Source organism: Triticum aestivum, chromosome 2B (genome assembly GCF_018294505.1).
Source record: "Triticum aestivum cultivar Chinese Spring chromosome 2B, IWGSC CS RefSeq v2.1, whole genome shotgun sequence".
NCBI lineage: Eukaryota > Viridiplantae > Streptophyta > Magnoliopsida > Poales > Poaceae > Triticum > Triticum aestivum.
This window is the reverse complement of record NC_057798.1, coordinates 395,195,415-395,267,503: the sequence shown is the minus strand read 5'-3', so window position 1 is coordinate 395,267,503 and position 72,089 is coordinate 395,195,415. Positions and strand designations below refer to the sequence as shown.

General features: G+C 48.4%; 1 protein-coding gene across 1 annotated transcript; it reads right to left on the bottom strand.

Moving 5' to 3' along the window:
- Positions 1-43,742: 43,742 nt before the first annotated feature.
- LOC123045105 (probable WRKY transcription factor 57) lies at positions 43,743-47,084 on the bottom strand. Its single transcript, XM_044468039.1, has 3 exons — positions 46,648-47,084; positions 45,879-46,046; positions 43,743-44,597 (listed from the first exon to the last, which is right to left on the bottom strand). Exons 1-3 carry the CDS (start codon positions 46,917-46,919, stop codon positions 44,180-44,182), a joined length of 858 nt encoding a protein of 285 aa, XP_044323974.1. The 5' UTR covers positions 46,920-47,084; the 3' UTR covers positions 43,743-44,179.
- Positions 47,085-72,089: the final 25,005 nt, after the last annotated feature.

Genomic DNA, 72,089 nt, shown 5'->3' with positions numbered 1-72,089 from the left:
ATGGATCCATCAACCATCCACACCAATTCTGCCCTGAGGGAGACTTTCCTCCTCGGCCAAATCTTCATATTCGGCAGCTCCGCACTGCGTGCCAATTTGATTGGCCATCTGGAGCAGATCGATAGCTATGCCCCTGGTCATCAGATCAGTTTTGGAAACCTAAACTGCATCGCTGATGTCGGAGGAGACTTGATCTTCCAAGGACTCGCGGCCTCAACCACTGCTCCGACATCAGATCCGGAACTCCTCACCGAGTCCAAAGACGGGAGTTTAGAACCCGCCGGGCCCTACACAGCCATAGAGCTCAACACTGGAAATATGGAGGGAATCGCTTCACCGGCCTGCCCGGAATCACTCCTGGCTCCCTTTATCCTCACCGAGCCGGACTCACCTCCACGCACCAGCTCCGAACTATCGAGGTCTGTGTTGCACGAGCTCGGTCAGGGAACTCTTGGCCTGCCCTGCTCCACGGATTTTCGCTTCCTTGTCCATACCTCGCCCTTAAACGAGGCTCTAGACCTAACATTATCTCTCGCCATTATGGAAGAACCGCTGCGAACTATGCCCAGCCCGCACTAGGGGCTGAGAGCAGGGAATTTCTTGTCCCACCCACCACCTACTTCATAGCCACTATCGAGGACTTAACCGACATGCTCGATTACGCTTCCGAGGACATCGATGGCATGGACGACAATGCCAAAGAAGAACAAGGCCAGAACACGCCACTTACTAGACGCTGGACGACTACCTCTATGTATGACGTGTATATGGTGGATACACCCAAAGAGGATGACGGCGAAGGTGGGAAGATCCCAGTCGAGAATACTTCTCCTGAGGCACCACCAAAGCGTCGTCGTCAGCAGCACCGCTCTAAACCGCGCTGAGAAAAAGATAGCAATACCGGCACCAAAGACAACAATACTCTGGATAACACCGAAGGCCAAGAAGCCCGGTAGAACCAACATCCGAACATGATGATTGGGAGGAGGGGCAAGTCAACCCCGACAATCCCATCGGGAATGAGGGTTTGGAGGATGATGATTACATACCAATATCCGAAGAAGACGAGAGCATCGACAATGAAGAATTCATCGTGCCAGAGGAACCCTTCAAACAAGAGCGCTTTAAGCACCGGCTAATAGCCACTGCAAGAAGCTTGAAAAATAAGCAGCATCAGCTTCAAGCTGATCAGGATCTGCTCAATGACAGATAGACTGATGTCCTAGCAGCCGAGGAATACGGCCTCGGATGCCCAACCAAGACTTATCCGAAGCGCAAGCTGCTACCTCAATTCGATGACGAGGCCCTAGAGCCTATACCACCCAAACGTAATGCTACTGAAGGACCTGACCGACAACCATGTGGCCGAGACAGAGCGGCAACTCAAGCCGAACACCCTCCTGCACCACCCCGCCATAAAGGTAAAGAGACATCAGCTGCAGGATACACTTACGACCTACGACAGGACTTGGACCATAGAGCTGGTCAGACCAGATCAATATACGGATCAAGGGGCCAAGCCCCAACGCGAGAAGACGGCCATCAAGCCTGGTGCACCAAGCATAACTTCACCCGGGCTGAAAACCGCATACGGACTCCATCCGAACTGCGCCATGATGTGGCCCGATATAGAGGCGCCGCGTACCCCCTATGCTTCACGGATAAGGTGATGGAACACCAGTTCCTAGAAGGGTTTAATCCCATGAACATCGAATCATACGATGGCACGATGGATCCCGCACTGTGGATCGAAGATTTCCTTCTCCGCATTCACATGGCTCGTGGTGATGATCTACACGCCATCCAATACCTCCCGCTCAAGATTAAGGGACCGGCTCGGCACTGGTTAAACAGCCTCCTAGAAAACTGTATTGGGAGTTGGGAAGACCTGGAGGATGCCTTTAGAGACAACTTCCAGGGCATCAATATCCGGCCCCCGGACGCCGATGACCTTAGTCACATAGTCAAGCAGCCCGGAGAGTCAACCAGAAAATTCTGGACCCGTTTCCTAGTCAAAAAGAACCAAATTGTCGACTGTCCGGACGCTGAGGCTCTAGCAGCCTTGAAACACAGCATCCGTGACGAATGGCTTGCCCGACATCTCGGCCAAGAAAAGCCGAAGTATATGGCAGCCCTCACATCGCTCATGACCCGCTTTTGCATGGGCAAAGATAGCTGGCTTGCATGCAGCAGCAACAGTACCAGCGATCCTGGCACTTCCAAAGCAAAGGACAGAAATGGCAAGCCCCGACGCAATAAAAATAATAAGCATCGGAGCGACACTAATAATACCGAAGACATGACAGTCAACGCCAGATTCAGTGGCTCCAAGCCCGGCCAATGGAACAGGCCATTCAAAAGAAACAAGGACGGCTCATCTAGCCTGGACAGAATACTCAATCAACCTTGCCAGATTCACGGCACCCCGTACAAGCCTGCTAACCATACCAACAAGAATTGTTGGGTCTTCAAACATGCCAGCAAGTTAAACGCCGAGCACACGGGGAAAGAATCGCCCAACGAGGATGATGATGAGGAGCCTCGCCCACCAAACACAGCGGGACAGAAGAAATTTCCCGCCGAAGTCAAGGTGGTGAACATGATATATGCTACCCATATCCCAAAAGGGAGCACAAGCGTGCGTTAAGGGATGTCTATGCGATAGAGCCAGTCGCCCCAAAATTCAACCCATGGTCAGCATGCCCGATCACCTTCAATTGCAGGGACCATCCGACCAGTATCCGTCATGGAGGTTCAACCGCATTAGTCCTCGATCCAATTATCAATGGATTCCACCTCACGAGAGTTCTCATGGACGGCAGCAGCAGTCTTAATCTGCTATATCAGGACACTGTCCGGAAAATGGGTATTGACTCGTCAAGAATCAAACCCACTAAAACTACCTTTAAAGGAGTAATACCTGGTGTAGAGCCCCGCTGAGGGAGTCCTGGATTAGGGGGTCCTCAGACAGCCGGACTATATACTTTGGCCGGACTGTTGGACTATGAACATACAAGATTGAAGACTTCGTCTCGTGTCTGGGTGGGACTCTCCTTTGCGTGGAAGGAAAGCTTGGCAATTCAAATATGTAGATCTCCTTCTCTATAACCGCCTCTGTGTAACACTAGCCCCCTCCGGTGTCTATATAAACTAGAGGGTTTAGTCCGTAGGACAAGAACAATCATAATCGTAGGCTAGCTTCTAGGGTTTAGCCTCTACGATCTCGTGGTAGATCAACTCTTGTAATACTCATATCATCAAGATCAATCAAGCAGGAAGTAGGGTATTACCTCCATCGAGAGAGCCCGAACCTGGGTAAACATCGTGTCCCCCGCCTCCTATTACCATTAGCCTTAGACGCACAGTTCCGGACCCCCTACCCGAGATCCGCCGGTTTTGACACCGACATTGGTGCTTTCATTGAGAGTTCCACTGTGTCGTCACGATAAGGCTTGATGGCTCCTTCAATCATCTCCAACGATGCGGTCCAGGGTCAGGTTCTCCTCCCTAGATAGATCTTCGTATTTGGCGGCAGTATACTGCGGGCCAACTTGCTTGGCCATGTGGAGCAGATCGATAGCTACGCCCCTGGCAATCAGGTCAGGTTTGGAAGCTTAAACTACACTGCCGACATCCGCGGAGACTTGATCTTCGACGGATTTGAGCCCATGTCAGGTGCGCCGAACAATCACGATGATCATGACTTAGATCTGCTGTCGGATAGTGTTCGGGAGATCACACCTGCGGCTGCCCCGACCATCAATCCGGAGCAGATCGTGCCATCCGAGGACGGGTGGATGGACCCCGTCACGGAGGCCGCACACTCATCAGCGCTTGAGCCAAACACATACTTCACATCCAAAGAAATCTGTGTCATCGGATCCTCGGACTCGTCTCCGGCCATAGGATCCGGACTGCGTGCGTCCGTGCCTATCGAATCTGATTGGGCGCCGATCATGGAGTTTACCTCCACGGATATAATTCAGCACTCGCCCTTGGGCGATGTGCTAAATTCATTAAAGTCTCTATCTTTGTCAGGAGACTCTCGGCCGAACTATGTCCGGCTTGACTGGGAAGCGGACGGCAAAGAAATTCGTTCCCCACCCACCACCCACTTGATAGCCACTGTCGACGACTTAACCGACATGCTTGACTTCGACTCCGAAGACATTGACGGTATGGACGACGATGTAGGAGAAGAACAGTAACCACCGCCCACACGGCGCTGGACTGCCACCTCATCATATGATATATACATGGTGGATACACCCAAGGAAAATAACGGCGAGGATGCAATGAAGGATAATCCCCTCGAGAAGCCACCAAAGCGAGACGTAGGCGCTACTCTAAATCCCGCCACCATAAAAACACCGATAACAACGAAAGAAAGAATAATACCCCAGCCGACTCCAAAGGAAACGACGACCCCATGGACCCAGCAATGGAGCAGGATGAGCCAGGGGACGGTGAACACAGTCCAGAGCTGATGTCCGATCACGGAGATGCCGAGGGTAAAACTCATCAACCTATATCCGGAGAGGAGAATAGTCCGGACGACGATGCACTCATCATCCCGGAAAAACACTTGGAACAAGAGAACCTCCATAGAAGGCTTATTGCCACTGTGAGGAGCTTGAAGAAGTAGAATCAAAGGCTTAAGGCCGCGCAGGATACGCTCAACCGCAGATGAAACAAAGTGCTCGACACTGAAGAAAAATATGGTGGCGATCGCCACACAAAGAGCTACCCAAAGCGCAAGCTACTGCCCGAATTCGACGACGAGGCTATAGAGCCCATCCAGCCGAAAAATAAAACGGCCGATCAGCCAGACCGACCACCCCGTGGCCGCGACAAGGCGGCTAATGATGCCGCACACAAGTCATCACACGATTTACGTGAGCTCCTGGACATAAAAGCCGGTATGGCCAGGTCCATCTATGGATCTAGGAAGCATGCTCCGGCGCAGGATCACAGCCACCAAAATGATCATATTGATCGAATACCAACTCGGAATCAACACTGAACACAAGAGTCGTCGACAACATGCCATGACACATCCAAATACAGGGGTGCCGCGCACCCCTGTGCTTCACCGATGAGGTGCTAGAACATGAATTTCCAGAGGGATTTAAACCTGTGAATATAGAGGCATACGACGGAACGACAGACCCTGGGGTCTGGATTGAGGACTTTATCCTTCATATCCACATGGCTCGCGGAGATGACCTCCATGCCATAAAATACCTGCCCCTCAAGTTGAAAGGACCAGCTCGGCATTGGTTGAAAAGCCTCCCCGAAAACTCAATTGGAAGATGGGAGGAACTTGAGGATGCTTTCAGGGCCAATTTTCAAGGGACCTATGTGTTGGGGTTACGCATAACAGGTAGGCCCACGAAGGGTCGAAGTATCATAAAGCATGGGGTCCACACAACATGTGGGTCCAGATAAATTTCATACAAACATACTATCCACTCGGACAAGCAGCATACTATCCACTCGACCAAGCAGTATACCATCCACTCGGATGACAGTTCATCACTCGATCGTACGACTCACAAGGATATACGAAGACCAGCAGGCAACAAAGCAGTCGACATCATTCTCATGATGAGGGCTTGGTAGTGGGCTAGCATTATGGCATTCATGCCCCACTTTGTAAGATAGGAGGTGAGGGGGTGGCGCACTCTATGTAAGCCACCCCCACCACTAGACTTGGGGGGGGGCTTTTTTCTTCCACCTCTCTCTCTTTTCACCATTAGTCTCAGGACTTAGCTCTGGCATGGGGATCCGCTCCTCTCTCTCTCACACACATTGTAATCTCCGGTTATATACTCAGATAAAACAAAGCCTCTCCGGAGCACGAGACGTAGGGTTGTTATCTCCATCGTGAGAGGCCCGAACTCGCTAAAACCACCGTGTCACCCATATGCATCTCGATGGATCATGCTCCATTACCCTATACCATATTATTGTCAGAATCATTCTCACGACAGTTGGCACCCACCGTGGGGCATGGCGTCTATCGAGCCATGATGCAGATGGTTATTTCTTGTACCACCAGCGGCACATCGATTTCTACCGGTGCCCTTTATTCGGTTTGATCTTCATGTTTTAACACGTTTCATGTACTGTTCATCTGCACGACGAGCAAAGCATCACAAATAGAACGAAACCATACATCCATCTAAGCACGTACAAGGAGAACTCTCGGCCTTCAGGTTGGCTGGCCTCTCATCCGCATGAGCAGATCACTTGAGTCGGCGCGAAAGCGAGAAACCGACTGCGCCTCCATGGAGGACCACCGTCGCCATCCGACCTGTCGTCGTCTTCATCCTTGGCACAGCCGACTGCGCCTCCACGCGCGGTCGTCGTCATCTCCGACCTTGGCACAGCTGACTGCGTCTCCACGCGTGGTCGTCGTTGTCTCCGACCTCGGCACATCTGACTGCGCCTGCACGAACGACCACCGGGGCCATCCGCCCCGTCGTCCTCTCCAACCACGGCACCGTCGAATGTGCCTTTGCGCGCAGCTACCGGCGGCGTCCGTGTCATCATCGTCTCCAACCTCGTCATTGAGCCACACGCACGACTGTCGTCGCTGTTCACCTCGCCGTCGGCTCCGGCCTCGTGTTCTCGGCTGCTCGCCGGCGACCTCCGCGATGGCGGCGCAGGCGCGCGGTGCTGTTACCTCCGGTGCCAGTCGCCTGCGACGGTCTCTATGGTGGAGGCGCGCTATGACGGCGACCTTCGAAGCAGCCTCGACCCTCAAGCGACGGCCATGCGGGAATGAGGGAATAAATGTCTGGTAAGTGCATGCATAACGTATGCCATTTAATGAGCGATAACTGCATGCAGGAAAAAAGGAACGGAAGGACAACTCCCACACGTACGCAGGTAACACGGCTCCACCGGCAATCATTAAGCGCATGCCTAATTAACGTCGGTCTCATAATTCCGTCAAGCATGGATCGATCGCTTTGTTAAGGTAATCGCCTTATTAACCGGCCAATTGATGGGAATTACTAACGCCACTTAATTGCTGCGGCCCGAACCAGGCCGTTTCCACGGCTTCTACAGATTCCGCGCGAGTTAATTCGTGCATGCATGCATGTATGACTAGCCAGCCTTCAACTTCATGGCCATATTTTCTAGTGCTAACTTGCAGGGTCACCCGATGGATCTTCAATCGGACTGCTACGAACCAGATTCAGTCGGAGTTCAGACAGATGAATTCACTCGGACACAGACTCAAGTTCACTCGGCAACGGACCCAAATTCACTCGGACACCTCGGGCGTCGCCACTCCACGGGACACGTCTACTTCACTCGGACGTCTCGTGTGTCGCCACTCCGCGGGACGAGTCTACTTCACTCGGACGCCTCGGGCGTCGCCACTCCGCGGGACGCATCTACTTCACTCGGACCAGGGCGGAGCCCAATGGGCCAACCCTGTAGCACAGGCTACAGGGTCCAATTTCATTTTACGTACTAAATATCAAGTATTTAGATCGGGGCAACAGGGTGGGCTGAAAAGTGTGCTACAGGGCCCAGCATACCACGCGCACCAGGCCTGCTATGGTTCGATTCCAGCAGCCCATCGAGCACATGAACAATCCATCTGGTGTCCCCTGTAGCGAACAAAACAATCGATCTGACTAAAACAACCATGTCTCCTCATCGAGCGGTCGACTTGTGCGGCGGCCGGCGGCGATCGATCCATCCGCAGATTGAGAACTTGTGCAACGGCGGCCGGCGAACAAAGAGGCGAAATCTAGCTAATTCTTCTAGTCTTCTAGTGTGTAGTACGGTAGTCTGTACTCTGTAGGCTGTAGCTAATCTTTCTACAGATTCAAAGATTGGATATGTTCCCTAGTCCTGAAGAATTGACGATTTGTGGCAGCCGGCAGCACAGATCCGTTCTTGTTTTCTTGGTTGATCCGATCATCCGAACGTCCGCACAGCTACGGCAGCGGTACCCGCGGCGTCGTAATTTTCTCTTCTTCTCTTACAATATGAGTAGCAATGTGCTTTTCGTTTTTTTTCTAGATTACGGTCCGTATTATATGTATGAAATTGTTGCAAGTAGATTAAATCTTATTTAAATATATTTAAATGTATCATGTATGTGTTTTGGCAAAACGTCGGGCAATAGCTACTGTTTAACTTGTAATTATGTATACTTCATTGGATTCAAACTTTTAGATATCTAATTTGTAATTTATTTGTTAAATGCAGATAACATGGATAAGTTTCTTCTCAAAAGAAAGGCGACATCACAAGTTACTCCAGAAGACATAAATTGGGAGGAGGAGATTCAATATGACCCAGGCAAGAGGAAGCTGATAGAACATTATCATCCAAATTTGAAAGATCTGGTAAGAAGAAAATACTTGCTTAATGGACCTTGTCAGCCAAAGGATGTTGATTTTCCATATTCAAGTTTTGGGGCTAAGAGGAGAAGATTCAATCCTGAATGGTATAAAGATCATGGAAGTTGGCTTGAATACAGCGAAGAGAACAAAAAGGCATATTGCTTTTGTTGTTTTTTATTTAGGGATCGCAGCCACAAGAAAGAAGCTGGGTATGAGGCATTTGTTCTGAATGGTTGGGATACTTGGAGCATTCCAACAAGACTAAAAGATCATGTTGGTGAGCCAGGTAGCGTCCATGACCAAGCAATGAAAAAATGTACTGCTTTACTAAAAAGAGATCAACACATTGATGTTGCTATGCAAGTTAACAGTGAAGCTTCGAAGGTTGCATATTTTACTCGACTAAATGCATCAATTGACACAGCTAGGCTACTGTTGAAGCAAGGGTTGCCTTTCCGCAGCCATGATGAGTCAAAGAACTCGCATAATAAAGGGAATTTCTTGGAAGTTCGTGACTTCTTAGCTGAGCATGATCCAGTTGTTGGCAAGGCTATGGGAAAAGATGCTGCACAAAATGCTCTTATGGTTGCTCCTCAAGTCCAGAAAGATATTTCTGAAGGTTTTGCGCATGTGATAGTCCAATCTATTCTCAAAGAAGTTCACAATAATGTGTTTTGCTTGCTTGTTGATGAGTCTAGAGATGTCTCTTGCAAAGAACAAATGGCTGTGGCCTTGAGGTATGTTAATAGTTTTGGAGATTCTAAAGAAAGCTTTGTTGGTCTTGTTCATGTGAAAGAAATAACTTCTTCCTACCTCAAGAGTTCAATTGATTCTCTTTTTGCAAAATATAAGTTGAGCTACAATCAAGTTAGAGGACAAGGATATGACGGTGCTAGTAACATGCGAGGTGAGTTTAATGGTCTCAAATCATTGATCATGAGAGAAAGTAGCACAACTTATTATGTTCATTGCTTTGCTCACCAACTTTAGTTAGTTGTTGTGGCTATTGTAAGAAAGCATAAAGGAGTTAGTAATTTCTTCAGTATGATTTCTACCTTGTTAAATGTTGTAGGTGGTTCTTCCAAGCGAAGGGACATGATTAGAGATATAAATCTTGAAGAAATGAGTAGGGCTTTAGGGTGTGGGTAGCTTACAACGGGAACAGGTCTAAATTAAGAGCAATGCCTTCAAAGACCCAGAGACACTCGTTGGGGTTCACATGCTAAAACACTTAAGAGTTTGGTTGCCATGTTCAGGTCAGTTATTAAAGTTCTTGAATTTGTTGAAGAAGAAGACACCGACAGAACAAATAGAGACCAAGCAATTGGTCTTCTAATGTACTTCCAATCTTTTGATTTTGTCTTCTACTTGCATCTCATGTTGACAATCCTCACTACTACCAACACATTGTCATTAGCATTGCAGCGGAAGGATCAAGACATAGTGAATGCCATGAAATGTGTCAAGTCAACTAGAACAGTTTTGAATGAACTTAGAGAAAATGGATGGGACTCTTTGGTAGGTGAAGTTCATGTGTTTTGTGAGAAACATGATATTATAGAATTTGACATGGAAGAATCATATGTGAATCCAAAAAAGAGAAGGCAGATAACTGGAATTACCAACAAACATCACTATCAAGTTGATTGCTTCAATGATGTTTTTGATTGGCTAGTTCAAGAGCTTGACAATAGGTTCAGTGAGATATCCTCTAACTTGCTTGTTTGGTCAGCAGATTTGAGTCCAAGAGACTCATTTCGTGATTTCAATTTGGAGAATCTTATGAGTTTGGCTAACTTATACCCTCAGGATGTTGATTCCGGGGATTTGAGGGATCTTGATAAGGATCTACGGCTCTATATTGCTGATGTGCGCACAGATGATAGCTTTTCCAACATAGCAACAATCACCGAGCTTTCAAAAAAAATGGTGCAGAGGAGGAGGCATATTATGTACCCTTTGTTTTATCGGTTGTTGAAACTAGTAATTGTGTTGCCTATTGCTACTGCTATAGTTGAGAGGTGTTTCTCAGCAATGAAATTGGTCAAAACTTGCTTGTGCAATCGCCTCAATGATGACAGCTTGAGTGATGATGTTATTTGTTATGTGGAGAAGGAAGAAATGAAAAAGGTCACCAATGATCAAGTGGTTGAGTATTTCATGGCTTGAAGGAAGAGAATGTACTAAAGGTAATTTATAACATTTTAGCAAATATACGTACTTTGATTTAGGCATTTTATTATATTCTACTCAAAATTTTAATTCTAGTTTTTTATTGTAGGTTAATAACCCTTTGGGTCCGATGATGTGTTTTTGAATTTCAGAATGCAAGACATGTTTTTCAAGTAATTTTTTTGTTTGATTTGGCATTATATTAAACAGTTTGAGTGTTGCATTTTTTTTAACTTTTTACAATTTGACTTCTATTATGTTCGGTAATGCGTGTTACAAGCAATGAAACACACCTTTATTTAATGCATCGGTTGCTGCTAAATTTATGCCATGGTTAAGTAGTGCATCAGGGTAAGATTAGCTCCAGATCTGCCCCTGCTCGGACGCCCCGCGCATCGCCACTCCACGGGACGAGTCTACTTCACTCGAACACCTCGGGTGTCGCCACTCCGCGGGACGCGTCTACTTCACTTGGACGCCCCGCGCATCACCCCTCCGCGGGACGAGTCTACTTCACTCCGACGCCCCATGCGTTGCCACTCCGCGGACGCATCTACTTCACTCGGACGCCTCGCGCGTCGCCACTCCGCGGGACGCGTCTACTTCACTCGGACACCCCGGGCGTCGCCACTCTGCAGGACGCCGCGGGAAACGTCTACTTCGCTCGGACGCCTCATGCGTCGCCACTTCGTGGGACGAGTCTACTTTACTCGAACGCCCCGGGCGTCGCCACTCCGCGGGACGCATCTACTTCACTCGGACGCCCCGCGCATCGCCACTCCGCGGGACGAGTCTACTTCACTCCCATGCCCCATGCGTCGCCACTCCGCGGGATGCATCTACTTCACTTGGACGCCTCGCGCGTCGCCACTCTGCGGGACGAGTCTACTTCACTCCGACGCCCCATATGTCACCACTCCGCGGGATGTGACTACTTCACTCGGACACTCCATGCGTCGCTACTCCATGGGACGCGTCTACTTCACTCGGCCGCCCCGCGCGTCACCATCGGTTGGTCACCACATCACCACTCGGCCGCCCCGCGCGTCGCCACTCGGTTGGTCACCTCATCACCACTCGGCCGCCCCACGCGTCGCCATCGGTTGGTCACCTCATCACCACTCGGCCGCCTTGTGCGTCGCCATCGGTCAGTCACCTCATCACCACTCGGCCGCCCCGCATGTCGCCATCGGTTGGTCACCTCATCACCACTCGGCCGCCCCACGCGTCGCCATCGGTAGGTCACCTCATCACCACTCCGCCGCCCTGCGCGTCGCCATCGGTTGGTCACCTCATCACCACTCGGCCGCCCCGCGCGTCGCCATCAGTTGGTCACCTCATCACCACTCGGCTACCCCGCACGTCGCCACTCGGTTGTTTGCCTCATCACCACTCGGCCACTAGCGCGCCTTCAGACAGCTAAGTCATTTTACATTCTGTTATTTCCGTCTTCCCGAGTATCCCGTAATTCACACACCATGTTCATTCGGAGGCCACGCCACCGAGTGTACCTCTACGCTCGGCTGCTTATTTTCACATACTTGCTTAGTACTGGTTATGTGACTCACGAGTCTAGCTTCCATTTTTTCGCATACATAATTCACGAACACCATGTGTCGTTCTTCATTTCGAGTTTGCATCGGTCCTCCGGGGCTGCAACTCAGTCGAAACACTACACCTCCATTTTATTTGAGCCAGTATTCCAATGAGTTCAGTCGGATCCGTCGCTTCGACAAGTTTGAATAGATCCTTCGCTCTTTCAGACTCTTGCTGGTTAACCAGCAAGCCCCTTGCACTCCCAATGGGTGTCTATGGGTGTTATTCACACAAATCATTTCAGCACACATCAAATTTCCTCAAGAAATTATTTCGTTGGCTTGTGCCATTTTACGCGATCACTCGATGGCCCTATGCGGCAACTTCATTGCTGCTCAGACTCGATCACCGTACCGGTCCTAGCGCACCATAACACCGACCTTGTCGCTCTGTTAACTTCAAACACATCCAGCCAACCCCTCTGTGGAATCCTTTTCATCGTATCAATTATATAGACCTTGTCAGGCATGAGACAGATAAGTCCCTTTTATAATTAAACTTCACACACTTCACTCTTTTGCGAGTTTGCCTCTTTCGAGCATCACTCGGAAGCTTCTCCTCATCTTTACCCGAGTCCAACTCGATGAATTGCAAATCATCCATTCAAAACTATATTTCTCGTATTCCGACATGTCCGTTCTCGAAGCCCGTAGTATGCTTGGGGGCTACGCCGCACTTGGGGGATGCATCTCATTTGGAATGACACTCTCCCGAGTAGTCAAGTACTTCATCACCAGTCAGATCCTTCACTTCAACAAGTGCATTCGATCCGCCACTTTGACAAGTTTTATAATCACCCAGACGCTCTGCACGCCATCTTCATTCTTATTCAGACTCAGTTGTCATGCCGGTCTTGTTGTGTCGCAACCAAACTACACCGACCTCATTGTTACATTAGCTTCGAAAGCATCTGGCTAACTCCTTCGAAGACCATTTCAACCACTTGCCTGGACACGTAATATGTCACTCGGCCACCTCGCACATCCTCACTCGGCCGCCCCGCACCACACCACACGGTTGTACATGTCTTCACCACTCCGGCGGTTCATGCGTCGCCTCTCTGTTGTGCACGTCTTCACCACTCGGCCGCTCCGTGCATCATCACTCGGTTGTGCACGTCTTCCCCATTTGGCCGCCCCGCGTGTCGTCACTCGGTTGTACACATCATCTCCCCTCAGCCGCCTTGTGCGTCACCATCAGTTGGACATGTCTTTACCTCTACACCCCAAACACGGGAACGACTAAGTTACTCGTATGATCAAACCTCATATCACACTCTGTAGCAAGCCTGCCTCTTTCGAGCATCACTCGAGGGCTACGCACAGCCGTTGGCCATGCCGCCCTCAGGGGTTACGCCCATTCAATCAACCCATTGATCACATCAGGAATATTTTTCTGACCATACTTGCTCGGTCTGCCAAAAATCTATAAGGGTAGTACCGTCCACTCGGATGATCGCCCAAATCATTACCTAAAGTCATCTTCAGGACTGCAAAAGTGTGAAAACAATGCTCCTCTATGGATACACTTGGCCCTATCCTTGGCTCCAAGGTGTTAGTTTCACAAACTTGGACTCAGAGATGGCATGTGCTGGTTTTCCCCCAGGATAATGAGTGGCCTCTCTCTGGAGAGTCAGTCCACACACTAGCCTCGTCACTCGGGTTTCATGGCACGTGCATGTCAGACCACTAGTCTATCTCCTCCGGGAGACATACAAGTGCCACCAAGATTTTCCTTGCAGTCAACATACCCCGATCAGTCGGGAAGCACGTCCACTTGGATAGTACCCCTTTCATGCAAAAGGGTAAAAATGAAGCGCCATCGCTGAATCGTTCAGGCGGCCTTACTCATCGAACGTCATTCGTACAACCACCTCGCTACGCATCCATCCGATTGATTCAATTCCACACAAAGATATTTACCGTGACAACTGCATGGAGGTTTACTGGGAGACTTAAACCCTCTGCCAGACTCATCTAGTCTGACAGAGGCTCGGGGACTACACCCAGTGGGTGCACTTAGCGTTCCCCCACTAGAAGAGAACTCAAAAAGAAACATTTTGCTCGATGCAAACCCAGCTCCACAATTACTCGAACTCAGAAAGAAGTACCCTTTAGTTTGATTATCAAAAGACATGATTTTATAGTCTTCCGAATGGTTGTTGTTCATTTTTTGCATGTTCTAAAATCCCACAGCGGGTGCCTTAGTTGCGAATCCGTTTCGCCTAAGTCGAAGAAAAGATCCTACCGAGTGGTGAGCCTGCCTCTCACTCAGGGGCTTAGCTGCAGTCCAGTACTCGCCTAAGTTTGAAAAATCCTACCGAGTGGTGAGCCTACCTCTCACTCGGGGGCTTAGCTACAGTCCAGTACTCGCCTAAGTTTGAAAAATCCTACCGAGTGGTGAGCCTGCCTCTCACTCGGGGGCTTAGCTGCAGTCCAGTACTCGCCTAAGTTTGAAAAATCCTACCGAGTGGTGAGCCTGCCTCTCACTCGGGGGCTTAGCTGCAGTTCAGTACTCGCCTAAGTTTTAAAAGTCCTACCAAATGGTACGGGTCAGCCATGCCCCCACCCCCGGGGGTTGCACCATCAAGAAGAAGGACGAGATTGTGAGGGCAATCTTCCCGCTCGAAGGCTTAGCTGCAGTCCAGTGCTCGCCTAAGTTTGAAAAATCCTACCGAGTGGTGAGCAATCCTCCCACTAGATGGCTTAGCCGCAGTCCAGTACTTGCCTAAGTTTGAAAAATCCTACCGAGTGGTGAGAAATCCTCCCACTCGGGGGCTTAGCTGCAGTCCAGTACTCGCCTAAGTTTGAAAAATCCTACTGAGTGGTGAGCAATCCTCCCACTCGGGGGCTTAGCTACAGTCCAGTACTCGTCTAAGTTAGAAAAATCCTACTGAGTGGTGAGCGATCCTCCTACTCGGGGGCTTAGCTGCAGTCCAGTACTCGCCTAAGTTTGAAAAATCCTACCGAGTGGTGAGCAATCCTCCCACTCGGGTGCTTAGCTGCAGTCCAGTACTCGCCTAAGTTTGAAAAATCCTACCGAGTGGTGAGTGATCCTCCCACTCGGAGGCTTAGCTGGAGTCCAGTACTCGCCTAAGTTTGAAAAATCTTACCGAGTGGTGAGCAATCCTCCCACTCGGGGGCTTAGCAAAGTTCGGGTCGGCCACGACCACCACTTCAGAGTTGTACCATCAAGAAGAAGGACGAGATTGAGCGTGTCGCCAAGGTGAGCTGCACTCAGGAACGTCAAGACCATTATTGAATACCTCATTGATGAGTTGACCGGCCCCGCCGAATGGTGCGGGTCGACTACGACCCAAAGCAGACGGCTGTCAGGAACGTCAAGACCATTGCTGAGTGCCTTACTGGTGAGCTGATATAGGAACGTCAAGACCATTGCTGAGGGCCTTGCTGATGAGCTGATCAATGCTGCTCAAGGATCGTCCAACTGGTCGACTACTGATTCCTCTTCAGAAGCTGTATCAAGCAAACAGAAACCAATCCGAGAGAAGAACAAGTTCGATTACTACCAGCTAAAAAGAGTTTTAGTTCGCTCAGACCCCCCGCCGACTGCCCGCAGTCGATGGCGGTCTCGAGGACTATACCCACTGGGTGCACTAAGCGTGCCCCCACTGGAGTAATCTCCACTCGATATGGCCTGACCAGTCCAAGTGATGAACAACAACAAAAATGATAGGCTCTAAGACTCCCGCCGACTGCCCGTAGTCGACTGCAGTCTCGGGGACTACACCCAGTGGGTGCACTCAGCGTGCCCCCACTAGAATGGTATCCACTCGGAACGGTCCGCCCGGTCTGAGTGATAGCCAAAAAAAAAGATAGGCTCTAAGACTCCCGCCGACTGCCCACAGTCGACGGCAGTCTCGGGGACTACACCCAGTGGGTGCACTCAACGTGCCCCCACTGGAATGGTCCGCCCGGTCCGAGTGACGGCCAAACAACAAAAAAAAGATAGGCTCTAAGACTCCCGTCGACTGCCCGTAGTCGACGACAGTCTCGGGGACTACACCCAGTGGGTGCACTCAGCGTGCCACCACTGGAATGGTATCCACTCGGAACGGTCCGCCCGGTCTGAGTGATGGCCAAACAACAAAAAAAGACACGTTCCAGGCATGAAGAAATTCCGAGTAATCAGTTACTCGATGCAGGACCAGCTCCAAATCACTCCAAAAAAATTGCTATAAGGTGAGTTTAAGGCTCGTCCGTGGACCTGTTTTGAGCCTTCTTCTAGTACTCAAAGCGTGAAACTCATAAGTTTGGATCTAGAGCCGACTCGTATTGGCGTTCCTTCGGGATAAGAATGGCATCTCACCGAGAGAGTAGTCCATGCATCGATCTTGTTGCCTGGATTTAAGGAGACATCCATATTCTGATCACGAGTTAACCTCTTCCGAGAGATGATCGAATGTCACCAAGTTTCTCCTCGCGGGCACTTACCCCAGATCAGTCGGAAGCGCAGTGCCGAAATCCATTGAGATTTTATTCAAACCTTGGTTGTCTGAAAGTACGATGACCGGTACCGAGTATTTCTGTAATCGCTCGGGCCAAGTTGTGTCTTTCACAAACTCGTTCTGCAAAATCGCAATCAATTCGGGGGCTAATGTTGGGGATACACATAACAGGTAGGCCCACGAAGGGTCGAAGTATCATAAAGCATGGGGTCCACACAACATGTGGGTCTAGATAAATTTCATACAGAACTACTATCCACTCGGACAAGCAGCATACTATCCACTCGACCAAGCAGTATACCACCCACCCGGATGACAGTTCACCACCCGACCGTACGACTCACTCGGATATACGAAGACCAGCAGGCAACAAAGCAGTCGACATCATTCTCATGGTGAGGGCTTGGTAGTGGGCTCGCATTATGGCATTCATGCCCCACTTTGTAACATAGGAGGTGAGGGGGTGGCGCACTCTATATAAGCCACCCCCACCACTAGACTTGGGGGGGCTTTTTCTTCCACCTCTCTCTCTTTTCACCATTAGTCTCAGGACTTAGCTTAGGCATGGGGATCCGCTCCTCTCTCTCACACACACATTGTAATCTCCGGTTATATACTCAGATAAAATAAAGCCTCTCTGGAGCACGAGACATAGGGTTGTTATCTCCACCATGAGAGGCTCGAACTCGCTAAAACCACCGTGTCACCCATATGCATCTCGATAGATCATGCTCCGTTACCCTATACCTTATTATTGTCGGAATCGTTCCCACGACACTATGTTCGACCTCCAGACGCAGATGATTTAAGTCACATAATCCAACATCCCGGAGAGTCAGCCCGTAAGCTTTGGAACAGATTTCTCACTAAGAAGAATCAAATCGTTGACTGCCCGGATGTCAAAGCCTTAGCAGATTTCAAGCACAGTATACGAGATGAATGGCTCGCCAGACACCTCGGCCAAGAAAAGTCGAGGACAATGGCAGCCCTAACAAGCCTTATGACCCGCTTCTGCGCGGGCGAGCACAGTTTGTTGGCCGGTAGCGGCACCAGCGACCCAGGCACATCCGAAGTCAGGGATGGCAATGGGAAGCCGCGACGCAATAAAAACAAGCGTCGAAACAATGAAGACAGCCCAGATAACACGGCGGTCAACGCCGGATTCAGGGGCTCTCGAGCCGGACAACGGAAAAAGCCATTTAAAGGCAGTAGGGATGGACCGTCCAACCTAAATAAGATTCTGGACAGATTATGTCAGATTCATGACACCCCCGAAAAACCTGGAAATCACACCCACAGAGAATGCTGGGTTTTCAAGCAGGCTGGCAAGCTAAACACCGAATACAAAGGAAGGGAGACGCCAAGTGAAGACGAGGATGAGCCTCGCCAGCCGAACACTGGGGAGCAGAAAAAATTCCCACCAGAAGTCAAAACAGTGAATATGATTTACGCAACTCACATACCAAAGAGAAGGCGCAAACGCGCACTCCGAGATGTATATGCTATAGAGCCCGTCGCCCCCAACTTCAATCCTTGGTCGGCCTGCCCGATCACTTTTGATCGCAGGGATCATCTGACTAGTATCCGGCATGGAGGATCGGCTGCCTTGGTGCTCGACCCAATAATTGACGGATACCATCTCACCCGAGTCCTTATGGACGGCGGCAGTAGTCTTAATCTGATATATCAGGACACTGTCCGCAAAATGGGGATAGACCCGTCAAGAATCAGCCAAAGTAATACTACCTTTAAAGGAGTAATACCAGGCGTAGAGGCCCACTGCACAGGCTCTCTAGTACTAGAGGTTGTATTTGGTTCTCCCGATAACTTCCGAAGCGAAGAACTAATCTTCGACATCGCTCTTTTCCGAAGAGGCTATCATGCACTACTCGGAAGAACGGCCTTCGCTCGTTTCAATGCAGTATCGCACTACGCTTATCTTAAACTTAAGATGCCCGGTACACGTGGCGTCATCACAGTTAGCGGAAATAAAGAGCGTTCCTTACGAGCGGAAGAATATGTGGCGGCTCTAGCAGCCGAACACTGAGCGTCCTCTCCAACCAAAATAAATGATCGGTCGTCAAGACAATGGACACGGTTAGATGAGTCCGGCGCACCGCCGGTTGTAACAGCCCAGATAAACCTGAGCTTGGGTCTATGGATATACCCCCATAGGTGGTGCTAGGGGCTACCCGCATGTAAAAAAGCCATAGTTTGGCTTGACCATATTAATACAATAGCATATTGCATTTTCATGGTTCGTTCAGAATAACCAAGTTTTCGCACGAAGTCTTTCACCTGGGTTTTTCCTTTTTACAGATGATCATCGTGCTACATCCTTCCAGGATACGGCACAACGGAGACAAAGGCACAGACGTGCAGCAGGGCCCCGCTCAAAGGTTTCTTTTTAGATTAAGACCCCGTGTAAACCTTTTTCAATATCTCTTGTTGCTTCATACCCTCCAGACACTTAATACAACCGGGAGGGATACTGGCGTCATTGGCATTTCGCCACGCCAGACTAATGCATGTACCTGGAAACTCAGGGCTCATTATCGAGGGCGTTACTCAGCCAAGTATATGTTGTAAAAGTGCGAATACCTTAGGGAGTTTTCGGCGTCGCGAGTTTGGCCTTATATGCATCAGCTCCGAATCATGTCTTTGGTCAATAGTTGGGTTTGCCCGACTCCCGTGTTTTGCTACCTTATGTTCCGCTCTATCGGCTAAGGAGGCACCGGGAGAACTACTGCGATTGTGCCCTGTATCATCTGGATGAGCACCTCAATAGAGAAAGCCGAAAACTGACTGTCATGATACATCAAGAGACTGGTCAACCACTCGATGACTCAGCGGAATCTTCGCGATTCCTCCGCATTAACGAAGGACCGGTTTCCCGGTCAAGTACGAACACACATCGTATTCGGATGAACGCAGAAGTACCAGGGGCTATATCGTAGCCCCACCGTCAAACTCCTATGGCTAAGTGAAAGTGTTAAAGCTATATAGTCTGATTGCCTTGTTCGACGTGATATCACCTCCTCAATGGACCATGACGTTGGATCAAGTGTGACTACACGCTTTACCGAACACCCCCGCATTATATGCGTGGGGGCTGAAGCCGACGGCTGCAAACTTTCAGGTTATATATATACATACATAAACGGCCGCGCAGGAGGCACTATAATACTTTCAAGCAAAAGTATAAACACATCCCTTATAATGAAAATAGCATTGTTTTTTACAATAAAGATACATGTCACTCGAACATGGTACTCTTCGAGCACTGAGCCTCTATTAAACGGGTGCCTCCTAGGACTTCTCCAAAATAGTGCTCGGTCGGGTCCTGGCCTCCAGCCGAACCCCGGGTTGCAATAGCAGTGGCCTCCATCCCTTCGCAATATGTTTTAACATGGTCAAGAGCCATCCACGCACCCTCTATGCAAGCCGACCTCTTCACATCGTCGATATGCGACACAGCACCAAGGAATCATTGCACTAAACCAAAATAACTGTCCGGCCTTGGTCCCTTCGGCCAAAGATGATCCATGACAGACCTCATAGCAAGCCCGGACAAGCTATGGAGCTCGGCCTGAGCGGCCATTTGTTCATTCAACGGCAGCGAATGCGTCGGAGCACTGAACTGCGACCAGAACAACCTTTCCACCTCATGATCTTTCGAATCTTTGAAAAACTCAGTCGCATTAGCAGTACTCTTTGCCAAGTCCGCATACGCGTCTGCAGCACTCCATAACTGATCTAGAGGGGCATACTTCGGATCTCCGAACTTCATCCGCAACAAAAAGGGCCTCCCAGCCGTGATATCTCCGGCTTCACGAAGCTCCTCCCTTGCCGCTCTAAATTTAGAGCGAGTTTCCTTGGCTGTTTTCAAGGCCTTCTTCAGGTCAGCCGCTTTCACTTGGTTTTCCTTTTCAAGGAGCTCATAGAGGTTGGCGGCATCTTTCAGCTCAACAGCCATCTTGGCTATCTTATCCTCGCTCTGGCGATGAGCAGCCTGTTCGGCTTTTAACTCTTTGGCCGCCTTTAGGGCGGCTGCATCACTTCTCCTGGCTTGTTCCTTGGCTCGGGCAAGTTCTGCCCGAAGGGTCTCCACGGCGGCAGCTCCATCTGCAGTCACAACATATTATAGATACTAGCATCATGCTCCTCTTAATACTTGCTGACCACCTGAAAATACATACCCTGCGACTCGTCAAGCCGCTTGTTCACGAGCGCTATGTCGGCATCCGCCATGTCAAGTTGTCGCATCAGTTCGGCAAAATAAGCAGTCCGGCTAGCCATCGAACCCTCATCAGCCTGCACATGAAAGCAGCGCGATCATTACCTGGGACTATGATCCTCTGTTCGCCGCCTCTGGACGGCAACCAGAGTCTCAGGGGCTACTATCTATACAGAGCACACCTAGCGTGTGCGGTACCATCAAAAATGCATATATATCACTTTGCGTACCTCAAAGCCTCTTAGCAGGCTCGTAAAAGCTTCATTCAACCCGCTCTTGGCGGATGAAATCCTCTCAATCACCGTACCCATTAAGGTACGATGCGCCTATGAAATAGTTGCCTGCTCCAAAACACTAGTTAGTGTGTCTGGTTGTACACCGGACAATCCCAGACTCTTTCTGTTGCTCTCCTTGGGAGCCGAATACTCTGGGCTTCGGGCAGCCGAAGAGTTGCCCTCTGGCCTTTGCGGATCAAGAGAAATCCTCCGTGACAACACCTCGGGGTCATCCGCCCTATTAGGCGGGGAGACAGGAGGCGTTTCACTCTCCATCATCTCCGGAAGAAGATCCCCTGAAGACGAACTCTGTTGAGAAGGGCTATGAGCCGGACTGCAAGATATGTGTCTTGGTTATTATTCTCAGAGATAAAGCGGGATATATTTACCAAAGTACTTTTGTTCACTTACAGCTCGGTTGAGGGCTGGCCCCCTAGCGGGCGTTGTGCGGTAAGGATGCCCTCCGGGGTAGGGCCCCCTGGCGAAGGTTTCTTCCCTCATTTGGAAACTTCCGTTTCCAAGTTTTCAGAGGCGGCTCTTTTCTTCCCGTGAGGAGAGGGGACCCTAGATTCACCTCCCCGATTATCCTCCTTGGCGGAGGCACTTACTCCCCCGGTTTGGATGTGTAAGGCATGAAGCCCGCCTTTGGCTTCTCTATTACTCCCTTCATCTTCTCCTGATGGCGCCTGATAGGGTGCACACTCAATCATCCTGATGAGTAAAGGATCCGGCGAGCCTTCGGGAAGGGGGGCCGAGCACCTGATCCTCTCCGCCTTTCTTATCCAGTCCTGGCCGAGAGCAATGTTTCAGGATGATGTTGTGACAAATATAAAAATGGCATGTTCGGTCACGGAATTACTTACTTGGGTATCTGGACGGTTGTAGTTGAGACCCGCATCCTTGGTGGTGTCCGGACACTTTATTCGTGATCCGAAGAACAATCCATACATCTCTCCGAGTGTCACGCCGAAGAACTGTTGAATAGTTTGCGGTCCTTCCGGGTTGAACTTCCACATACGGAGAGATTGACGTTGGCATGGCAGGACCCGACGAACTAGCATTACTTGCATTACCTTGACAAGACTGACATCCCTCTTAAGGAGGTCTTGGATGCGGCTTTGCAGTGTCAGCACGTCGTTAACTGACCCCCAGTCCAGCCCCTTATTGACCCATGACGACAGTTGAGGCGGAGGGCCCGAGCGGAACGTAGGAGCGGCCGCCCACTTTGTACCTCGGGGAGCTGTGATGTAAAACCACTCCCGTTTCCATAAGTCGTAAACCTTCGGGAAGAACCCTTTGGCCATAGGGCGTCGGCGCCTTTGCTTATTATAGCGCCTGCGCACTCTGCGTGTCGCCCATCGATCATCTTCGGCTTCACATTGAAGGTCTTGAGCCACAAGCCGAACTGTGGGGTGATGCGGAGGAAGGCCTCACACACGACGATAAACGATGAGATGTGAAGGATGGAATCTGGAGCTAGATCATGGAAATTTAGCCCGTAATAAAACATGAGCCCTCTCACAAAGGGATCAGGACTAAAACCTAGCCCTCGGAGGAAGTGGGAAACAAATATAACACTCTCGTTGGGTTCGGGAGTGGGGATGACCTGCCCTTGAGCAGGCAGCCCGTGCGGGATTTCGGCGGTGAGATACCTAGCCTCCCTAAGCTTCTTGATGTCCTCCTCTGTGACAGAGGAGGCCTTCCACCGGACTTGAAGGTTGGATCCGGACATGGTTGAAGGTCCGAAGCGCTTAGCTCGAGCCTTGGGTGTTGGAACTCGAGGTGGGGGAACGGAAGTATCGAGCGTGGGAAGAAAAGGACAGGCCTTGGCCCCTTTATAAAGAGGGCGAATATCAAGCGTCCTTCACGTGGCCATTTGGAACTTGCCTAAAATCGAGGAGTCATACTAACAAGCACGGTTGGGTTACCCACACTCGTATTGATGAGAATCCTGTGATAAGGGGAACATGATCTCTACTTCGACAAGACATGCCAATAAAACCGCCTCGCAACATGTGCAGTGCTAGGCTGGGAAAAACGGTTCGTAATGACCGGGCCGCGGTGTGATGTCACGCTATGAATTATTAGCAGATTAGATTTGTGGAATATTGTGCTCTCTATGGTGGTATGTGGAAATTATTTTACAGAGGCGGACACGATCCTTGTGTTCAAAATCTTTTATGGAGTATTCAGAGAAGGAACCCGCCTTGCAATGCCGAAGACAATCTGCGCGCCGGACTCATTATCATTGAAGCCTGGTTCAGGGGCTACTGAGGGAGTCCTGGATTAGGGGGTCCTCGGATAGCCGGACTATATACTTTGGCCGGACTGTTGGACTATGAAGATACAAGATTGAAGACTTCGTCCCGTGTCCGGGTGGGATTCTCCTTTGCGTGGAAGGCAAGCTTGGCAATTCGGATATGTAGATCTCCTTCTCTATAACCGCCTCTGTGTAACCGTAGCCCCCTCCAGTGTTTATATAAACCGGAGGGTTTAGCCTATAGGACAAGAACAATCATAATCATAGGCTAGCTTCTAGGGTTTAGCCTCTACGACCTCATGGTAGATCAACTCTTGTAATACTCATATCATCAAGATCAATCAAGCAGGAAGTAGGGTATTACCTCCATCGAGAGGGCCCGAACCTGGGCAAACATCATGTCCCCCGCCTCCTGTTACCATTAGCCTTAGACGCACAGTTCGGGACCCCCTACCTGAGATCCACTGGTTTTGACACCTACACCCGCTTCACGGGCTCAATCACATTGGAGGTCATATTCGGTTCGCCGGACAACTTCTGAAGCGAAGACTTGATATTTGACATCGTCCCTTTCTGCAGTGGCTATCACACACTGCTCGAACGAACTGTGTTTGCCCGCTTCAATGCGGTTCCGCACTACGCTTATCTAAAACTTAAAATGTCGGGCGCATGCGGTGTTATAACAGTTCATAGAAACATGGATCGTTCCCTCCGTACTGAGGAACACACCGTGGCCCCTGCAGCGGAAGTACATGTCGGCCTTATCAAGCCGAACTCCACATCGGCATCCAAACCACCAGACTCTGTCAAGCGAGTCTGAACTACCCCATAGAATGATAGTCCATTTCACCAGGAGCTTGACTAGCAATCCGGCCTCTGTCTTCGCCCCAACCAAACAGCAACGTATGTACCGCATGCTCACATTTACGCACTAAAAATACCATGGGTGACGATGGAGGCACATTGAGGATGAGGTCCACAATATGGCTCAACCGTGTCCAGACCCCCGTCTATCTTTTCCTTAATTTCGTTTTCCTTTTTAGGATCATTACAACCTACATCGCCCTTTTTACGGTGTCGAAGGGCCCCTTTTTTGGCCCCTTATGAAAACTTATTTCATTATTCCTCTAAAGGATCACACACCAAGGCGAAAAGAAGCGCAGATGTACGGCGAAGTACCTAAAGGATCTTTCAAGATCACCTCCCCCAATGTTCTTAAATACTTGTACACAACTTTCCCTTGCGCCCGGCATGTAAAATAGCCTCAATGCTTATAGCATTATCTGTACAAATATATTTTAACGTATTATTTAGACTATAATGGAAACAGTTTTTTGCCCAAATTACTTGGTACTGGCTTATTCCTTCTTCGGTATTCTTTTTTATCATCTAATTGCCATGTACACTTCGGCCTGACCTGAATCGCCAGGGGCTCCATTCAGACGCGTACATCTATCAAATTTGTTACAAGTCCGAACACTTTCACAAGTGCAATTCAGCGTCCCGAATCTAGCATTATATGCATCAACTCCGAATCATGTCTTGGGTCAATAGTTGGGTTGCCCAGCTCCAGTGGTTACTACCTTACGTTTCGATTGTTCGGCTAAGGAAGTAAAGGGAGAACTACTGCGATTGTGTTTCTGGTTGGCCGGACAAACACCTCAGTAGAGAAAGCCAAAAAATGACTGTCATGATGCAGCGAGAGCTGATCAGCTATTCAGTGACTCGGTATAAATCTCTTGTGATTTTTTCCATATCACATGAAGGACTAGTTTTAACCTGAATAGGTGTTTACAGCGCCCGAGTTCGGATCACCGATCAATACCAGGGGTTGTGCCTATAATTCTATCGTCAAACTCCTATGGCTAAGTGAGAGTGATAAAGCCGCATAGTATGATTGCCTGGTTCGCCGCACTAGCACCTCCTTCAAGGACCAAATTGTTGGGTTAAGTGTGTTTCTGTGCTGTTCCGAACACCCCCGTAATATCTACGTGAGAGGCTGAAGCCGACGACTGGCCAACTTTCAGATTTAATAACCGGCCGCAACGGAGGATAAATAAATTCAGAGGAAACAAGACTAACATTATACGAACGCTTTGTTTTCATTACACAGTCCAGGCATTGTGGATACATTCATTCAAACATCACATCCTTCGAGCACAGGCCCTCTATAATACGAGATCCTTCAAGGACATCGTTGAAATACTTCTCCGGTGTACGATGTTCCTTGCCTGCGGGCGGTCCTTCGGTTGCAAGACTAGTGGCATTCATCTTCGCCCATTGTAACTTGACACGGGCGAAGGCCATCCGGTCACCTTCGATGTAGACCGACCGTTAATAGCATCTAGCCTTGGGCAGGCATCGACCAGCCGCTTCACAAGCCCGAAGTATCTATTCGGTATTGGTTCGGCTGGCCAAAGACGGATTATGACATCCTTCATGGCCAACTCGGCCATCCTATGTAGCTCGGTCAGCTGTTTCAGCTGATCTCTAAGGGGCAAGGGCTGCTTTGGCTCACGGTGTTGTGACCAGAACAGTTTCTCCGTTGAGCTCCACTCCTCGGCTCGGAAGAAATCCGCAGCATCTGCAACACTTCGTGGCAAATCCGCAAACGCTCTTGGAGAACTCCAAATGCGTGTCAAGAAGGTATACTTTCTCCTTACATATTTTCTCTGCATATTAAAAGTCTTACCAGCAGCGATCTTCTTGGCCTCGTGGATCTCCTGATAGGCACCTTGAGCTTCAACCCGGGCCTCCTTTGCACTTTGGAGCGTCGTAGTAAGTCCGGATTCCTGATCCGACACCTTGCGCTCCAAAGACTCACATTTCTTTATGGCGTCTGTGAGCTCTTGTTGGACTTCATCCAACCTTGCCTCGTGCTTTTGGCAGGCGGTTCGTTCTTTGTCCACCTCCTTCTTGGCTGCGGCCAGCGCACTCTTCAGGGCTTCGACCTCAGAAGTGTCAGCGATGAGCATAAACATAAAGCTCAGTTAGATAAAAACGGGGAACTCATGTCAGTTCAGACATGCTTCGGTATGACATACCTTGCCTTGCCTCCAGCCTCCGCTTTAGTTCGGAAACTTTGGCTGCATGCGAGGCTGCTGCCAACTTCGTGGCCTGCTCATCAACGTAGACATATATGTTAGCTCCTGTGATATTCGATCCTCTGTTCGGCCCTTCTTCGGGAAATGCCAAACCAAGTCTCAAGGGCTACTATCTATACACAGTTATTCCTTTTGTAAATAACCAAAAATTCATTACTTCACATACCTCAAAGCCTGTTAGAAGGCTGGTGTAGGCTTGGTTCAATCCGCTTTTAGCAGACCGAACCCTTTCAACCACTGTACCCATCAGGGTACAGTGCTCCTCCACAATGGAAGCACCCTGAAGCGCTTCCATCAGAGTGTCCGGCACCTCTGGATTAATAGAGGACATCAGTGGAGACGGCACACCCCCTCCCTTGAAGAGGGTGGTTGTTCTGATTCTGGAGTTGTATTGGTCTCCGGAATAATATTTGGTTGGGGGCCAAATCAAGCGTTGCCCCATCACCGGTCTCCGTGGGGGTGGATTTCCCCCTCTCTTCGGCAACAGAGGTATTACCCTCCACCGCCACTTTCACGGCCTCTGAAGACAACACTTCGGTGTTATCCTGGGCAGTGGGTGGAGAGATCTGCGGAGGCGACTCACTCTCCATCGCATTCGTCCCTAGCAAGTTCCCAGATGACGATGATCGTTGGGGGAGACCACAGGCCGGGCTCTAAATGCGCACTTCAATATGGTAAAATAATAAGGCATGAAATAGGATATGATGTCTTCGAATACTTACGATTCAGCCGAGTGTTCTGACTTGGGGCGCCGCTTTGGGGTGGCATCAGCGTCCGCTTCGGAATCGTCCGAAAATGAGGTTTTCCCTTCTTGGCCGCCTCTGCCTCCAGATCCGTGGGAGCCCCCCTTTTTTCCCTTGGGGGGAGAGTTAGTCTCTTCCTCCTCTACGTCCTCGTCATGGGAAGAGGAGTCTTTGGAGTCTTCGGGCATAGCGTCCGAAGTACCCTTACGACGGAGACCACCTCTGGTCTACTTGGCCTTCTTCTCCGGCGTCTGATACGGCGCCGGAACCAGCATCTTGGCTAGCAAGGAAGTGTCCTGGTCCTCGGGCAGCAGAGCCGGATAGTTGATCTGCTCCGCCTTCTTTGTCCAGCCCTGTGGAAGTAAGAGGGTTCAATATAATCCTTGTAATTGCAAATAAAAGTTATTATAGAACTTACGGGAGTGGCTGGACGTGCGCAGTTATAGCCACGGTCTTTGGTTGACTCTGGCCACGACTTTTGAGTCTTGAAGAGCAGCTTCCATATGTCTTCGTGCGTCGTGTCGAAGAACCGCTGCAGAGTCCGAGGACCGGCCGGGTCGAATTCCCAAATGTATTGAGTCCGGCGCTGACAAGGAAAAATCCGATGAGAAAGCATCACCTGGATCACGGTAGGGAGGCTGGATTTCTTGTTTATCATGCCCTTGATGCGGCTCTCCAGTGTCGTCACCTCGTCAGGCGACTCCCAATCTAGGCCCTTATTAAGCCAAGATGTAAGCCGCAATGGGGGCCGGATTTGAACTCGGGAGCGGCGGCCCATGTGGCGTCGCGGGGTTCCATGATATAGAACCACCCCTGCTGCCATCCTTTGACGCTCTCCACAAAGGTCCCTATTGGCCAGTTGACATTGGGGAGCTTGCTCATCATGGTGCCACCGCACTCCGCGTGTTGGACCTCGACCACCTTCGGCTTCACGTTGAATACCTTGAGCCATAGGCTGAAGTGGGGAGGGATGCGGAGGAATGCCTTGCACATAATAATGAATGCCGAGAGGTTGAGGAAAGAGTTTGGGGCCAGATCATGAAAATCTAGTCCATAGTAGAACATGAGACCGCGGACAAAAGGATGAAGGGGAAACCCTAGTCCGTGAAGGAAATGGGGGATGAACACTACCCTTTCGCTAGGCTCCGGAGTGGGGATGATCTTATTTTTGGAAGGAAGCCGGTGGACTATGTCCGTGGCTAGGTACCTAGCTTCTCGGAGTTCCGTGATGTTCTCCTCTGTAACAGAGGAGGCCATCCACTAGCCATGCACTCCAGATCCGGACATGGCTATGAGTACTTGCAGGTGAGGGAAAGGATTGAGACTTGGGCACTGGAGCTCGAACGACAGATAGGCAGAGGAGGAAGAAGGCATAGGATAAGGAGATGGATTCTTCTCTTCTTATAAAGGCAGTGGATGTCAGGCGCCCTCTCACAAGCCTTAAATCTCGCCTATTCCCAACGGGACGTGTGAGCGGCACGGTTGGATAACCCAAACCCCGTTGGAAATATGCCCTAGAGGCAATAATAAATTAGTTATTATTATTATATTTCCTTGTTCATGATAATCATTTATTACCCATGCTATAATTGTATTGATAGGAAACTCAGATACATGTGTGGGTACATAGACAACACCATGTCCCTAGTAAGCCTCTAGTTGACTAGCTCGTTGATCAACAGATGGTTACGGTTTCCTGACCATGGACATTGGATGTCGTTGATAACGGGATCACATCATTAGGAGAATGATGTGATGGACAAGACCCAATCCTAATCCTAGCACAAAGATCGTGTAGTTCATATGCTAAAGCTTTTCTAATGTCAAGTATCATTTCCTTAGACCATGAGATTGTGCAACTCCCGGATACCGTAGGAATGCTTTGGGTGTACCAAACGTCACAACGTAACTGGGTGGCTATAAAGGTGCACTACAGGTATCTCCGAAAGTGTCTGTTGGGTTGGCACGAATCGAGACTGGGATTTGTCACTCCGGTTGACGGAGAGGTATCTCTGGGCCCACTCGGTAGTACATCATCATAATGTGCACAATGTGACCAAGGGGTTGATCGCGGGATGATGTGTTACGGAACGAGTAAAGAGACTTGCCGGTAACGAGATTGAACAAGGTATCGACATACCGACGATCGAATCTCGGGCAAGTACAATACCGCTAGACAAAGGGAATTGTATACGGGATCGATTGACTCCTTGACATCGTGGTTCATCCGATGAGATCATCGTGGAACATGTGGGAGCCAACATGGGTATCCAGATCCCGCTGTTGGTTATTGACCGGAGAACATCTCGGTCATGTCTGCATGGTTCCCGAACCCGTAGGGTCTACACACTTAAGGTTCGATGACGCTAGGGTTATAAAGGAAGTTTGTATGCGGTTACCGAATGTTATTCGGAGTCCGGGATGAGATCCCGGACGTCACGAGGAGTTCCGGAATGGTCCGGAGGTAAAGATTTATATATGGGAAGTCCTGTTTTGGTCACCGGAAAAGTTTCGGGTTTTATCGGTAACGTACCGGGACCACCGGGAGGGTCCCGGGGTCCACCATATGGGGCCACCGGCCCCAGGGGGCTGCATGGGCCAAGTGTGGGAGGGGACCAGCCCCAGGTGGGCTGGTGCGCCCCCCCCCCCCACCAAGGCCCAAGGCGCCTAGGGCTTGGGGGAAACCCTAAAAGGGGGCGCCCCCTTGCCTTGGGGGGCAAGGCAACCCCCCTGGCCGCCGCCCCCTCCTCAGATTGGATCTGAGGGGGCCGGGCCCCCTGTCCCTTGCCCCTATATATATGCGGGGGTGGGAGGGCAGCCGCACCCAAGTTCTGGCGCAGCCCTCCCCCTCTCCCAAGTACTCCTCCTCTCCCGCGGTGCTTGGCGAAGCCCTGCAGGATTGCCACGCTCCTCCATCACCACCACGCCGTTGTGCTGCTGCTGGTTGGAGTCTTCCTCAACCTCTCCCTCTCTCCTTGCTGGATCAAGGCATGGGAGACGTCACCGGGTTGTACGTGTGTTGAATGCGGAGGTGCCGTCCGTTCGGCACTAGGATCTCCGGTGATTTGGATCACGACGAGTACGACTCCTTCAACCCCGTTCTCTTGAACGCTTCCGCTTAGCGATCTACAAGGGTATGTAGATGCACTCTTCTTCCCCTTGTTGCTAGTCTCTCCATAGATAGATCTTGGTGACTCGTAGGAAAATTTTGAATTTCTGCTACGTTCCCCAATAGTAGCATCATGAGCTAGGTCTATTGCGTAGATTCTTTGCACGAGTAGAACACAAAGTAGTTGTGGGCGTTGATTTTGTTCAATATGCTTACCGTTACTAGTCCAATCTTGATTCGGCGGCATTGTGGGATGAAGCGGCCCGGACCGACCTTACACGTAAACTTACGTGAGACAGGTTCCACCGACTGACATGCACTTGTTGCATAAGGTGGCTAGCGGGTGCCAGTCTCTCCCACTTTAGTCGGATCTGATTCGATGAAAAGAGTCCTTATGAAGGGTAAATAGCAATTGACATATCACGTTGTGGTTTTTGCGTAGGTAAGAAACGTTCTTGCTAGAAACCCATAGCAGCCACGTAAAACATGCAAACAACAATTAGAGGACGTCTAACTTGTTTTTGCAGGGTATGCTATGTGATGTGATATGGCCAAGAAGAATGTGATGAATGATATGTGATGTATGAGATTGATCATGTTCTTGTAATAGGAATCACGACTTGCATGTCGATGAGTATGACAACCGGCAGGAGCCATAGGAGTTATCTTTATTTATTGTATGACCTGCGTGTCATTAAAAAACGCCATGTAATGACTTTAGTTTATTGCTAACCGGTAGCCATAGTAGTAGAAGTAATTGTTGGCGAGACAACTTCATGAAGACACGATGATGGATATCATGATGATGGAGATCATGGTGTCATGCCGGTGACAATGATGATCATGGAGCCCCGAAGATGGAGATCAAAAGGAGCAAAATGATATTGGCCATATCATGTCACTATTTGATTGCATGTGATGTTTATCATGTTTATGCATCTTATTTGCTTAGAACGATGGTAGTAAATAAGATAATCCCTCATTAAAATTTCAAGAAAGTGTTCCCCCTAACTGTGCACCGTTGCAAAAGTTCGTCGTTTCGAAGCACCACGTGATGATCGGGTGTGATAGATTCTTACGTTCACATACAACGGTTGTAAGCCAGATTTACACACGCGAAACACTTAGGTTAACTTGATGAGCCTAGCATGTACAGACATGGCCTCGGAACACAACAGACCAAAAGGTCGAGCATGAGTCGTATGGAGGATACAATCAACATGAAGATGTTCACCGATGATGACTAGTCCGTCTCACGTGATGATCGGACACGACCTAGTTAACTCGGATCATGTAATCACTTGGATGACTAGAGGGATGTCTATCTGAGTGGGAGTTCATTAGATGAACTTAATTATCCTGAACATAGTCAAAAGCCCTTTGCAAATTATGTCATAGCTCGCGCATTAGTTCTACTATTTTAGATATGATCCTAGAGAAAATAGAGTTGAAAGTTAATAGTAGCGATTATGCGATCAGTAGAAAAGCTCATGTCCTTAATGCACCGCTAAGTGTGCAGAACCCCAAAACATCGTCTGTGGATGTTGCAAACATCGGACATACACGTTTTGATTACTACGTGATAGTTCAGTTAAATGGTTTAGAGTTGAGGCACCAAAGACGTTTTCGAAATGTCGCGGAACATATGAGATGTCTCGAGGGCTGAAATTGGGATTTCAGGCTCGTGCCCACGTCAAGAGGTATAAGACCTGTGACGATTTTCTTAGCCTGCAAACTAAGGGAGAAAAGCTCAATCATTGAGCTTGTGCTCAGATTATCTGAGTGCAACAATCACTTGAATCGAGTGGAAGTTGATCTTCCAGATGAGATAGTGATGTTTCTCCAAAGTCATTGCCACCAAGCTGCTAGAGCTCCGTGATGAACTATAACATATCAGGGATAGATATGATGATCCTGGAGGTATTCACGATGTTTGACACTGCGAAAGTAGAAATCAAGAAGGAGCATCAATTGTTGATGGTTGGTGAAACCACTAGTTTCAAGAAGGGCAAGGGCAAGAAGGGATACTTCATGAAACGGCAAATCAGTTGCTGCTCCAGTGAAGAAACCCAAGGTTGAACCTAAACCCGAGACTAAGTGCTTCTGTAATAAGGGAAACAGCCACTAGAACAGGATTACCCTAGATACTTGGTAGATAAGAAGGCTGGCAAGGTCGATAGAAGTATATTGGATATACATTATGTTAATGTGTACTTTACTAGTACTCCTAGTAGCACCAGGGTATTAGATACCGGTTCGGTTGCTAAGTGTTAGTAACTCGAAATAAAAGCTACGGAATAAACGGAGACTAGCTAAAGGTGAGCTGACGATATGTGTTGGAAGTGTTTCCAAGGTTGATGTGATCAAGCATCGCACGCTCCCTCTACCATCGAGATTGGTGTTAATTGTTATTTGGTGTATGCGTTGAGCATAGACATAATTGGATTATGTCTATCACAATACGGTTATTCATTTAAGGAGAATAATGGTTACTCTGTTTATTTGAATAATACCTTCAATGGTATTGCACCTAAAATGAATGGTTTATTGAATCTCGATCGTAGTGATACACATTTTCATGCCAAAAGATATAAGATAGTAATGATAGTACCACTTACTTGTGGCACTGCCATGTAAGTCATATTGGTGTAAAACGCATGAAGAAGCTCCATGTTGATGGATCTTTGGACTCACTCGTTTTTGAAAAGTTTGAGACATGCAAACCATGTCTATTGGTGTATACACATGAAGAAACTCCATGCAGATGGATCGTTTGGACTCACTTGATTATGAATCACTTGAGATATGCAAATCATACCACATAGGCAAGATGACTGAAAAGCCTCGTTTTCAGTAAGATGGAACAAGATAGAAACTTGTTGGAAGTAACACATTTTGATGTGTGCAGTCCAATGAGTGCTGAGGCATGCAGTGAATATCGTTATGTTCTTACTTCACGGATGATTTAAGTAGATACTGAGTATATTTACTTAGTGAAACACAAGTCTAAATTATTGAATCGTTCAAGTAATTTCAGAGTGAAGTTGAAGATCATCGTGACAAGAGGATAAAATGTCTATGATATGATCATAGAGATGCGTATCTGAGTTACGAGCTTTGGCACGCAATTAAGACATTGTGGAAATTGTTTCACAATTAATACCGCCTGGAACACCATAATGTGATGGTGTGTCCGAACATCCTAGTTGCACCCTATTGGATATGGTGCGTACCATGATGTCTCTCATCGAATTACCACTATCATTCATGGTTTAGGCATTAGAGACAACCGCACTCACTTTAATAGGGCACCACGTAATTCCGTTGAGACGACACCGTTTGAACTATGGTTTGGAGAAACCTAAGTTGTCGTTTCTTGAAAGTTTGGGGCTGCGACGCTTATATGAAAAGTTTCATCGTGATAAGCTCGAACCCAAAGAGGATAAAAATACATCTTCATAGGACACCCAAAACAGTTGGGTATACCTCCTATCTCAGATCCGGAAGCCAAAGTAATTGTTTCTAGAAATGGGTCCTTTCTCGAGGAAAAGTTTCTCTCGAAAGAATTGAGTGGGAGGATGGTGAAGACTTGATGAGGTTACTGAACCATCACTTCAACCAGTGTGTAGCAGGGCACAGGAAGTTGTTCGTGTGGCACCTACACCAATTGAAGTGGAAGCTGATGATAGTGATCAGATGCTTTGGATCAAGTCACTACCAGACCTCGTAGGTCGACAAGGACGCGTACTATTTCAGAGTGGTACGCAATCCTATCTTAGAGGTCATGTTGCTAGACAACAATGAACCTACGAGCTATGGAGAAGCGATGGTGGGCCTGGATTCCGACGAATGGCTCGAGGCCCTAAAATCCGAGAGAGGATCCATGACTTTGGAAGAAATACTTGATGGTCGTAAGGCCATTGGGTACAGATGGATTTTAAAAGGAAGACAGACAATGATGGTAAGTATCGCCATTAAGAAAGCTCGACTTGTCGTTAAGATGTTTTCCGACAAGTTCAAGGAGTTGACTATGATGAGACTTTCTCACTCGTAGCGATGCTAAGAGTCTGTTAGAATTATATTAGCAATTACTGCATGATTTATGAGATCTTGCAGATAGGATGTCAAAACATTGTTTCCTCGACGTTATCCTTGGGAAAGGTTGTACTCCCTCCGTCCGATAAAAGTTGTCTCCGATGACAGTTTACGAAAACCCCCCTTGCTTTAATTCGACAAACGACACAACCCGCACCGCGTCCCCCCATCCTCTCCTCCTCGATTTTGCAACGGCGATGGCGACATCCTCTCCCCCGGCCACCTGCTCCGTCGCCTCGCCGCGCGCCGGCTGCCTTCTCCCCTTCATCTCGCCGCCTTTCTTCGTCCTCGTTACCTGATTCCGACGAGGGGGGAGGGGAGGGGAGATCAAGAGGAAAGGGATCCCCTTCTCTGCAAAGCGCTCAATTTGCCGGCTCCGACGTGCTGTGGCGCCGTGGCCGGGCGGACCTGAGCGCGCTGCTGCTAGCGGCCTCCGTCGCTTCCTGGATCCTCTTCAACGCCCCCCTCCGTGCCTCCGGATACACGGCGGTGTCGCTGGCCTTCGACGGGGAAACAACAACGCAAGAGAGGCGCCAGCAAGATGCTAGAGTTGCTGCAGAGCCAGGACACGCAGGAGGAGCCCTACGCATACAAGGACGAGGCCATCGACGGGACCAAGAAGAGGCTGGCCACGGAGGTGTCGCGGCTGGCGCAGTACACCGGGCGCGCCACGCTCACGCACCCGCGACATGCAGAACGCGGTCCACCTCGTGCTCCCTGGCAAGCTCGCCTAGCATGGCATATCCTGTACATGTCCTGAACTGAAGTGAAGAACCATCAGAAAAAAGGCAGCAGGCTGGCATGCGTGGTTCAGCGCAGATGGACTGAATATGTTGTTGTTGTGGTAGCAGGGTGGCATACTTCTGGTAGTAGCAGCAGCACATGTTGTGGAATTTGTTGTTGATTTCTTAAAGTGCCATTTGCTGTCAATTTCTGAATTTGGTGTCATTAATTTGTACAGTTTCAATAAAATACAGTAACATTGTTGTTAACTTATGAATTCGCTATGAAATGAACATTACAATGACCAGACATGACAATTCTTTGCTGCAAAATGCCTGTACTATTGTTGATGACAATCTCAGTAGACCTTACCGCAGGATAAACATTCAGAAAGATTTGATAGTAATCATGTTCAGTTTGAATTGTCAGGTGTAAATCACAGTAGTGGTTACAGGGCTTGATGCCTGGAAACAAAATTACAGTATGGTGTCACTCCTAACCAAAATCTTGAATTCAGATTTGATAGTAATCATGTTGAGTTCAAATCTGATCGAAATAATCAACAACAAAATAGAGCTCACTGAAAGGTAAGACTATGATCAACATCAAACTACTCCTTGACAAGCAGTGATCACTACTGAACATGATCATATTCTTTTATTACTGGAGCCAATTTTCCTAACATCACAATAGTGATTTTTTGTTGACAGCAAGTTCATCATGTCAATTACTCCAAGTAGCAATAGTTTGCCGAGCAGAAAATTTAAACTATGGCTTAGCAGAAAAATTAACAGCAACAGTTTGAGGCCATACATCAAACTATGGCTTGAAGCAACAGTTTTAGAGTTCGATTCATGTATTTTTCAGACATTATACTTCACCATTACATGCATGTATCAGGAAAGAGGTCTTCCTTTTTTTACACCACATACAGATAGCACACTCCCAACTAATTCCACATAGCATTTGTTACAATGTGGATGCAGTAGTACCAGTAGATCACTCTTGTTTAGATCACTCACTGAATTTAGTCACTGGATCACACAAAAGAATGCACATTGACTGAATTAAACTGAATTTAGTCACTGGATCATTCACTTTGGTTGTACATTGACTGAATCAAAATGAATTTAGCCACTGAATTAAACTGTCCATGTAAGTCATATTCAGTTAACACTAATTTTTCAGTTAACAATATTCAGTTAACTCCTTGGAGTTCAGAGCATAATTTGATTGTCAATATTCAGTTAACACTGAATGTACAGCACTGAAAATTACTCTGAATGTACAACACTTCCATCTGTCCCCAAACTCTTTGCTGCTTTTGAGTTCCATGGCAGCCTTTTCTCTAACTGAATTAACAATTGATCTGTCTCTATATGTTTATTAGATATTGCAAAAAAGCAGGAGAATATGCTCATTGAACAAATTCAAATAAAATCAAACAATCCAAATAATTCAAATAAAATCAATAAATTCAAATAAAATCAAATAATTCACTTCACATAATCCAATCTTTTGTCATTGAACACATTACACAAAGACATACACATGACACAATACGTGCACATGACACATCACATACTCCTATCCTTTCTTTTCCTTTTCCCTTGTCCCTTTCTTTTTCCTTTCCCTATCTACTAATTTCCTTGTTCATTTTGGTAACTAGAGGAACATGATGGCCCTCCTATTCAAGTAAAGCAAGACAAATCTAACTTACTTCAAATAATTTCAAGTAAAGTGTTCTAGACATCAGGGCAGTCATATTTTCAGTGAAGTTTCATGTTCAGTAAATCTAACTTAATTCAAAATTGTTGCTGTTGTCAAATTACTCTACAAAAAAGTTATTGGTAGATCAAAACAGTTTTTATTTTTTTATTGGACACATGATTACTGGACACATCATGAGCAATGACCTATTAGATCATCTCCATTTTTATTTTTATTGGTCTTTTTAACAGTTTTCAGTAGCACACCATGACACTATTTGCACAAAAACAACGCTTACTGAAAAGTAATACTATGATCAACATCAAACTACTCCTTGACAAGCAGTGATCACTACTGAACATGATCATATTCTAGTACATCAAACTGACTTTTTTGTAATCTTATTCTGAGAGATTAAAAGTAGATGGTCATTCCTTAAAGAACCATGACACACCAAAATTCAGAGGAACATCCCTATTTACTCACTGAATTTTCATTCTGTAATCGTTTCCTTGTGACCTGCAATTCTAAACCCTGATTAATTTCCTCCATTTATTTTTCTAGTGCAATTTGATGTACTGCAATTCAGTGCTGAATTTTGGAGTAAATTGGACACTGAATTTTCGAGTACACCAACTGCTTCTTGTCTAATTTGCTTCTTGTCCAGCTTGATTTAGTCTAGAATTTCGAGTACACCTACTGCTTCTTGTCCAATTTTTTTCTACTCAGTCTATAACATTCAGTTTGATTTAGTCTTGTCCAGTTAACTGAAGAACATGTTTATCCAGACCAACAACATTCTGTTAACTTCTTTGACATTGGAGGTGAACACATTCAGTTAACCTTTTTTTGCAACATTTCTGCAGAGTAGATGATCAATTGTGTTTCAAATTAATGAACAAGCGCAATGTACAGAAATTCGAGCTCGGGTTCTTCTTCTCACCGGCAGAAGCACGAGCAGGGGAGCTCCGGACGGCAGCACGTGCAGGCCCGCCGGGGAGGAGCAGCAACTAGCAGACGAGCAGCAGAAGAAGCTCGAGGTTGAGGATGAGCTTGAGTTCCAGGCCCGCCTGGAGCTCTAGGTCCAGGCGCTCGAGACCCAGGCGCGCACAGGTCCTGTGCAGCGCCGGCGCAGGCCCTGGGCCACGGGAGGGATAGCAGCGTAGCCCTGGGCGGCGGGAGGGGATGGCGACGCAGCCCTGGGGGCGGGAGGGATCACGGCGGGAGAGGATGGCGGCGGAGCAGTGCCCTTCAGCACTGGAGCCGCCGCCCGTCGAGGTGGTCGCTGCGGAGGAGCAGATGGACGGCGCGGTGCAGCTCGCCTCCGTGCGGGCGGCGCAGGTGGGCAGGGGCGTCGGTGGTTCACAGCGGTGGTGCGGGCCATGGCCGTCATCAGCCGCTCGGCCCTATGGTGGGTGCCGACGGTGGCGCGGGCGACCACGGTGCGCGCCGGCGATGGAGAAAGGAGGAAGAAGCAGCGGGGTCTGATTAGCAACAGATTTGAAGCTAGAAGGGGTTTTCTGCAAAATTGTAAATGAACTAAGTAGAGGACAACTTTTCTCGGACAGAGGGAGTATGTGATACAACCAGAAGGTTTTGTCAATCCTGAAGAACACTAACAAATATGCCAAGCTCCAGCAATCCTTCGAAGGACTGGAGTAAGCATCTCGGAGTTGGAATGTACGCTTTGATGAGATGATCAAAGATTTTGGGTTTATACAAAGTTTATGAGAAACTTGTATTTCCAAAGAAGTGAGTGGGAGCACTATAGCATTTCTGATGAGTATATGTTGTTGACATATTGTTGATCAGAAATGATGTAGAAATTCTGGAAAGCATATAGGGTTATTTGAAAGGTGCTTTTCAATAGAAAACCTGGATTAAGCTACTTGAACATTGAGCATCAAGATCTATGAGGATAGATAAAAAACGCTAAATGGTACTTTCAAATGAGCACATACCTTGACATGATCTTGAAGGTGTTCAAGATGGATCAGTCAAAGAAGGAGTTCTTGCCTGAGTTGTAAGGTATGAAGTTAAGAGTTAAAGCTTGACCATGGCAGAAGAAAGAGGAAGGACGAAGGTCGTCCCCTATGCTTTTGACATAGGCTCTATACGATATGCCATGCTGAGTACCGCACCGGAAGCGTGCCTTGCCATGAGTCAGTCAAGGGGTACAAGAATGATCCAGGAATGGATCATTAGACAGCGGTCAAAAAATTGTCCTTGGAGTAAATAAGGACATGTTTCTCGATTATGGAGGTGATAAAGAGTTCGGCGTAAAGGGTTACGTCGATGAAAACTTTAACACCTATCTGAGTGACTCTGAATAGCAAACCGGATACGTATAGTGGAGCAACCATTTGGAATAGCTCCAAGTGGAGCGTGGAATCAGCATTTACAATATGACATAGAGAATTGCGAAGTACATACGAATCTGAATGTTGCAGACCCGTTGACTAAAACCTCTCTCACAAGCAAAACATGATCAAACCCCAGAACTCATTGAGTCTTAATCACATGGTGATGTGAACTAGTTTAGTAACACTAGTAAACTCTTTAGATGTTGGTCAAATGGCGATGTGACCTATCAGTGTTAATCACATGGCGATGTGAACTAGATTATTGACTCTAGTGCAAGTGGGAGACTGTCGGAAATATGCCCTAGAGGCAATAATAAATTAGTTATTATTATTATATTTCCTTGTTCATGATAATCGTTTATTACCCATGCTATAATTGTATTAATAGGAAACTCAGATACATGTGTGGGTACATAGACAACACCATGTCCCTAGTAAGCCTCTAGTTGACTAGCTCGTTGATCAATAGATGGTTACCATTTCCTGACCATGGACATTGGATGTCGTTGATAACGGGATCACATCATTAGGAGAATGATGTGATGGACAAGACCCAATCCTAATCCTAGCACAAAGATCGTGTAGTTCGTATGCTAAAACTTTTCTAATGTCAAGTATCATTTCCTTAGACCATGAGATTGTGCAACTCCCGGATACCGTAGGAATGCTTTGGGTGTACCAAACGTCACAACGTAACTGGGTGGCTATAAAGGTGCACTACAGGTATCTCCGAAAGTGTCTGTTGGGTTGGCACGAATCGAGACTGAGATTTGTCACTCCGGTTGACGGAGAGGTATCTCTGGGCCCACTCGGCAGGACATCATCATAATGTGCACAATGTGACCAAGGGGTTGATCACGGGATGATGTGTTACGGAACGAGTAAAGAGACTTGCCGGTAACGAGATTGAACAAGGTATCGGCATACCGACGATCGAATCTCGGGCAAGTACAATACCGCTAGACAAAGGGAATTGTATACGGGATCGATTGAGTCCTTGACATCGTGGTTCATCCGATGAGATCATCGTGGAACATGTGGGAGCCAACATGGGTATCCAGATCCCCCTGTTGGTTATTGACTGGAGAACGTCTCGATCATGTCTGCATGGTTCCCGAACCCGTAGGGTCTACACACTTAAGGTTCGATGACGCTAGGGTTATAAAGGAAGTTTGTATGTGGTTACCAAATGTTATTTGGAGTCTCGGATGAGATCCCGGACGTCACGAGGAGTTCCGGAATGGTCCGGAGGTAAAGATTTATATATGGGAAGTCCTGTTTTAGTCACCGGAAAAGTTTCAGGTTTTATCGGTAATGTACCGAGACCACCGGGAGGGTCCCGGGGGTCCACCAAGTGGGGCCACCGGCCCCAGGGGGCTGCATGGGCCAAGTGTGGGAGGGGACCAGCCCCAGGTGGGCTGGTGCGCCCCTCCCCCCCACCCACCAAGGCCCAAGGCGCCTAGGGGTTGGGGGAAACCCTAAAAGGGGGCGCCCCCTTGCCTTGGGGGGCAAGGCAACCCCCCTGGCCGCCCCCCGTCCTCAGATTGGATCTGAGGGGGCCGGCCCCCCTCTCCCTTGCCCCTATATAGATGTGGGGGTGGGAGGGTAGCCGCACCCAAGTTCTGGTGCAGCCCTCCCCCTCTCCCAAGTACTCCTCCTCTCCCGCGGTGCTTGGCGAAGCCCTGCAGGATTGCCACGCTCCTCCATCACCACCACGCCGTTGTGCTGCTGCTGGATGGAGTCTTCCTCAACTTTTCCCTCCCTCCTTGCTGGATCAAGGCATGGGAGACGTCACCGGGCTGTACGTGTGTTGAACGCGGAGGTGCCGTCCGTTCGGCACTAGGATCTCCGGTGATTTGGATCACGACGAGTACGACTCCTTCAACCCCGTTCTCTTGAACGCTTCCGCTTAGCGATCTACAAGGGTATGTAGATGCACTCTTCTTCCCCTCATTGCTAGTCTCTCCATAGATAGATCTTGGTGACTCGTAGGAAAATTTTGAATTTCTGCTACGTTCCCCAACAAACCCTCATTATGAAAATCCCATGATAAGGGGACACGATCTCTGCTTTGACAAGACGTGTCAAGGGTCGTGCCTCGAAATACGAAACGAGGTTGTGAGACGGTTCAGAATTCTAACCTGGCCAGGACATAACGCCTCGCCGAAAAAATCGCCTGTGGACGTGGCTTATTTCATTTCAAATATTATTTGCCCTTATAGCTTAAAGCTGTGATTGTTTGATAAAGCCGGATACGGTTGTTCTACGTGGAGGACTGCGTTGAAGTATTCGGAAAAGGAACCTGCCTTGCAATGTCGAAGACAACTTGCGTGTCGAACACATCGTCATTGAAGCCTGGTTCAGAGGCTATTGCGGGAGTCCTGGACTAAGGGGTCCTCGGGCGTCCGGGCTATGTTATGTGGGCCGGACTATTGGGCCATGAAGATACCAGATAGAAGAACCTTCCCCGTGTCTGGATGGGACTCTCCTTTGCGTGGATGGCAAGCTCGGCGTTTGGATCATGTATTTTCCTTCTTCTGTAACCAACTCTGTACAACCCTAGATCCCTCCGGTGTCTATATAAACCGAAGGGTTTAGTCCATAGGGCAAGAACACAATCATACATGCTAGACATCTAGGGTTTAGCCATTACGATCTCGAGGTAGATCAACTCTTGTAACCCCCATATTCACCATAGTCAATCAAGAAGGAAGTAGGGTATTACCTCCATTAAGAGGGGCCGAACCTGGGTAAACATCGTGTCCCCTGCCTCCTTGTTACCATTGATCTTTACACGCACAGTTCGGGACCCCCTATCCGAGATCTGCCGGTTTTGACACCGACACCCGCGAGTCAAATAGGGCCTTGGTTTGGACAATAGAACCTTGATATGGTGATAGTCAGTCATGGGGTTATTTTGGACGCATCTCCAACCCAACTATGTTGACTACACATATGTAACGGTGTTTACCAGTGCCATGATGATTATCTAGATAAGATCCTTGATTGAAAATATAAGGCCGCATGTGAAACCTTTATCCCTAGCCTATTTCTTTATTGTTTTCTAGTTACTTAACTATGGGAATTTGGTCTAGGAAAGTGGTACTCTTTGAGATAACTAGTTCTTTGCAGAAATCTCCTTGCTAAGCATCAGTCCTCGTGGGTTTGATAAACCTAGGGTCTCTAGGGGAAAAGGCACTATCTGCATCCCAAACCGGATCAAAGGTAATCAGTAGACGCCTCTTCTGATTGATGTTCACGCCAATGACATGGACCCTTTGGACGATACATAACAAGATGGTGATCGAGCGGGCCTTTTCCGACGTGGCACTACGTATTTAAATTTCTAGCCTCTTGTAGCACATGCATCTGCTCTCTAGGCCGTGATACATGGATCGGCTAGGCGGCATGATTGATACTCTGTGTGCAGCAGACCACCGCCTTGCTTTGCCTCTTAGTTAGTGATTCGGCTGCTCCGTGGAGCCCTATATCGCATTATTTTATTCTTCTTTTTGGGTATGTTTGTGTTGTTTCCCTAACAGACTTATTATTTTATTTCCGGCACTTGGACATGATGTTGGATATGGTGGTTAGTAGCTTGAAATGTTGTTTTCAGAAGTTGAGTTAAGCTAGACGCGTAAAATAGAAGACATAGGGGGTCTTTCGACAATAGCGTATTCATTAGGAAATGGAATGGGAATAACGATGTGATGGGAGACATAGCAAGACTTGTAGCATAAGGTTTCACGCAGATGCCCGAAACCTATTCTCCAGATATATGTGAAATCATTTTTCAATGCCTTATCTCAATGGCAGTTCAAAATCATCCATCTATTGAGTTGATTGATATGGTGACCATATATCTTTGTGGGTCACTTGATTTGGATATATAAGTTTCACATGAATTCAATTTCAAAACCAAACGCAAAATCCAATATATATTTTGTAAAGTCTATAAGTCACTCCATGTCCTAAATTTGTTGGAATATATTTGGTACAACTGACTTAGTGAGATCCTTATAACAAAAGGTTACTATAAGAATTATGAGAACCCATGTGTATCCATCAAGAAATCCTCAACATGATTTTATATTATCTCAATGTATGTTGATGGTCTAAACATCATATTGGCAACACACAATATATTGAGGAAGCACGTGATCTTCTAAAAATAGAATTTGGGATGAAGTATTTGGTTAAAATCCTGCCCATTTTTTGTTAGATATACTTAACGAAACTAAATACTACTCCCTCCGTTCCTAAATATTTGTCTTTCTAAAGATTTCAATAAGTGACTACATACGGAGCAAAATGAGTGAATCCACACTTTAAAATATGTCTATATACATCCGTATATGGTAGTCCATTTGAAGTCTCTAGAAAGACAAATATTTAAGAACGGAGGGAGTAGTAGTTACTAGCTCATGTAGATGTATGGGTTGATGACTAGTATAATTAATTAGAATTTGCATCAACCATACATATACAATGTTGGCACAAGCCATATACTCATAATTAATCAATATACAGTGCGTATATTACGTTGTATAACCACAAAGTAATTATACATACATTGTACGGAGTACTACTTACACAGTGCAGATTTAGCCAATTACCAGTAAATGACATGTTCAAGAAATAGGGAATTGCCTCACATACGATGAAAGCTCGTCCGATTTGGTACGATAGCGTAATCCACCGTGAACCCACCTTGAGCCAGCGTTGATCAACGGTGGCCCTGCTACTTCGTACAAAAATCGTACAAATACTGTCATACGTGTAGCAACGCTCCAAGAAATAATTAACCACATCGTAAAATATATACCTATGTGCCACCATAATTACCCTATTCTTCTCTCTGCCCAATTAAATTCAGTGGTCCATCCACGCATCCAAGTAATTAAGTACCTAATAATTAATTAAGCTAGCGACTGGCGGTCGACACCGTCGATCTATCCGTGCCTCATCGCTGGAGGCACCATGTCATCGAGAAGCCCCTTGTCGACGGCGGGAACACTCCCCGGCGACGAGATGGACGATGCCTGGGTTGTGTAGCTCGCAACTTGCAGCTCCTGTCGGTTGCAGTGTAGCGGCTGGAGCAGCGACGACGACATCGCCGGCACGCTGAAGAGGGGGTTTTGAGTGGTCGGCGAGTGCAGTGCCGGCAAGTCGTTGTACATGAGGTGGTGGTGGTGTGCCGAGAAGGCCATCTGGCTGGCGAGGGTGGCGGCGCCGGCGCCGCGGGGGAAGGTGACGGTGTGGTGGCAGTGCTGGCCCTCGTAGGTGGTGATGACGACGGAGGGGTCCTCGGAGGAGCGCTCCACGCGCTTCTTCACCGTGCACTTGTTGTTGGTGCACCGGTAGTAGCTCCTACGTAAGACAATATAACTGCAACACTTCATTCATCCATGGCGAAATGAATCATGTGATTTCCGGGATAAAGTGAAAAATGGGCCTAGCTACATGTATATTGTCAAGTTAGGTACTACTCCTCCGTTTCTAAATATTTGTCTTTTTAAAGACTTCAAATAGACTATCACATACGGATATATATAGACATATTTTAAAGTGTAGATTCACTCTTTTTGTTTCGTATGTAGTCACTTGTTGAAATCTCTAGAAAGATAAATATTTAAAAACGGAGAAAGTACTATACATTATTTTCGCATGTAGAAATAGAAAGAAAAACTAAAAACATGACGAATGCATGCCAAGGGTTGCTCTAAAATGGCACCCGTATAAAACGTACAAGTACTACGTGCAAAGTAGTACCAGTACTGGACGCATTCATTATTTTTGCCTAGTGAATTGATTAGTAGGGTTCGACCCACAACGTCATAGGATTCGATCTCTCTCTCTATCTTGCAGTGCACTAGCTAGATCAGAGCTAAACTTAACTACCTCCTTAACAAACTGATCAGAAATAAGTTTAGCACATCAAGGTATTGTTAGTTTTTTCAGCAGAAGAAAGCTATCCTAAAGCAGAATGTACGTACACAGTTTACGAAACTACGTACTGTCATGTTCGTTATGAAGGGATGAGTATTGGAGAAAAACACACACACACACACTAGTAGTTAACGGCAATTAGTTACCAAATGGTTTACATATTCAATGCACACTAAATTTATATGGTATTGCACCGTATTACTTACTCACATGCACATACGTATGTCTTAGGCTTTCACTCTCAACTACTCCCTCTGTAAACTAGTGACCTAAACGATTTTATATTACTCCATCTATCCCAAAATATAAAAACGTTTTTGACACTATACTAGTGTCAAAACGTTCTTATATTATGAGATGGAGGGTGTAGTTTACAATAGTTTACGGACGGAGTATCTTAATAGTCAATACACTGAATTATCTTACACATGTTTTGCATGATCTAATATGCTACTAGTTAGGATATGGAGATGGATTTTTGGCAGAACCAGGAGCTCTGCCGACCAGCTAGGATATGGAGATCATTCATACATATGAAGCATATAATGTGTAGAATTTTTTCTCGCAAAAGGAAAAAAATGTGTAGAGTTTTCCACGGGACGTACGTACCTACTCCCTCGAATTAAACTAAAACTACGACGAGTAAATCGAAACGGAGGGAGTACAAATTAAGCTATGGGTCGGTCGATAGGAATACGTTACCTTGGGAAAGGGCTGTTCTTGACGGCCTTCTGTCCGTACTTCCTCCAGCGGTATCCGTCCTCGAGGTGGTCAATCTCCGTCTTGGTCATGAACGCAAACCGTGGCTGCCGCGCCCGCTTCTGTTTTTTCATCGTCTTCCCTGGGGCCGGCGCCGGCGCCGTCTTGCTCCTGCATCCATATCCAAGCACGCATACATGGAGGTTGCTGTTAGCTCGCATTTGTACAGAGAGAAGACCAAATTAACGCATGGCGCAAGAGAGAAATCGTCCCCTTTTTGTTTCAACCATCAATAGGCCAAAACCCCTATAAAAATACTCGGTATACTAGTGGTGGCGGTGAATCTAGCTAGCATACGTCCAAATTAACAACCTTATCGTGGACTTTAAAAGGTGATGAGAGGGGAAGGGGAGGTTTAGCACGCGAATCCCGGCGCAACGTTCCATGCAAATTAACCACACAACACCACACCACACTCTCTCAGCCTCATTATCGAATTTACCGGACTGCCCCTGGAAACGATGACGTGCTATTAACGAATAATACAAACGAATATAAAAGTACTCGCAAAAAAAGACGAATATAAAAGCGAAATTATATAACGAAATGAAATGAAAATGAAAGATATCGAGGAGAAGGAAATTAAACTAAGTTTATTTTTTTGGAAAATTAAGTCGATGGTAGTTACGGTTTTACCGCTCATTGCGTGGAAGAGAGGAGATGAACATGGCGAGGATCCGACGGTGAATTAAGCTACGGCAGCTTTACTTACGCTGCCTCTGTCGCGGCGGCCGGCCTGCCGTCGGCGTCCGCAGCCTCCCGCGTGGCACCGTCATCGGTGGAGCTCGACGAGGCGCCGGCCCCTTCCATGGACCCCGCTGGTGTGGCCGGATGCGGATCCAGCGGCGGAAGCAGCTCCCCAGCGCAGCCATCGTCGACAAAACCGGCCGCCCAGCCGATCTCCGCCAACAGCGCTGAGGAATCGGCGTACGCTTCCTCGGCGGAGAAGGGCCAGTCCCCACCGCCGCACTCGACGCCGGCCATTGCCACGAACCCCACCGCGAGACGTATATGTAGAGCTAGCAGCTCGAGACCAGGGGCAAAAAACCTTAGGCCGCCTCAGGCCGCGCGCTGCACAGCTTCAGCTTGGCACTGTGCTAGCTAGCTACCTCTGCTCCGACCACTGACGCTGTCAAGTAGTTGATGCTTCTGATCTTGCCTTTGGGGCCCTTTTATCGTCTACTCGAACGTGTGGTTTGTCTATGTGTGTGTGGGGGGAGGATAGGTGCGCATTCATTCATTGTACTTTCCTCTCATTTAATTAATTATTAATGTAGTACCATAAATTGCTAATTACCTAATTGAATTTGCTCTCAGCGGATTTGTTTTTCGCGAATACGCAAAGCATGTGTATCTTTTCATTGATAGAAGAAAAGAAAATGAGTACATATAAGATATAACACATCCACGAACGCAAGGCGTGAACACGGTGCCCAAAAATAGAAAAGAGAAGCAAGGTGCTTGGCCCGAACAAGCAAACAACACACCTAAACCCACTAACTAAAGATGCAAGTCCAAACCAACGTGTGAAGTCAGACAACCACAAATCAGCACCGGGGACGCCGCGAGCACACAAGACGACGCCTTCAGGAAGGAAAACAACGCCGTGGCGCCATCGTCATCCGATCTGAAGAATCAGACCTAGGGTTTCCCCTAGTGCTCAAAGATGGGCACGGAAGAGGCCATGACAATGCCTCCAGGGAGGGGACGGCATTCGTGAGTGTCGCCGTTGCCAGGATCGGCAAGCCGAGCAGGGATTTCTCCCTGGCTATATTTGCGAAATCCCAAAGCCACCGGACCGGAACCGGGAGTCGGAAGCCACACGTAGGTCGAAGAACCACCATCGCCAGAGGGGAGCCATGCTGGACACGCGAACCTTAGACATGACGAGGGGTGGGGCAGCGAGGTGGCCGGGGTTGGGGTAGTTGGCAGGGCAAAGGGGGTCGATGCAGGGAACACGACGGCACCCGACGACACCGACAAGCCAGGAAATGGAGGAGATGCAAATCCGGGCCGCCGGGGCCGAGGCCGTCAAGACACCGGCAAGCTATAGAGGCTGGAGGAGACGCAGCCTCACTAGCGCCGGGGCCGGTGTTGCCCTGGAAGAGGCACCGGCAACCCAAGGACACTGGAAAACACAGGTCGAGGGCCGCCGGGTCCGAGCAACACCAGCGAGGGTTCCAACGCAAGGGCACAAGTGCCCACAGAACACCAGCAGGCACGCCGCGAGGGCCGGCCGACGCTGGGGAGGCACCACCGAAGCACACCAAAAAGCCGCACCTTGAAGCCATGGCCGCGGCTCGGAAGGAGAAGAGCGTTGTCGTGGGCACCACAAGGACTGCCCGAGACGAGCAAAGGAGCATCCATCCCCAATCCCGGGTCCGATGCCGTCAGTAGAGAGGATGCCGGTGGCAGGACGGACATGTCTGACGTGAAGACGGGGGAAGGCGGAGGCACCTTGCCGGCGGCAGGAGCTTGCAATGGCTGGTAGAAGGGAGGGCGGGCGAGGGCTGGGGCGTACGAGGCCGCCGGGACGCGCTGGCATAGGGCACAGCTGGCAGAGGGTGGCCGGCAGGGGAGCCAAAGCTTGACGAGGAGCCCCGCCGAGCAGTGCGTCAGATCCGCCCGACCGCCGCCATCTTGGGGTCCGGCGCGGCTTCGCCGGCCGACCCTCCGGCGATGGCGAGCGGGAGAGGGTGGCGGGGAGGGGAGCTGCTGGGCAGCGGTTGGTTCCCCCGTGTCGCCCGGGGAGGAGGGCGATGCGGGGGTCGGGGCTTTCAGCCAGTTGTTTGATTTGGGAGGATTTCTCCTTCAGATATGGACACCGATCGATGGCTCGTACTAGCGAGGTTGCAGGATGTAGTTGGAAGGCTTCACTGTGGGTTTTGGCTGCTTTCACTCCGGACAGTTTGTCTTTAACAGTGCCATGCGATCCATGGATGATGGCTAACACAAATGGTATGGTGGTGCGGCAGCATGGTGGGTTTCTAGCCCAACCCTGTAGCTTCTGGGATCGTGGAAAAGTGGTTGCGACAACTACTATGGTTGACTTCAGTTTGGATGTACTTCTCAAGTACCATGTCTCGACCTCTGAGGCGAAAAACTTAGGCCTGACCTGAGTTGGTCATACCTCGTAATGACAATGTTTTTGCGTCGTGAACTTGGTGAAGGCATTGCTCGGACTTGTTCTTCAGGGTGAAAACTTAGATCTGATCATTGGTGGTTGTGTCGGTGCAACAAACCCTGGGTCCGTTGCCCAGACCGTGCACAGGCCCAAGGACAAATATTACAACACCATGATTGAACCAAGTAAGAAGGACCAATTCATCAAAGGGTCCAAGTGTAGATAAAGAAGATCAAGGTGAGCTAGAGAAGCAAGATACCGCGAAGGAAAGAACCTCCCTTGGCGGGCAGGCGAGCCTGGCAAGGTTGGGTTTGCCCCGGAAGCATACTTCCAGATCATCCTGGCAGGCCCTGCCGGGGCTTGCGGAGGCAAGCTACTCCACTGCTCCACCTCACAAGTGACGCAAGTCATAGATCAGTGCGGTGTCAAGCCCCAAGATGACTAAATGGCTACTTTTCGCCACATGGCAGCCACTTCCTACAGCAAGCACCTCCATATGACACCCGTCCTGAGACGTGTCAAGCGAACAGGCGCGAAGCTGGCAAAACAGCCTGGCAAGGGCTGTTGGGCACGTTGTGATGTGACACTTGATGGCGCATTTAATGCGCCCTGTCAGCCTGTAGAGTTAGGTATGATAGCACTGTTGCTATCTAGTCAGTATGTAAAGACTAATTTGCCACTGTGGTGACCCCTTAACCTATAAAAGGAGGCCTATGGAAACTGTAGAAAGGGTTCGCGAGGTTGGCAAGCACGACCCCTCGCATATTCATACGCATGTAGCCACTTCACCTCGAGGCAACCCTGCGGGGCAAGTGTGTTGCGACCACCACCACCTTTTCCACCATCAATCCACCAAAGCAGGAGTAGGGTTTTACGGCTCGCGGCGGCCTGAACCTGGGTAAAAATTGCCCGTGTGATCCCTGTTGCGCTACGCTACGCTTCTATGCTCTTTGCGCAACGTGTCCATCCCCCGCCCAAACCAAAAGGGGCTCCTAGCGCCATAGGTGGTCGTGGTTCCCCATGACATCTTTGGTGCGCTGGGTAGGAGGGTCACTTGCGTGAACCTGAGAGCATCGGTACCGTGTCATCTTCATCACCATTTTCATCATCGACGGAGTCATCGACTATGGCGCCTAAGAAGAAGCCTGGAGCTGCGAATCACCCGTCCACCTCAAGGGCCCCGCCGCCCGCGACCGCCAACATCGCGGGAAATGCGGGGACGAGCGAGGATGTGGACACTATGGGAGATGTGGTCGGCGCAGGCGGCGCTGGCACCACCGCTCTCGTGGCCGAAGCAGAAGCGGGTGGCACCAGGGAAGGACAACATCAGCAACATCCCAGCGGCCACGCTCCTAGAGGTATGGATGGGGGGATTATTTTGTCTGCACCCCTTCTCCTTGCCAAAGGGCACAACCGCAGTGGTGGTGCATGTTCTGGGGCGAATCGCAACCCTCCAGCCACTCCCGCCTCGGGCCCGGCTACAGGGCACACGCCACCCCCGGAACGGGGCAGACCTGGCCACTGTGCCCAACGGGGCCGCTGGCCCTCAAGCCCCTCCACTGCGTCACCATGCCATCCCAATAGCTGGTTCGCAACAGTTTGGGCACAACACGGTCGCCACCGGCACCATCAGGAGGCGAGCGACGCTGCGGTCTACGTCATCATCACCTATGCCGAGCACTACCTCAGAGGCGATGGCACGGGCCCAGCTGCTGTTGAGATTTCCATCGGCGGCCGATCAGATGGATGAGTGGCGTGCCACCATCCAAAGTCTGATTGGTTTCGCCAAGGCGGGAGGACCACAGCGAGCTAGCACGCCACAGCCTCCCCAGGCGACGGCAACGACTCTTGTTGATGGCCGTACGGAAGGCGCCGCCCCCACAGTGCAGTTCCCACCTCGGCAAGTAGTGCGGGAGCCACATAACCAAGAGCTCGATGATGTCTTGATGGCCTCCTCTGACCCTCAAGCACGTCAAGGACAACGGCGAGCCACGGAGGACAGGTGGAGGGAAGGCGCGCACGCCAACGTCGACCGGCGCCACGACAACCACTGCCAGCCCAATTGGTGTGACGGCCCCGATGTCGACGAGCCCGCACTCGGAGATGGCGGATGCCTACCTTTCGAGGTCGGGTGCCCTGCCTTCACCCATGAGCTACGGCAAGTTCGTTGGCCGTCCGCTCGCACGTTCAAGCCAGAGATACCAGAGAAGTATGATGGGAGATTGAACCCGGCAAAGTTCTTGTGCATCCACACTATCATTGTTCAGGCTGCCGGGGAAAGACATGAGAAGGTATTCACCAACTACTTCCCTTCGGCACTCAAGTCAAATGTGAGGTCTTAGCTGATGCACCTGCTAGAGAACTCCATTGCGACCTGGGATGACCTGTGCCATGAGTACATTGGCACCTTCACGAGCAGCCATCAAGAACCAGGACGGCACAGCGATTTGCAGCTTCTCCAGCAGAAAGAAGGAGAGACTCTGTGGAAGTACTTGCAAAGATTCAGCAGAGTCCATAGAAACATTCCAGATATCCACCCAGCAGTTGTGATAGTTGCCTTCCAATCCAATGTGCGCAACTGAAGGATACGTTCCAAGATGAATGTTCGGTTGCCCAAGACTGTGAAGGAGCTGTATACCTTGGTGGACAAGTGTGCTCTGGTGGAAGAGGGGAGGAAGCTTCCTGGAGAGGAAGATTGTGTCGACATCGACTCACAGGATGACGACGAGTCCACCAGTCAGAGGAAGCACAACAAGAAGCGTAAGGATAAGGCAGTGTTGACAGTTGAGAGATCGGGCACACCTAGTACCGGCAAGAGGGCTAAAGCCGAAGCCCCCGATAAGGAAGCTACTGCGTGCGCTCACTGCCGGGAGGCTGCGGCTGTCGAAAGGGCTGGGAAAGGTGGTGGACCTTACTGCAAGATTCATCAGACCAAGGGCCATGATCTCCAGGAGTGTCATCAGGTTGAGCAGCTCGTCAAGAAGCAGAGGGCTGAGTATGAGAAGCGTGATAAGCAAAAAGGTCATAACAGCACTGGAGGAAAGAGCTGGGGCGATGAAGCAAATCGCCCCGGCAAGGCTCCTCGGAACCAAGGGAAGCCCGCCAGGGGCCGAGAGAAGGGAGATTAGAGTGATGAAAGTGACAGAGGGGAAGAAGAGGAAGCAGTGAGCAGGAATTCCAGAAAGCCACTAACGCCCTGTGCATTGACAGGGGTGCATCCTTGCACTCCTATCACCACCAACTTAAACAGTGGGCACGTGAAGTCAATGCCATGGAGCTAGTGGCAGGTTCATGAAAACCGCTCAAATGGTCACGCATGCCCATCATCTTCGATGAAGAGGATCACCTTGACCGCATCACTTTGGTAGGGTGCTTGCCATTGTTGGTTTCACCAACAATCGGCAACCTCAAGGTCACAAAGATGTTGGTTGATGGCGGGGCTGGGTTGAATCTGATTCCCCACAAGTTATCAGCAAGCTCCAGATAGCAGAGGAAGAGCTCAAGGCTATGGGCACGTTTCAAGGAGTCAATCCCGATAGGAGTCGTCCTAAGGGAAAGATCACATTGTTAGTGACATTTGGGGGAGAGTTAAACTATCGAACTGAGAAGATTGTGTTTGATATGGTCGACCTCCCCCTTCTGTACAATGGAATCCTTGGGCGCTCGGCCCTGTCCAAGTTCATGGTGGCATCCCACTATGCCTACAACACCTTGAAGATGCCAGGGCCGATGGGCGTCATTTCCATTCCATCAGATAAGAAAGATGCGATGATGTGCGTGGATAAGATGTACCGGGACACAGTCGCGGCAGAGGCTACCGAAGCCATGGTGCTCGCCAAGGAAAGCAAAGGAAAGAAGAAAGATAGTAGGGACGCCGGCAAGGAAACCGGGAAGCGTACCTCTACGGAGTGGGCGGCACCTATTGATGACATGCCGGAGAGTTCCAATAGCAAGAGGACCAAGGCTACTGCACCCCATGTGAAAAAGGTCCCGACAGGACTGGATGGTACTGATGGTACTGATGGTACTTTTACCATCAATGTCACCCTCGATGACAGATAGGAAAGCATGCTTGTTGCCTTCCTGTGGGCGAATATCGATGTGTTTTCCTGGAAACCATCTGATATCCCCGGTGTTTCCAGGGAGGTAATCGAGCACCACCTTGTTGTCTGCCCACATGCCTGACCCGTCAAGCAGAAGGTGCGGCAGCAGTTCATTGCCGAAGAGATCAGGAAACTTGAGGTAGCTAGTTTGGTCAAAGGAGTACTATATCCAACATGGTTAGCAAACCCAGTTGTTGTGCGCAAGCCTAATGTGAAATGGAGGTTGTGCATAGATTTCACGGATCTGAACAAGGCATTCCTGAAGGACACATTCCCCTTGCCGCGCATTGACCAAATTGTGGATTCCACTTCTGGGTGTGATTTGCTCTCCCTTCTGGATGCATACTCTTGGTACCATCAGATATTCATGTCCAAGGAAGACGAAGAGAAGACCTCCTTCATCACCCCATGTGGCACATAATGCTTCGTGCGCATGCCTTTTGGGTTGAAGAGTGCCGGATCCAATTTTGCAAGAGCAGTTCAAATTGGTTTAGAGCCACAGTTGCACATGAATATTGAAGCTTATATGGATGATATCATGGTCAAGACCAAGGACAAATCGACCCTCATCTAGGATTTGGAAGAGACATTTGCCAATCTGTGCAAGATCAACTTGAAGCTAAACCCAAAGAAGTGTGTGTTTGGCGTCCCCTCCGGCAAGCAACTTGGCTTGTTTGTGTCCCATCGCGGGATCGAGGCCAACCCAGATAAGATCAAGGCCATCGAGCAATTTCAGGCACCCAAGACAGTAAGGATGTGAGGCGTCTAACAGGATGCGTTGCCGTGCTTTGCAGATTCATCTCCAAGTCTGCCGAGCGTGCCTTGCCGTTCTTCAAAATTTTGAAGAAGGCAAGACCTATGAAGTGGACCCGAGAAGCAAATGCAACATTGCAAGATCTGAAAACCTACTTCTCTTCTGTGCCCACATTAGTTGCACCCAATCCACAAGAGTCGTTGTTGTTGTATCTGGCAGCGACTAATCAGGTGGTAAGTACAGCATTGGTGGCACAACGGGAAGTGGAGGAAACAGCAACCTCAGCAGACGTCCCACCAAGGGCAGAAAGAGAGAATAGCCTGGCAAGGTCAGATGTGAATCAGCACAAAGAGAAGCACGACAGTGAAGGTAACCCCAAGGACACGACAAGGAAGAAAGTGGTGCAGCGCCCAGTATACTTGTCAGCTCCCTATTGTAGGAGGCTAGATCCAGGTATTCTGGCGTGCAAAAATTGATTTTCGGCCTCATCATGGCCTCAAGAAAACGGTGCCACTACTTCCAAGCCCATAAGATCATGGTTGTCACACGCTTTTCGTTGCAAAGGATACTCCGAAACTCAGCGGCTACCGACAGAATAGTGGAATGGGCTCTAGAGGTATCCAGCTTTGGCCTGAGGTTTGAAAGCACGTCAACGATTCAGAGCAGGGCATTGGCAGAGTTTATTGTAGAATGGACGCCAACCCCTGATGAGGAAGTGCTAGAAACAGTTATTCCCGGCGAGGAATCGCCCGGGGAATGGATCATGTATTTTGATGGTGTCTTCTCCTACAAGGTGCAGGGGCTGGCGTGCTTCTCGTTGCCCCCACCAGGGAGCCCCTGAAGTATGTCGTCCAGATGCATTTTCCCCGAGAGGAGGCGACCAACAATACAACAAAGTATGAAGGGCTCCTTGCCGGGCTTAGGATTGCCACAGAAATTAGGAATTAAGAAGTTGATCATTCGAGCAGATTCACAGCTTGTGGTGAGACAAGTCAACAAGGATTACCAAAGTACATTGATGGAAGCATACGTCGAGGAAGTGAGAAGATTGGAGGAGCGCTTTGACGGATTGCAGATGGAGCGCGTGCCCCCTGCGGAAAACAACATTGCTGATCATCAGTCAAAGTGCGTTGCGCAAGAGCTGCCTGTGGAACCAGGAACTTTTGTCCTCCATCTTACTCAGCCCTTCGTATCCCCAACAACAATGGCCAGAAAGAGGAGGAAATTGGACTCCGGTAAGCCTCTCTCGGTAGAACCCCTCTGGGTTCCTGGCAGGGACCCTGTCGGAAACAACCCCCCTTCGATTGTCGGGGTACACCCTCCTGTCGGGCCATTGGTCCCCGTAGTCGAGGGATGCGCCCCCACGAATGAGGAGGTGCCGCTAGTCCTCGTTGCCGAGCCTCAGGCTCCAACTTGGGCAAGGCACATAGTCCATTTCCTCCAAACTGGAGAACTTCCCAAAGAGCAAGAAGAAGCGGAAAGAGTAGCCCGGAGGGCCATTATGTATTGGTTTGTCGATGACACTCTGTACAGAAGAAGGCCCAACAGTGTGAAATTGAAGTGCATTTGCCAGGAAGAAGGAAAGGAATTGCTGGCAAAAATACACAAAGGAATGTGCGGCTCCCACATTGGATCAAGGGATTTAGTTGGGAAAGCATTCCGGCAAGGATTCTATTGGCCCACTGCTCTCCAAGATGCAGTTGAGCTAGTCACCAAGTGTGAAGCCTACCAGTTCCATTCCAAGAATATCCATCTACCTGCCCAAGCACTTGAGACAATCCCTTTGTCATTGCCATTTTCGGTCTGGGGACTCGATATCCTCGGCCCTTTCCCCCGAGCTGTCGGGGGCTTTGAATTCTTGTTCGTTGCAATCGACAAGTTTACAAAGTGGCCGGAAGTAGCTGTCATGAGAAAGGTGACTGCGCAGTCAGCTATAAAGTTCTTGGAAGATTTGGTGTGTCGCTTTGGGGTTCCTGGCCGGATCATCACTGACAACGGTACCCAATTCACGAGCCGCGCCTTCATGCAATATGTTCATGCCCTCGGAAGCAAGCTCTCATTTGCCTCTGTTGCACATCCCAAAAGCAATGAACAAGCTGAGAGGGCAAACGCTGAAGTGCTGTGGGGCCTCAAGACAAGAACGTTTGATAAGCTGTTGAAGTGTTGAAGGTGGTGGATCGATGAGCTATCGGTGGTTCTTTGGTCCCTTAGAACGACACCAAATCGAACTACCGGGCAGACTCCCTTCTCCCTAGTCTATGGGGCAGAAGCATTTATCCCCACGGAACTCATTTACGGGTCACTTTGAGTACTTGCCTACGATGAAGTAGCGCAGGAACAACACCGGCGTGACGACGTTGTGCTTCTCGAGGATAACCGTCTTCGGGCTGCTACGCGTGCTACATGCTATCAGCAAGCCCTGTGTCGCTATCACAACTGCAGGGTTCATGCCCGGTGTTTTGAGGAAGGTGACCTTGTCCTTAGGCGTGTTCAGTCCGCCAAAGGTACAAACAAGTTGTCGCCGAAGTGGGAAGGCACTTATCGGGTAGTATGAGTCACCAGACCTGGTGCAGTCCGTCTGGAGACCGGAGATGGCATTCAATTGCAAAACTCATGGAATATTGAGCATCTCCGCAAGTTCAACCCGTAAGGCGTGGCTATCGGGCCCTGCCCGGCAACCATCCTTTTGTACATGCCTTGCCTCAGTTGCATGTAACCCCTTGTACAAAGCCAGGCGCAGACCTTGAGCAACAGAGATATAAATGAAGCGTTGGGGGCCCCCGGCAAGTTACATGCATGCATAAGCATATCATGAGCATCGCATATTCATGTAGATAAGATCGCATCTGGCATCATTTTCATCCGCATAAACTGCAGGCTCCTGCCGTGGACTAAGTCCTCAAGAAGGAGATGAGAAGACAAGTCAGCATTGCGATCTCCAGCAAGACAAAGAGATAAGTTTTTTCTCTTATCCATACATGTTCTGTAAGTGAAAACTTGTGCATAAGGAAACCCTGCTACCCTTTGAAGCTTAGGTGCTCCCGCCCTTCGACTCGAATGTTGCTTCGGTCGGGGTGGTCGCAGTGGCCTTTGATGGATAAAGCCCGGAAGGGGGTTGGTCCCTCTTTACAGTTTGTGCCCGGTAGGCCTACTACCCGGCTGCAAGATAGAGGGTACAGGCAGGATAGCCTGCTGGGGAAACTCATTTATTTAAAAAAAATAGAGGCATCCCACCTCTGCATGGACATATACATGCACGAATCCCCGGCAAGGTTCATCTCTTTCATTAACATGCAGATCAAACAAGTACAAACCTTACGGGACACAAACATGGATTCGAGAGATTACATTATTTGAACTAAAATTTGGCAAGTGCCTACAGATTTAAGATTGAAAAATAAAAAGTCCCAGTAAACTCCTCTCCATGTCCCTCTTGTCCCAGGTATTGCGGTGGAAAGTGAAGAGGAAGGAGGAGCACTCAAGCAGGAGCCCACCCCGATCCCGTCATGGCCTGCCGAGCGCAGCCTGACAAGATCGGGAGTGGTGATGCTGTGAAGGAGGGGCACAGAGAGTGATGATCTAATGGATAAAAAATAGAGGCATGTACATACAAGTTGTTAGATATAACCCATCTGCGTACATATTTTGCCATGGAGGGAAGCTACCTGTTGAGTATAATGTTTATTAGGAAAGACGAGATAGACTAGGATTTGTTCTGGCTTGTCTTATACTCCAAGTACATGATTGTACTCATATATATATATGCCCACGAGGCTCAAGCAATACAATGAACTATTCCATCAAACCCCTCTCTCCCTTCTAACATGGTATCTATCGCAAGTCGATCCTAAACCCTAGCCGCCGCCGCTTTCGCACCCGCGCGCCACCCCTGGGGCGGTCGGCCTCCATGACCGCCGCCGGGGGCCTCGCCGCCCGTACCTAGGGTTCGTCCGCCGGCCGTGTTGGCCAGCTTCCCTAGAGAGTCTCTTTTCCCGATCCTTTGATCCGGGTTTTCTCTCTCTCGCCGGTCGGTTTGATCGGTGTCTACTTTTTGGTTTTTTGGTCTATGTGATCCGGTTTGCGTCACCCACCGCCGTCGTAGACCCCGTGCGCCTCTACTCCAACACCGGCGCGATTGGCCGTCTTCTTCACCGACCCGGCGGCCTCGTGCGTCGTCCGCGCATCTGTCCGTCGGTCGTCCCAACTCGACGGCCTCACGCATCGTCCGCGCGTCGGCCCGCCGGTCGCCCCGACACGGCGGCCTCGCGTCATGCCGCGGCCCTTCACCGCCGCCGTTCGCGCGACGGCCCGCCCGTCGATCTACGCCGGTCGTCACCGCCCTGCTCCGACCGGGACTCCTGCATCACCCCTACCCGGCGGCCTCGCGCCATGCGGCGGCCAATCATAGCCGCCCTGCCGCCCGCTGCCGCCGGCTTCATCTCGGACTCCGTCGCCACCACGCCTCCACCGAGCGGCGTCCCCGACCTCGCGCGTGATCGGCTTGATCACCCGCTCGCCGCGGCGATCAGCCTCATCTATGCCGTGCGACCGACCCGGCCCGTCGGTTACGCGCGCCTCCGCAAGTCCTGTGAAGATCGTCCCCGAGTTCAGCGCGCCTCTTGTTTTTGGTATTTTGTAGCGATTGTAACAGTAGCAACGGAAAAGTAAATAAGCGAGAACCAGTATATGGAAAACTCGTAGGCACCGGATCAGTGATGGATAATTATGCCGGATGCGGTTCGTCATGTAACAGTCATAACATAGGATGACACAGAACTAGCTCCAGTTCATCAATGTAATGTAGGCATGTATTCCGTATATAGTCATGCGTGCTTATGGAAAAGAACTTGCATGACATCTTTTGTCCTACCCTCCCATGGCAGCGGGGTCCTGTTGGAAACTAAGGGATATTAAGACCTCCTTTTAATAGAGAACCGGAACAAAGCATTAGCACATAGTGAATACATGAACTCCTCAAACTACGGTCATCACCGAGAGTGGTCCCGATTATTGTCACTTCGGGGTTGCCGGATCATAACACATAGTAGGTGACTACAGACTTGCAAGATAGGATCAAGAACACACATATATTCATGAAAACATAATAGGTTCAGATCTGAAATCATGGCACTCGGGCCCTAGTGACAAGCATTAAGCATAGCAAAGTCATAGCAACATCAATCTCAGAACATAATGGATACTAGGGACCAAACCCTAACAAAACTAACTTTGGGGTCAGGGGGGCACCTCTAGACACACAAGTTGATCATCGTGATCGTTCCTTAGCCGTGTGCGGTTCCCCCCTCCACCATATTCCACCTCGGTCATATTGTTGCGGTGCTTAGGGAAGCCCTGCATCGGTAGAACATCATCATCGTCACCACGCCGTCGTGCTGACGGAACTCATCCCTGACACCCTGCTGGATCGGAGTCCGGGGATCGTCATCGAGCTGAACGTGTGCTGAACTTGGAGGTGTCATACGTTCGGTGCTTGGATCGGTCGGATCATGAAGACGCACAACAACATCAACCGTGTTGTCATTACGGTCTACGAGGGTACGTGGAAAACACTCTCCCCTCTCGTTGCTATGCATCACCATGATCTTGCGTGTGCGTAGGAATTTTTTTAAATTACTACATTCCCCAACAGTGGCATCTGAGCCTGGTTTTATGCGTAGATGTTATATGCACGAGTAGAACACAAGTGAGTTGTGGGGGATATAAGTCATACTGCTTACTAGCATGTCATACTTTGGTTCAGCGACATTGTGAGATGAAGCGGCCCGGACTGACATTACGCGTACGCTTACGCGAGACTGGTTTCACCGCTACGAGCACTCGTTGCTTAAAGGTGACCGGCGGGTGTCTGTCTCTCTCACTTTAGTTGAACCGAGTGTGGCTACGCCCGATCCTTGTGAAGTTAAGACAGCACCAACTTGACAAACTATCGTTGTGGTTTTGATGCATAGGTAAGAACGGTTCTTGCTCAGCCCGTAGCAGCCACGTAAAATTTGAAACAACAAAGTAGAGGACGTCTAACTTGTTTTTGCAGGGCATGTTGTGATGTGATATGGTCAAGACTGATGCTATATTTTATTGTATGAGATGATCATGTTTTGTAACCGAAGTTATCGGCAACTGGCAGGAGCCATATGGTTGTCGCTTTATTGTATGAAATGCAAACGCCCTGTAATTGCTTTACTTTATCACTAAGCGGTAGCGATAGTCGTAGAAGCAATAGATGGCGTAATGACAACGATGCTATGATGGAGATCAAGGTGTCGCGCCGGTGACAATGGTGATCATGACGGTGCTTTGAAGATGGAGATCACAAGCACAAGATGATGATGGCCATATCATATCACTTATGTTGATTGCATGTGATGTTTATCCTTTATGCATCTTATCTTGCTTTGATTGACGGTAGCATTTTAAGATGATCTCTCACTAAATTATCAAGAAGTGTTCTCCCTGAGTATGCACCGTTGCGAAAGTTCTTCGTGCTGAGACACCACGTGATGATCAGGTGTGATAGGCTCTACGTTCAAATACAACGGGTGCAAAACAGTTGCGCACGTGGAATACTCAGGTTAAACTTGACAAGCCTAGCATATACAGATATGGCCTCGGAACACGGAGACCGAAAGGTCGAACGTGAATCATATAGTAGATATGATCAACATAGTGATGTTCACCATTGAAACTACTCCATCTCACGTGATGATCGGACATGGTTTAGTTGATTTGGATCACGTGATCACTTAGATGACTAGAGAGATGTCTGTCTAAGTGGGAGTTCTTAAGTAATATGATTAATTGAACTTAAATTTATCATGAACTTAGTACCTGATAGTATTTTGCTTTTCTATGTTTGATGTAGATAGATGGCTCGTGCTGTTGTTCCATTGAATTTTAACATGTTGCTTGAGAAAGCTAAGTTGAAAGATGATGGTAGCAATTACACGGACTGGGTCCGTAACCCGAGGATTATCCTCATTGCTGCACAGAAGAATTATGTCCTGGAAGCACCGCTGGGTGCCAGGCCTGCTGCTGATGCAACTGACGATGTTAAGAACATCTGGCAGAGCAAAGCTGATGACTACTCGATAGTTCAGTGTGCCATGCTTTACGGCTTGGAACCGGGTCTTCAACGACATTTTGAATGTCATGGAGCATATGAGATGTTCTAGGAGTTGAAGTTAATATTTCAAGCAAATGCCCGGATTGAGAGATATGAAGTCTCCAATAAGTTCTATAGCTGTAAGATGGAGGAGAATAGTTCTTTCAGTGAACACATACTCAAAATGTCTGGGTATAATAATCACTTGATTCAACTGGGAGTTAATCTTCCTGATGATAGTGTCATTGATAGAATTCTTCAATCACTGCCACCAAGCTACAAGAGCTTCATGATGAACTATAATATGCAAGGGATGAACAAGACTATTCCCGAGCTCTTCGCAATGCTAAAGGCTGGGGAGGTAGAAATCAAGAAGGAGCATCAAGTGTTGATGGTCAATAAGACCACCAGTTTCAAGAAAAAGGGCAAAGGGAAGAAGAAGGGGAACTTCAAGAAGAACAGCAAACAAGTTGCTGCTCAAGAGAAGAAACCCAAGTCTGGACCTAAGCCTGAGACTGAGTGCTTCTACTGCGAGAAGACTGTACACTGGAAGCGGAACTGCCCCAAGTATTTGGCGGATAAGAAGGATGGCAAAGTAAACAAAGGTATATGTGATATACATGTTATTGATGTGTACCTTACTAATGCTTGCAGTAGCACCTATGTATTTGATACTGGTTCTGTTGCTAATATTTGCAACTCGAAACAGGGACTACGGATTAAGCAAAGATTGGCTAAGGACAAGGTAACGATGCGCGTGGGAAATGGTTCCAAAGTCGATGTGATCGCGGTCGGCACGCTACCTCTACATCTACCATCGGGATTAGTTTTAGACCTAAATAATTGTTATTTGGTGCCAGTGTTGAGCATGAACATTATATCTGGATCTTGTTTGATGCGAGACGGTTATTCATTTAAATCAGAGAATAATGGTTGTTCTATTTATATGAGTAATATCTTTTATGGTCATGCACCCTTGAAGAGTGGTCTATTTTTATTAAATCTCAATAGTAGTGATACACATATTCATAATGTTGAAACCAAAAGATGCAGAGTTGATAATGATAGTGCAACTTATTTGTGGCACTGCCGTTTAGGTCATATCGGTGTAAAGCGCATGAAGAAACTCCATACTGATGGACTTTTGGAATCACTTGATTATGAATCACTTGATTATGAATCACTTGGTACTTGTGAACCATGCCTCATGGGCAGGATGACTAAAATGCCGTCCTCCGGAACCATGGAGCGAGCAACTGATTTGTTGGAAATCATACATACTGATGTATGTGGTCCAATGAATATTGAGGCTCGCGGCGAGTATCGTTATTTTCTCACCTTCACAGATGATTTGAGCAGATATGGGTATATCTACTTGATGAAACACAAGTCTGAAACATTTGAAAAGTTCAAAGAATTTCAGAGTGAAGTGGAAAATCATCATAACAAGAAAATAAAATTTCTACGATCTGATCGTGAAGGAGAATATTTGAGTTACGAGTTTGGTTTACATTTGAAACAATGTGGAATAGTTTTGCAACTCATGCCACCCGGAACACCACAACAAAATGGTGTGTCCGAACGTCGTAATCGTACTTTACTGGATATGGTGCGATCTATGATGTCTCTTACTGATTTACCGCTATCGTTTTGGGGTTATGCTTTAGAGACGGCCGCATTCACGTTAAATAGGGCACCATCAAAATCCGTTGAGACAACACCTTATGAACTATGGTTTGGCAAGAAACCAAAGTTGTCGTTTCTTAAAGTTTGGGGATTTGATGCTTATGTGAAGAAACTTCAACCAGATAAGCTCTAACCCAAATCGGAGAAATGTGTCTTCATAGGATACCCAAAAGAGACTATTGGGTACACCTTCTATCACAGATCTGAGGGCAAGACTTTCGTTGCTAAATTCGGATCCTTTCTAGAGAAGGAGTTTCTCTCAAAAGAAGTGAGTGGGAGGAAAGTAGAACTTGATGAGGTAACTGTACCAGCTCCCTTATTGGAAAGTAGTTCATCACAAGAACCGGTTCTTGTGACAACTGCACCAATTAGTGAGGAAGCTAATGATATTGATCATGAAACTTCAGATCAAGTTTCTACTGAACCTCGTAGGTCTACCAGAGTAAGATCCGCACCAGAGTGGTACGGTAATCCTATTCTGGAAGTCATGTTACTTGACCATGGCGAACCTACGAACTATGAGGAAGCGATGATGAGCCCAGATTCCACAAAATGGCTTGAAGCCATGAAATCTGAGATAGGATCCATGTATGAGAACTAAGTATGGACTTTGGTTGACTTGCTCGATGATCGGCAAGCCATTGAGAATAAATGGATCTTCAAGAAGAAGACTGACGCTGATGGTAATGTAACTATCTACAAAGCTCGACTTGTTGCAAAAGGTTTTCGACAAGTTCAAGGGGTTGACAACGATGAGACTTTCTCACCCGTAGCGATGCTTAAGTCTGTCCGAATCATGTTAGCAATTGCCGCATTTTATGATTATGAAATTTGGCAAATGGATGTCAAAACTGCATTCCTGAATGGATTTCTGGAAGAAGAGTTGTATATGATGCAACCGGAAGGTTTTGTCGATCCAAAAGGAGCTAACAAAGTGTGCAAGCTCCAGCGATCCATTTATGGACTGGTGCAAGCATCTCGGAGTTGGAATAAACGCTTTGATAGTGTGATCAAAGCATATGGTTTTATACAGACTTTTGGAGAAGCCTGTATTTACAAGAAAGTGAGTGGGAGCTCTGTAGCATTTCTGATATTATATGTAGATGACATATTATTAATTGGAAATGATATAGAATTTCTGGATAGCATAAAGGGATACTTGAATAAAAGTTTTTCAATGAAAGACCTCGGTGAAGCTGCTTACATATTGGGAATCAAGATCTATAGAGATAGATCAAGACGCTTAATTGGACTTTCACAAAGCACATACCTTGATAAAGTTTTGAAAAAGTTCAAAATGGATCAGGCAAAGAAAGGGTTCTTGCCTGTATTACAAGGTGTGAAGTTGAGTCAGACTCAATGCCCGACCACCGCAGAAGATAGAGAGAAAATGAAAGATGTTCCCTATGCTTCAGCCATAGGCTCTATCATGTATGCAATGCTGTGTACCAGACCTGACATGTGCTTAGCAATAAGCTTGGCAGGTAGGTACCAAAGTAATCCAGGAGTGGATCACTGGACAGCGGTCAAAAACATCCTGAAATACCTAAAAAGGACTAAGGATATGTTTCTCGTTTATGGAGGTGACAAAGAGCTAGTTGTAAATGGTTACGTCGATGCAAGCTTTGACACTGATCCGGACGATTCTAAATCGCAAACCGGATACGTGTTTTCATTAAACAGTGGAGCTGTAAGTTGGTGCAGTTCTAAACAAAGCGTCGTGGCGGGATCTACATGCGAAGCGGAGTACATAGCTGCTTTGGAAGCAGCAAATGAAGGAGTCTGGATGAAGGAGTTCATTTCCGATCTAGGTGTCATACCTAGTGCGTCGGGACCAATGAAGATCTTCTGTGACAATACTGGTGCAATTGCCTTGGCAAAGGAATCCAGATTTCACAAGAGGACCAAGCACATCAAGAGACGCTTCAATTCCATCCGGGACCAAGTCCAGGTGGGAGACATAGAGATTTGCAAGATACATACAGATCTGAATATTGCAGACCCGTTGACTAAGCCTCTTCCACGAGCAAAACATGATCAGCACCAAGACTCCATGGGTGTTAGAATCATTACTGTGTAATCTAGATTATTGACTCTAGTGCAAGTGGGAGACTGAAGGAAATATGCCCTAGAGGCAATAATAAAGTTATTATTTATTTCCTCATATCATGATAAATGTTTATTATTCATGCTAGAATTGTATTAACCGGAAACATAATACATGTGTGAGTACATAGACAAACTTAATGTCACTAGTATGCCTCTACTTGACTAGCTCATTAATCAATGATGGTTATGTTTCCTAACCATAGACATGTGTTGTCATTTGATTAATGGGATCACATCATTAGGAGAATGATGTGATTGACTTGACCCATTCCGTTAGCCTAGCACTTGATCGTTTAGTATGTTGCTATTGCTTTCTTCATGACTTATACAAAGTTCCTACAACTATGAGATTATGCAACTCCCGTTTACCGGAGGAACACTTTGTGTGCTACCAAACGTCACAACGTAACTGGGTGATTATAAAGGAGCTCTACAGGTGTCTCCGAAGGTACATGTTGAGTTGGCGTATTTCGAGATTAGGTTTTGTCACTCCGATTGTCGGAGAGGTATCTCTGGGCCCTCTCGGTAATGCACATCACTATAAGCCTTGCAAGCAATGTAGCTAATGAGTTAGTTACGGAATGATGCATTACATAAACGAGTAAAGAGACTTGCCGGTAACGAGATTGAACTAGGTATTGGATACCGACGATCGAATCTCGGGCAAGTAACATACCGATGACAAAGGGAACAACGCATGTTGTTATGCGGTTTGACCGATAAAGATCTTCGTAGAATATGTAGGAGCCAATATGAGCATCCAGGTTCCGCTATTGGTTATTGACCGGAACAGTTCTAGGTCATGTCTACATAGTTCTCGAAACCCGTAGGGTCCGCACGCTTAACGTTACGATGACAGTTTTATTATGAGTTTATAAGTTTTGATGTACCGAAGGTTGTTCGGAGTCCGGGATGTGATCACGGACATGACGAGGAGTCTCGAAATGGTCGAGACATAAAGATTGATATATTGGAAGCCTATATTTGGATATTGGAAACGTTCCGGGTGAAATCGGGATTTTACCGGAGTACCGGGGGGTTACCGGAACCCCCCCGGGGGTTAATGGGCCTACATGGGCCATGAGGGAGAAGAGGAGGGCCGGCCAGGGCAAACCGCGCGCCCCCTCCCCCCCTAGTCCGAATAGGACAAGGAAGGGGGGCGGCGCCCCCTTTCCTCTTTCCCCTCCCCCCTTTCCTTCTCCACCAAGGCAAGAGGGGGAGTCCTAGTCCCGGTGGGAGTAGGATTCCTCCAGGCGCACCCCTAGGGGGCCGGCCGCACCTCCCCCCTCCCTCCTTTATATACGGGGGCAGGGGGGCACCTCTAGACACACAAGTTGATCATCGTGATCGTTCCTTAGCCGTGTGCGGTGCCCCCCTCCACCATATTCCACCTCGGTCATATCGTTGCAGTGCGTAGGTGAAGCCCTGCGTCGGTAGAACATCATCATCGTCACCATGCCGTCGTGCTGACGGAACTCATCCCCGACACCCTGCTGGATCGAAGTCCGGGGATCGTCATCGAGATGAACGTGTGCTGAACTCGGAGGTGCCGTACGTTCGGTGCTTGGATCGGTCGGATCGTGAAGACGCACAACTACATCAACCGCGTTGTCATAATGCTTCCGCTTATGGTCTATAAGGGTACGTGGACAACACTCTCCCCTCTCGTTGCTATGCATCACCATGATCTTGCGTGTGCGTAGGAATTTTTTTGAAATTACTACGTTCCCCAACAACCAGGACACTCAGCAGCGTAAAGGAGCAACTTACTTATCATACTGGGGAAAACAGCAGGAGCGCCATTTGTAACACAGTTTAATTGCATCTTATCACTGGAGGGATTAGATTAACAATAACACTGGTTAGACATGTCCCTTAGGTAACAGTGTGATCGCTTCATTTTACATGCGCCCTTACAGCAAAAGGTTGGTTTACCCGCAAAAAAAACAACAAAAGGTTGGTATAAGGACATGCGACAGTGGACGCAGCAGCACAATCTACCTACAAGGAGGCATAAAGTGGTGATGCCGAGCTTGTTGACGCTATGTGAGGGCAGCAAACCTAATCCTGGAGACCTTTTACTATGTGAGGGCAGCAAATCTAATCCTGGAGGCCTTTTACATTGTGAGGGCAGCAAATCTAATCGTGAGACCTTTTACTATGTGAGGGCAGCAAATCTAATCCTGAGACCTTTTACTATGTGAGGGCAGCAAATCTAATCCTGAGACCTTTTACTATGTGAGGGCAGCAAATCTAATCCTGGAGACCTTTTACTATGTGATGGCAGCAAATCTAATCCTGGACATACTCTGTTGACTTGTCCACCAGCCACCACTTTCTATCCTTTTTTCAACCAATAATAGCTTTGTTCCTTATCCAGTTTGTACTGCGTTTTCCCATTATTTCCCTTTTCAACCAAGAGACCGGTTGGGTATCCAGTCTCTACTACTTTCACCATATTATTTCCTCTTTGAATCAAGTCCTAGATTCATGCTACAACTTTCCCCCCTTTCTTTATTGTTTGAACAAAGCCCTAGATTCGAATGCATGAAGTAGCTTTACCTCTAATAATACTAAAAATTTAGTTGGCTTTGGAAGAGCTGATGGGAGTAGAAAAAGATGCACATGCAGACACGTGGGGAGCTGGGGCAGTAGAGCAAGGCCGCTTTCGAAGAACTTATACCTGAGGGTCGCCGGGATGTCGACAACGGCAGGTCGGATCTGCGGACAATACGGCAGGGAGGAAGAAGGGTCGGAGGACCTCCCGAGCCAGCGTTGTGTCGGAGAGAACGGCATGGGCAGAGGATCAGGCCCCTCCGGCAGCTGTGGGTTTCCTCCCTCGGCGGCGATGACCACGTGAACGATGCACCTTTTAGTCCTCTACACACACCGGCCGAAGGGATCCGGCCGGATCTGTGACCAGCGGTGAGCAGAGAGAAAATGTCGCTACCACTGTCTTGTTTATATCTGGAGAGGATGAGAGAATGAAGAGAGGAACCCTAGTAAAGCGAGCGCTCAGGCCCCTGCGTCCATATATAGTGGAGTGATTATATTTTTTTCTCTCCACAACAAGCGTTTCAATTTGTGTACATGGCATTAAAGAAAAGAAACTCTCTATTTAAGGTGACTACTCTACGACTCCTACTTACTACTACTACAGTACTACCTCCGTCCTGGTTTATAGGTCCCTTTTATAGTTTGTGCCAAATTTTGACTAAAGATTTAACTAACAAATTGTTAATGCATGTCAAGAAATATTATCTCATTGGATTCGTATTTGAACATAGTTTTGAAAAATATAATGTTTGGTGACATGTGTGAACATTTTCTTAGTTTAATCTATGGTCAAAATTTGGCACGAAATACAATGGGGACCAATAAACCCGGACAGAGGTAGTATTGTTCACTTGTGCTCCCTGCCCCTCCATTCATTGAACAACCCCACGGGTGAATAAACATATAGTAAGTACTGTATTTATATAGAACGAACAAGCTCGAACTATTTTCGCGTAGTTAAAAGTTGAGAACGGGGCTTTTCCCGGGCAGTATGCGCGACAGTTTTCGGGTAGGCGGTTTGACAGAGAGGCGAGGAGGGTGAGCGAGTGGGGCTGTGCGATTTGATGGCGCGTTACTGCTGGAAAGACTTGTGATATGACCACTCACTATAGTCATGAATTACTGGCACTCCGACCGGGGTGATGCCCCCCTTCCGTTCCGCGCTCTAATCTGGTGCATGACACGTCGACCCGGATGCTGGCTCTCCCACATGTCGGAGTAGTAAGAAGGAGCAAAGAATGATGCAGTATATACTAGTACTATACTACTCCCTCCGTTCCTAAATATAAGTCTTTGGAGAGATTTCACTATGGACCACATACGGAGAAAAATGAGTGAATCTACACATAAAATGCATCTATATATATCCGTATGTGGTCCATAGTGAAATCTCTACGAAGACTTATATTTAGGAACGGAGGGAGTACTACTCAGGTCGGAGGAGTGCGAACCACGGCAGCCCAGTGAACCAGCCGTGCGAACCACGGTAGCCCAGTGAACCAGCAGTAGAAAACAATAATGTGGTGATATGGCCATAAACAAACAATGTGCTACGGTCCACACTATAGCATGTACAGTAACACTCCTCTTTGTTTGGATCCCTGAGTTAGAGCTAGTTTGGGTTGAAATAGCCTCAAATTATTGAAACAAGAGGGGTTAGTTTGAGCTAGTTTGCTCTAACCCAGCTAAAAAAACTAGCCCGGTGGAGAGGTTCTAATTGGGTTAGTTATCCTGGCCCACTAAAAGAGAACTAAAAAAATCTCACCTGCCCGCACCAGATCGCTCCCCTAAAAAAATCTCACCTGCCCGCACCAGATCGCTCCCCCCCTCTCGCACGACTCCTCTTTGTTCCCCATAGGGCCGCCCGCCCAAGCACCGCTCGCCCTCTCTCTCCTCCAGCCGCCCTCTCCTTCCGGCCTCCGCCGCCCTACTTCGGCCGCCCTCTCCCTCCGACCTTCGAAGGTCGCCCCGCTCCCCCTTCACCTGTCATTTTTCTCCCTCTGTCGTGCGCGGCGGCGACGCATCTACCAGGGAGGTCGCGAGAGGGGTGAGTTTGTTCGTTCCTTCTCTGTCTCACGGCCATATCATTGATCTTGCTTGCTCTAGCGCTAATTCTGATTTGGAAAAGTAGATCCTGATCAAACTTGCTATAGATTTGTGGTGCACGCATGGAATTGTTTGATGCTACTTGAGGAGGTAATAAATCTTTCTAGAGGCCCAAAGATTCAGGTCACCTTTCTAGGTATTTCAATTTCAGGCTTGCATTATTTGTAGAGGCCCAAAGAGTCAGTTCACCTTTCTTGGTATTTCACTTTCAGGCTTGCATTGTTTCTAGAGGCCCAAAGATTCAGTTCACCTTTCTAGGTATTTGAGTTTCAGGCTTGCATTATTTCTACAGGACCAAAGATTCAGTTCACCTTTCTAGGCATTTCATTTTCAGGCTTGCATTATTTCTAGAGGCCCAAAGATTCAGTTCACCTTTCTAGGTATTTCAGTTTCAGGCTTGCATTATTTCTAGAGGCCCAAAGATTCAGTTCACCTTTCTAGGTATTTAAGTTTCAGGCTTGCATTATTTCTAGAGGCCCAAAGATTCAGTTCACCTTTCTAGGTATTTTAGTTTCAGGCTTGCATTATTTCTAGAGGCCCAAAGATTCAGTTCACCTTTCTAGGTATTTTAGTTACAGGCTTGCATTATTTATAGAGGCCCAAAGATTAAGTTCCCAGTCGGCAGCAAGCGGCCCTGCTACCCATGCCGGTGTCGACCTCAACTCGCAAGGGCCAGCGTCGGAGGGGTTCCCGGGGCTTGGGCTCTACAGAGCCTTCCTCCAGAGCAACGATGGCGAGCTCCTCCCTCGGTGCGTGAGGGGCTCCGGGCTCCCTCCCTATCGTGAACAACTTCCGTGATGAGTTAGCTCATTCTTTGTTTCATGAAGTGTTTTTTTATTTTGTGAAGCTTGATTGACGACTTGTATGTTTAAGTGGGATATCTCATTTGTATGGACAAAGTAAAAATTATCATGTTTTGCATGCTTGATTGTATAGATGGTTCGTTTATGTCAATTGTGAGCAGGAGGAGGCCACAGAAGATCCGGCCACACCAAGAGGGTGCTGGGATCCAAGGGACTTATTTTAGTCTGACTAAAAATAGGGTCCAAAGTAGTCAAATGATTGAGATAGAGCATTTATTGTCAATCTAACCCTGCCATCCATACACGTCTTTGGTTTAGAGTTAGTTCAGGGTTAGAATCTAACTCTAACCTCTAACTGAGTTAGAGTTCTCCTCGTCTCGGTTCATCGCCATCATACTTTCCCCATTCCTGTGTTTTCAGTATCCTGCGAATCAAAGAGGCCCTTTTTCGGGAAAAATCAAAGAGGCCCTTAGACTGGTTTAGGTCCAGTCATTTTTTAAAAATGTGTTATGTCCAAAATTTAATGAACGTGCTCCGGTTTCCATGAAAATAATCCGGTTTCATGTAGTAATTCATTGATTTATTTATTCTTCTGTGGGGGGTTTGCATGTAATTTGTGAGGTCTGAAATGTAAAGTACCCCGGCATATGCTCCGAGTCGTGCATGCACTACGACCCAGATGCTCTATGTCCCACATGTCGGTGAATGGGAGCACGTGGAAATAGCCTAGGAGTACATATAGGAGGATAAATGCGTGAAAAATATGTACTGTGAAGCGTAGCCGCGGTTCGAAAAGTAGACCTAAAGTGATGACAGCTATAGGTCGCACGCACCCAACTAGTGGTACTAGACATACGACTAATTTTTCCCTCAAAAAAAAGAGGCACGAGTGCTTAGTACTCCATATCTATAAACACGAGTCCCATCTGACAACAGCGTTGGTGCTACAGCTAGCCCTCCTCCCTCGTTTCTCTCTTCTACTCTCTAAGAGCATGGTTAATAATATAGCCAGCTGTTGGCTATATGATGTTGCCATGTCACATATAGTCAAGTTCATAGCCAACAAGTACAATAGCTAGATATAAATATGCACATATAGCCAGAATTCGTCGACATGCATTTATTTACTTGCTGGAATCTTTAGAAAGACTTATATTTGGGAACGGAGGGAGTACTATACTAATAAAACATTAAGGCCACGAGGCGATGCAGTGCTGGTTACAGGAGGCAAGAAGAAGAGATGCATCCATCGACGATCTCCACCTCCTCGACTCAGGGCGCCGGCCCACCGAACAGCACCTAAGTAGCAGCGGCTTTCGTGGCCAGGTCGACGTGCTTCTGAACAATGGCTCCAAAGATTCCAGCAGCTGGAAGAAGGCCAACGACTTTCTGTCCTCGCTTGCCTTGTAGTGGCCTATGTAGACGATTTCCTCATAGACGTGGATGTGCAGGTCGACGGTTTCTTGCATGGTGAGGCGCTGCACGGCGAGCGCGGCCTCGAGGTGCACATTCTTCGTTGTGACCTCCAGCACCTGCAGGGCCACCAGGGCTTGAAAGAGTTTGTCACCATCTAGGCCGATGAGGGTGGCAGGCAATGAGGAGCCTGGGCGCGCAGGCTGGAGCAGTTCGGCAAGGTCGTCCGCGCGCTTCTTGACGGCGGTGAACTTGCGGATGGAGATGACCATCATGTCGTCCATGCGAGAGGTGAAGCCGGCGTCGGTGAGGGCTATGATGCCTACGGTCGCCAGCACCGTCTGGAAACGCTGCGCGGTGTGGGGCCGCAGGCCGGCGCC

Excerpts from the sequence above, each read along its gene's own strand:
- LOC123045105 (XM_044468039.1), bottom strand. The coding sequence starts at position 46,919 with ATGGCCGGCGTCGAGTGCGGCGGTGGGGACTGGCCCTTCTCCGCCGAG. Across the intron at positions 46,047-46,647 it reads GCCGCCGCGACAGAGGCAGC|GAGCAAGACGGCGCCGGCGC; the intron begins GTAAGTAAAGCT and ends ATATGGATGCAG. Across the intron at positions 44,598-45,878 it reads AAGAACAGCCCTTTCCCAAG|GAGCTACTACCGGTGCACCA; the intron begins GTAACGTATTCC and ends TGTCTTACGTAG.